This window comes from Mesoplodon mirus, assembly GCF_964341445.2.
Source record: "Mesoplodon mirus genome assembly, contig: SUPER_7_unloc_1, whole genome shotgun sequence".
Classification (NCBI taxonomy): domain Eukaryota; kingdom Metazoa; phylum Chordata; class Mammalia; order Artiodactyla; family Ziphiidae; genus Mesoplodon; species Mesoplodon mirus.
The window spans coordinates 7,675,870-7,747,615 of record NW_028295815.1 but is presented as its reverse complement, the minus strand read 5'-3'; positions in this window follow the sequence as shown (position 1 = coordinate 7,747,615).

Here is a 71,746-nt window from a genome sequence, read left to right as displayed (position 1 = left end):
AACAAGGCTCCCTGTTCTCCAGGGCCTGTCTTGCCTTTCTGGTTTTTACACATTTTGTGGATGTCCCTTTTGACCGGTGGGAAGTGATACTTCTTTGTAGTGCAGATTTGCATTGCCCGCTTGCTTGCTTGGCCAAAAAGGGCGTATGCGTTTTCTCCTGAATATATTCAGGAGAAAACGCATACGCCCTTTTTGGCCAAGTGCATCATTGTCGAAGTTGTGCCCCTCTTCCTGTGCTTTACAGGCGATTCTAACGTACCTCTTGAAATCTGTTTCCTGCTATTCTGCCTCGCATTCAAGTCCGCCTCGTTGCCTTCCCTCAACAGATTTTTGGACGATAGTTGGCCTTGATTACTCTGCCAGTTTGTGAATTGCTGTGCCCCTGAGCTCCATTTTTCAACTCGTTTTTTGTGAGCTGAACGCAAGTCCAAACATTTGGTTCAGGACCTATACTGGTTCCCGGTGGGTGGCTGAGACTTTGGTGAATTCTTCTTCCTGCCGGGAAATTAGAGTGACATGTGCCCATCCAAATGCCTAACAGCTACTCTCTCATTGGTTCTCCCTCTTCCCTTTCCTCCTCTGCCAAATGGGCAACCTGTGTGAACCAGGAGCTTAAAGGGGCTGTCTCTCCAAGTTGGGAGATTGTTAGTAAAGCTGTTGGAACGTCAAACCGGAGCACCAGGAGAGGGACTCTTCGTTGAGTTTTAGAAACCTTTCGTATTCACAGTGTGTCCATTCTCTAGGTTTCCCGTACATGTTATAGCTGTAGTAATATTCCCTTCAACCTGGAGAGGTGGGACCCATGGAATAGTTGCCATGCATTATTGCTTTAAAGGGTCTGCATTTGCTCACCCAATCTCACCAATCCTCTCAGTCCCAAGTGTCCAGCCTCATGCCACATCCAGCTGTCATCGTAGATAGGGTCATTCCAGGTTGCATCAGAGACCCTGAAGGAATTGTAAAGAATTTCCCTGTTTCTTTGTTCTGTTTTTGAAATTCCTTTTTAGAGTGGGTTTGAGCTGATTCTCGCTGCCATGTTTATGCCAGTCTAGACACACTTGATTCCCTTACGGAGACATATCAATACATAGGTTTTAAGATTCTTACTAGTCAGATCTATTCCTCTGCGGGAAATATGGGGTTTTGAGTCCCTTTCACTGAGGAAGGTGTAGGTCTTGTCTATTCCATAGTTGGTTTTTGGAACAGTACCTGTGCTTATATCAAACTCTGGTTTGATGCATCACCCCACCTCTCCTTCCCCCTTAAGCAGGCATAAGAGTGTTTTCTAAATGTGAGACTCTGTTCTCTTTCCTAACTCAGTTCATGTGTAGCCATGTTTACAGGATCTTCCTAAGTGATATCTTATGATAAGTTTCTTTTCCTGTGTGACTTCTTTCCCTTAGAATCATCGTACCTGAATCCACTCATTTTGCTGCTACTGGTCTTATGACATTGATTTCGTGGCTGAGGGATATTCCATCGTACGTAAGTTCCACAATGTTTGGAACCATTTTTATATTTCCTGGGATATTTCAGGTGTACCCAGGTTGAGGTTCTTGTAAGCAGTGCAGCCCTCAATTTGGGGGTGGCTCTGTCTTATGGATTTTCAGTTTTCCCAAGGTATATTCCCTAGACTGGAAGTGCCCTTGGCTCTGTAGCTCTGTTGTTTACTTGTTTTAGGGAACACAATGCACTCCTCCAGTGAGGCAGTTGGCAACTTACATCCCGCCCATCAGCATAACAAGGCTCCCTGTTCTCCAGGGCCTGTCTTGCCTTTCTGGTTTTTACACATTTTGTGGATGTCCCTTTTGACCGGTGGGAAGTGATACTTCTTTGAGGTGCAGATTTGCATTGCCCGCTTGCTTGCTTGGCCAAAAAGGGCGTATGCGTTTTCTCCTGAATATATTCAGGAGAAAACGCATACGCCCTTTTTGGCCAAGTGCATCATTGTCGAAGTTGTGCCCCTCTTCCTGTGCTTTACAGGCGATTCTAACGTACCTCTTGAAATCTGTTTCCTGCTATTCTGCCTCGCATTCAAGTCCGCCTCGTTGCCTTCCCTCAACAGATATTTGGACGGTAGTTGGCCTTGATTACTCTGCCAGTTTGTGAATTGCTGTGCCCCTGAGCTCCATTTTTCAACTCGTTTTTTGTGAGCTGAACGCAAGTCCAAACATTTGGTTCAGGACCTATACTGGTTCCCGGTGGGTGGCTGAGACTTTGGTGAATTCTTCTTCCTGCCGGGAAATTAGAGTGACATGTGCCCATCCAAATGCCTAACAGCTACTCTCTCATTGGTTCTCCCTCTTCCCTTTCCTCCTCTGCCAAATGGGCAACCTGTGTGAACCAGGAGCTTAAAGGGGCTGTCTCTCCAAGTTGGGAGATTGATAGTAAAGCTGTTGGAAAGTCAAACCGGAGCACCAGGAGAGGGACTCTTCGTTGAGTTTTAGAAACCTTTCGTATTCACAGTGTGTCCATTCTCTAGGTTTCCCGTACATGTTATAGCTGTAGTAATATTCCCTTCAACCTGGAGAGGTGGGACCCATGGAATGGTTGCCATGCATTATTGCTTTAAAGGGTCTGCATTTGCTCACCCAATCTCACCAATCCTCTCAGTCCCAAGTGTCCAGCCTCATGCCACATCCAGCTGTCATCGTAGATAGGGTCATTCCAGGTTGCATCAGAGACCCTGAAGGAATTGTAAAGAATTTCCCTGTTTCTTTGTTCTGTTTTTGAAATTCCTTTTTAGAGTGGGTTTGAGCTGATTCTCGCTGCCATGTTTATGCCAGTCTAGACACACTTGATTCCCTTACGGAGACATATCAATACATAGGTTTTAAGATTCTTACTAGTCAGATCTATTCCTCTGCGGGAAATATGGGGTTTTGAGTCCCTTTCACTGAGGAAGGTGTACGTCTTGTCTATTCCATAGTTGGTTTTTGGAACAGTACCTGTGCTTATATCAAACTCTGGTTTGATGCATCACCCCACCTCTCCTTCCCCCTTAAGCAGGCATAAGAGTGTTTTCTAAATGTGAGACTCTGTTCTCTTTCCTAACTCAGTTCATGTGTAGCCATGTTTACAGGATCTTCCTAAGTGATATCTTATGATAAGTTTCTTTTCCTGTGTGACTTCTTTCCCTTAGAATCATCGTACCTGAATCCACTCATTTTGCTGCTACTGGTCTTATGACATTGATTTCGTGGCTGAGGGATATTCCATCGTACGTAAGTTCCACAATGTTTGGAACCATTTTTATATTTCCTGGGATATTTCAGGTGTACCCAGGTTGAGGTTCTTGTAAGCAGTGCAGCCCTCAATTTGGGGGTGGCTCTGTCTTATGGATTTTCAGTTTTCCCAAGGTATATTCCCTAGACTGGAAGTGCCCTTGGCTCTGTAGCTCTGTTGTTTACTTGTTTTAGGGAACACAATGCACTCCTCCAGTGAGGCAGTTGGCAACTTACATCCGGCCCATCAGCATAACAAGGCTCCCTGTTCTCCAGGGCCTGTCTTGCCTTTCTGGTTTTTACACATTTTGTGGATGTCCCTTTTGACCGGTGGGAAGTGATACTTCTTTGTAGTGCAGATTTGCATTGCCCGCTTGCTTGCTTGGCCAAAAAGGGCGTATGCGTTTTCTCCTGAATATATTCAGGAGAAAACGCATACGCCCTTTTTGGCCAAGTGCATCATTGTCGAAGTTGTGCCCCTCTTCCTGTGCTTTACAGGCGATTCTAACGTACCTCTTGAAATCTGTTTCCTGCTATTCTGCCTCGCATTCAAGTCCGCCTCGTTGCCTTCCCTCAACAGATTTTTGGACGATAGTTGGCCTTGATTACTCTGCCAGTTTGTGAATTGCTGTGCCCCTGAGCTCCATTTTTCAACTCGTTTTTTGTGAGCTGAACGCAAGTCCAAACATTTGGTTCAGGACCTATACTGGTTCCCGGTGGGTGGCTGAGACTTTGGTGAATTCTTCTTCCTGCCGGGAAATTAGAGTGACATGTGCCCATCCAAATGCCTAACAGCTACTCTCTCATTGGTTCTCCCTCTTCCCTTTCCTCCTCTGCCAAATGGGCAACCTGTGTGAACCAGGAGCTTAAAGGGGCTGTCTCTCCAAGTTGGGAGATTGATAGTAAAGCTGTTGGAAAGTCAAACCGGAGCACCAGGAGAGGGACTCTTCGTTGAGTTTTAGAAACCTTTCGTATTCACAGTGTGTCCATTCTCTAGGTTTCCCGTACATGTTATAGCTGTAGTAATATTCCCTTCAACCTGGAGAGGTGGGACCCATGGAATGGTTGCCATGCATTATTGCTTTAAAGGGTCTGCATTTGCTCACCCAATCTCACCAATCCTCTCAGTCCCAAGTGTCCAGCCTCATGCCACATCCAGCTGTCATCGTAGATAGGGTCATTCCAGGTTGCATCAGAGACCCTGAAGGAATTGTAAAGAATTTCCCTGTTTCTTTGTTCTGTTTTTGAAATTCCTTTTTAGAGTGGGTTTGAGCTGATTCTCGCTGCCATGTTTATGCCAGTCTAGACACACTTGATTCCCTTACGGAGACATATCAATACATAGGTTTTAAGATTCTTACTAGTCAGATCTATTCCTCTGCGGGAAATATGGGGTTTTGAGTCCCTTTCACTGAGGAAGGTGTACGTCTTGTCTATTCCATAGTTGGTTTTTGGAACAGTACCTGTGCTTATATCAAACTCTGGTTTGATGCATCACCCCACCTCTCCTTCCCCCTTAAGCAGGCATAAGAGTGTTTTCTAAATGTGAGGCTCTGTTCTCTTTCCTAACTCAGTTCATGTGTAGCCATGTTTACAGGATCTTCCTAAGTGATATCTTATGATAAGTTTCTTTTCCTGTGTGACTTCTTTCCCTTAGAATCATCGTACCTGAATCCACTCATTTTGCTGCTACTGGTCTTATGACATTGATTTCGTGGCTGAGGGATATTCCATCGTACGTAAGTTCCACAATGTTTGGGACCATTTTTATATTTCCTGGGATATTTCAGGTGTACCCAGGTTGAGGTTCTTGTAAGCAGTGCAGCCCTCAATTTGGGGGTGGCTCTGTCTTATGGATTTTCAGTTTTCCCAAGGTATATTCCCTAGACTGGAAGTGCCCTTGGCTCTGTAGCTCTGTTGTTTACTTGTTTTAGGGAACACAATGCACTCCTCCAGTGAGGCAGTTGGCAACTTACATCCCGCCCATCAGCATAACAAGGCTCCCTGTTCTCCAGGGCCTGTCTTGCCTTTCTGGTTTTTACACATTTTGTGGATGTCCCTTTTGACCGTTGGGAAGTGATACTTCTTTGAGGTGCAGATTTGCATTGCCCGCTTGCTTGCTTGGCCAAAAAGGGCGTATGCGTTTTCTCCTGAATATATTCAGGAGAAAACGCATACGCCCTTTTTGGCCAAGTGCATCATTGTCGAAGTTGTGCCCCTCTTCCTGTGCTTTACAGGCGATTCTAACGTACCTCTTGAAATCTGTTTCCTGCTCTTCTGCCTCGCATTCAAGTCCGCCTCGTTGCCTTCCCTCAACAGATTTTTGGACGATAGTTGGCCTTGATTACTCTGCCAGTTTGTGAATTGCTGTGCCCCTGAGCTCCATTTTTCAACTCGTTTTTTGTGAGCTGAACGCAAGTCCAAACATTTGGTTCAGGACCTATACTGGTTCCCGGTGGGTGGCTGAGACTTTGGTGAATTCTTCTTCCTGCCGGGAAATTAGAGTGACATGTGCCCATCCAAATGCCTAACAGCTACTCTCTCATTGGTTCTCCCTCTTCCCTTTCCTCCTCTGCCAAATGGGCAACCTGTGTGAACCAGGAGCTTAAAGGGGCTGTCTCTCCAAGTTGGGAGATTGATAGTAAAGCTGTTGGAAAGTCAAACCGGAGCACCAGGAGAGGGACTCTTCGTTGAGTTTTAGAAACCTTTCGTATTCACAGTGTGTCCATTCTCTAGGTTTCCCGTACATGTTATAGCTGTAGTAATATTCCCTTCAACCTGGAGAGGTGGGACCCATGGAATGGTTGCCATGCATTATTGCTTTAAAGGGTCTGCATTTGCTCACCCAATCTCACCAATCCTCTCAGTCCCAAGTGTCCAGCCTCATGCCACATCCAGCTGTCATCGTAGATAGGGTCATTCCAGGTTGCATCAGAGACCCTGAAGGAATTGTAAAGAATTTCCCTGTTTCTTTGTTCTGTTTTTGAAATTCCTTTTTAGAGTGGGTTTGAGCTGATTCTCGCTGCCATGTTTATGCCAGTCTAGACACACTTGATTCCCTTACGGAGACATATCAATACATAGGTTTTAAGATTCTTACTAGTCAGATCTATTCCTCTGCGGGAAATATGGGGTTTTGAGTCCCTTTCACTGAGGAAGGTGTACGTCTTGTCTATTCCATAGTTGGTTTTTGGAACAGTACCTGTGCTTATATCAAACTCTGGTTTGATGCATCACCCCACCTCTCCTTCCCCCTTAAGCAGGCATAAGAGTGTTTTCTAAATGTGAGACTCTGTTCTCTTTCCTAACTCAGTTCATGTGTAGCCATGTTTACAGGATCTTCCTAAGTGATATCTTATGATAAGTTTCTTTTCCTGTGTGACTTCTTTCCCTTAGAATCATCGTACCTGAATCCACTCATTTTGCTGCTACTGGTCTTATGACATTGATTTCGTGGCTGAGGGATATTCCATCGTACGTAAGTTCCACAATGTTTGGAACCATTTTTATATTTCCTGGGATATTTCAGGTGTACCCAGGTTGAGGTTCTTGTAAGCAGTGCAGCCCTCAATTTGGGGGTGGCTCTGTCTTATGGATTTTCAGTTTTCCCAAGGTATATTCCCTAGACTGGAAGTGCCCTTGGCTCTGTAGCTCTGTTGTTTACTTGTTTTAGGGAACACAATGCACTCCTCCAGTGAGGCAGTTGGCAACTTACATCCCGCCCATCAGCATAACAAGGCTCCCTGTTCTCCAGGGCCTGTCTTGCCTTTCTGGTTTTTACACATTTTGTGGATGTCCCTTTTGACCGGTGGGAAGTGATACTTCTTTGTAGTGCAGATTTGCATTGCCCGCTTGCTTGCTTGGCCAAAAAGGGCGTATGCGTTTTCTCCTGAATATATTCAGGAGAAAACGCATACGCCCTTTTTGGCCAAGTGCATCATTGTCGAAGTTGTGCCCCTCTTCCTGTGCTTTACAGGCGATTCTAACGTACCTCTTGAAATCTGTTTCCTGCTATTCTGCCTCGCATTCAAGTCCGCCTCGTTGCCTTCCCTCAACAGATTTTTGGACGATAGTTGGCCTTGATTACTCTGCCAGTTTGTGAATTGCTGTGCCCCTGAGCTCCATTTTTCAACTCGTTTTTTGTGAGCTGAACGCAAGTCCAAACATTTGGTTCAGGACCTATACTGGTTCCCGGTGGGTGGCTGAGACTTTGGTGAATTCTTCTTCCTGCCGGGAAATTAGAGTGACATGTGCCCATCCAAATGCCTAACAGCTACTCTCTCATTGGTTCTCCCTCTTCCCTTTCCTCCTCTGCCAAATGGGCAACCTGTGTGAACCAGGAGCTTAAAGGGGCTGTCTCTCCAAGTTGGGAGATTGATAGTAAAGCTGTTGGAAAGTCAAACCGGAGCACCAGGAGAGGGACTCTTCGTTGAGTTTTAGAAACCTTTCGTATTCACAGTGTGTCCATTCTCTAGGTTTCCCGTACATGTTATAGCTGTAGTAATATTCCCTTCAACCTGGAGAGGTGGGACCCATGGAATGGTTGCCATGCATTATTGCTTTAAAGGGTCTGCATTTGCTCACCCAATCTCACCAATCCTCTCAGTCCCAAGTGTCCAGCCTCATGCCACATCCAGCTGTCATCGTAGATAGGGTCATTCCAGGTTGCATCAGAGACCCTGAAGGAATTGTAAAGAATTTCCCTGTTTCTTTGTTCTGTTTTTGAAATTCCTTTTTAGAGTGGGTTTGAGCTGATTCTCGCTGCCATGTTTATGCCAGTCTAGACACACTTGATTCCCTTACGGAGACATATCAATACATAGGTTTTAAGATTCTTACTAGTCAGATCTATTCCTCTGCGGGAAATATGGGGTTTTGAGTCCCTTTCACTGAGGAAGGTGTACGTCTTGTCTATTCCATAGTTGGTTTTTGGAACAGTACCTGTGCTTATATCAAACTCTGGTTTGATGCATCACCCCACCTCTCCTTCCCCCTTAAGCAAGCATAAGAGTGTTTTCTAAATGTGAGGCTCTGTTCTCTTTCCTAACTCAGTTCATGTGTAGCCATGTTTACAGGATCTTCCTAAGTGATATCTTATGATAAGTTTCTTTTCCTGTGTGACTTCTTTCCCTTAGAATCATCGTACCTGAATCCACTCATTTTGCTGCTACTGGTCTTATGACATTGATTTCGTGGCTGAGGGATATTCCATCGTACGTAAGTTCCACAATGTTTGGGACCATTTTTATATTTCCTGGGATATTTCAGGTGTACCCAGGTTGAGGTTCTTGTAAGCAGTGCAGCCCTCAATTTGGGGGTGGCTCTGTCTTATGGATTTTCAGTTTTCCCAAGGTATATTCCCTAGACTGGAAGTGCCCTTGGCTCTGTAGCTCTGTTGTTTACTTGTTTTAGGGAACACAATGCACTCCTCCAGTGAGGCAGTTGGCAACTTACATCCCGCCCATCAGCATAACAAGGCTCCCTGTTCTCCAGGGCCTGTCTTGCCTTTCTGGTTTTTACACATTTTGTGGATGTCCCTTTTGACCGGTGGGAAGTGATACTTCTTTGTAGTGCAGATTTGCATTGCCCGCTTGCTTGCTTGGCCAAAAAGGGCGTATGCGTTTTCTCCTGAATATATTCAGGAGAAAACGCATACGCCCTTTTTGGCCAAGTGCATCATTGTCGAAGTTGTGCCCCTCTTCCTGTGCTTTACAGGCGATTCTAACGTACCTCTTGAAATCTGTTTCCTGCTATTCTGCCTCGCATTCAAGTCCGCCTCGTTGCCTTCCCTCAACAGATTTTTGGACGATAGTTGGCCTTGATTACTCTGCCAGTTTGTGAATTGCTGTGCCCCTGAGCTCCATTTTTCAACTCGTTTTTTGTGAGCTGAACGCAAGTCCAAACATTTGGTTCAGGACCTATACTGGTTCCCGGTGGGTGGCTGAGACTTTGGTGAATTCTTCTTCCTGCCGGGAAATTAGAGTGACATGTGCCCATCCAAATGCCTAACAGCTACTCTCTCATTGGTTCTCCCTCTTCCCTTTCCTCCTCTGCCAAATGGGCAACCTGTGTGAACCAGGAGCTTAAAGGGGCTGTCTCTCCAAGTTGGGAGATTGTTAGTAAAGCTGTTGGAACGTCAAACCGGAGCACCAGGAGAGGGACTCTTCGTTGAGTTTTAGAAACCTTTCGTATTCACAGTGTGTCCATTCTCTAGGTTTCCCGTACATGTTATAGCTGTAGTAATATTCCCTTCAACCTGGAGAGGTGGGACCCATGGAATAGTTGCCATGCATTATTGCTTTAAAGGGTCTGCATTTGCTCACCCAATCTCACCAATCCTCTCAGTCCCAAGTGTCCAGCCTCATGCCACATCCAGCTGTCATCGTAGATAGGGTCATTCCAGGTTGCATCAGAGACCCTGAAGGAATTGTAAAGAATTTCCCTGTTTCTTTGTTCTGTTTTTGAAATTCCTTTTTAGAGTGGGTTTGAGCTGATTCTCGCTGCCATGTTTATGCCAGTCTAGACACACTTGATTCCCTTACGGAGACATATCAATACATAGGTTTTAAGATTCTTACTAGTCAGATCTATTCCTCTGCGGGAAATATGGGGTTTTGAGTCCCTTTCACTGAGGAAGGTGTAGGTCTTGTCTATTCCATAGTTGGTTTTTGGAACAGTACCTGTGCTTATATCAAACTCTGGTTTGATGCATCACCCCACCTCTCCTTCCCCCTTAAGCAGGCATAAGAGTGTTTTCTAAATGTGAGACTCTGTTCTCTTTCCTAACTCAGTTCATGTGTAGCCATGTTTACAGGATCTTCCTAAGTGATATCTTATGATAAGTTTCTTTTCCTGTGTGACTTCTTTCCCTTAGAATCATCGTACCTGAATCCACTCATTTTGCTGCTACTGGTCTTATGACATTGATTTCGTGGCTGAGGGATATTCCATCGTACGTAAGTTCCACAATGTTTGGAACCATTTTTATATTTCCTGGGATATTTCAGGTGTACCCAGGTTGAGGTTCTTGTAAGCAGTGTAGCCCTCAATTTGGGGGTGGCTCTGTCTTATGGATTTTCAGTTTTCCCAAGGTATATTCCCTAGACTGGAAGTGCCCTTGGCTCTGTAGCTCTGTTGTTTACTTGTTTTAGGGAACACAATGCACTCCTCCAGTGAGGCAGTTGGCAACTTACATCCCGCCCATCAGCATAACAAGGCTCCCTGTTCTCCAGGGCCTGTCTTGCCTTTCTGGTTTTTACACATTTTGTGGATGTCCCTTTTGACCGGTGGGAAGTGATACTTCTTTGAGGTGCAGATTTGCATTGCCCGCTTGCTTGCTTGGCCAAAAAGGGCGTATGCGTTTTCTCCTGAATATATTCAGGAGAAAACGCATACGCCCTTTTTGGCCAAGTGCATCATTGTCGAAGTTGTGCCCCTCTTCCTGTGCTTTACAGGCGATTCTAACGTACCTCTTGAAATCTGTTTCCTGCTATTCTGCCTCGCATTCAAGTCCGCCTCGTTGCCTTCCCTCAACAGATTTTTGGACGGTAGTTGGCCTTGATTACTCTGCCAGTTTGTGAATTGCTGTGCCCCTGAGCTCCATTTTTCAACTCGTTTTTTGTGAGCTGAACGCAAGTCCAAACATTTGGTTCAGGACCTATACTGGTTCCCGGTGGGTGGCTGAGACTTTGGTGAATTCTTCTTCCTGCCGGGAAATTAGAGTGACATGTGCCCATCCAAATGCCTAACAGCTACTCTCTCATTGGTTCTCCCTCTTCCCTTTCCTCCTCTGCCAAATGGGCAACCTGTGTGAACCAGGAGCTTAAAGGGGCTGTCTCTCCAAGTTGGGAGATTGATAGTAAAGCTGTTGGAAAGTCAAACCGGAGCACCAGGAGAGGGACTCTTCGTTGAGTTTTAGAAACCTTTCGTATTCACAGTGTGTCCATTCTCTAGGTTTCCCGTACATGTTATAGCTGTAGTAATATTCCCTTCAACCTGGAGAGGTGGGACCCATGGAATGGTTGCCATGCATTATTGCTTTAAAGGGTCTGCATTTGCTCACCCAATCTCACCAATCCTCTCAGTCCCAAGTGTCCAGCCTCATGCCACATCCAGCTGTCATCGTAGATAGGGTCATTCCAGGTTGCATCAGAGACCCTGAAGGAATTGTAAAGAATTTCCCTGTTTCTTTGTTCTGTTTTTGAAATTCCTTTTTAGAGTGGGTTTGAGCTGATTCTCGCTGCCATGTTTATGCCAGTCTAGACACACTTGATTCCCTTACGGAGACATATCAATACATAGGTTTTAAGATTCTTACTAGTCAGATCTATTCCTCTGCGGGAAATATGGGGTTTTGAGTCCCTTTCACTGAGGAAGGTGTACGTCTTGTCTATTCCATAGTTGGTTTTTGGAACAGTACCTGTGCTTATATCAAACTCTGGTTTGATGCATCACCCCACCTCTCCTTCCCCCTTAAGCAGGCATAAGAGTGTTTTCTAAATGTGAGACTCTGTTCTCTTTCCTAACTCAGTTCATGTGTAGCCATGTTTACAGGATCTTCCTAAGTGATATCTTATGATAAGTTTCTTTTCCTGTGTGACTTCTTTCCCTTAGAATCATCGTACCTGAATCCACTCATTTTGCTGCTACTGGTCTTATGACATTGATTTCGTGGCTGAGGGATATTCCATCGTACGTAAGTTCCACAATGTTTGGAACCATTTTTATATTTCCTGGGATATTTCAGGTGTACCCAGGTTGAGGTTCTTGTAAGCAGTGCAGCCCTCAATTTGGGGGTGGCTCTGTCTTATGGATTTTCAGTTTTCCCAAGGTATATTCCCTAGACTGGAAGTGCCCTTGGCTCTGTAGCTCTGTTGTTTACTTGTTTTAGGGAACACAATGCACTCCTCCAGTGAGGCAGTTGGCAACTTACATCCGGCCCATCAGCATAACAAGGCTCCCTGTTCTCCAGGGCCTGTCTTGCCTTTCTGGTTTTTACACATTTTGTGGATGTCCCTTTTGACCGGTGGGAAGTGATACTTCTTTGTAGTGCAGATTTGCATTGCCCGCTTGCTTGCTTGGCCAAAAAGGGCGTATGCGTTTTCTCCTGAATATATTCAGGAGAAAACGCATACGCCCTTTTTGGCCAAGTGCATCATTGTCGAAGTTGTGCCCCTCTTCCTGTGCTTTACAGGCGATTCTAACGTACCTCTTGAAATCTGTTTCCTGCTATTCTGCCTCGCATTCAAGTCCGCCTCGTTGCCTTCCCTCAACAGATTTTTGGACGATAGTTGGCCTTGATTACTCTGCCAGTTTGTGAATTGCTGTGCCCCTGAGCTCCATTTTTCAACTCGTTTTTTGTGAGCTGAACGCAAGTCCAAACATTTGGTTCAGGACCTATACTGGTTCCCGGTGGGTGGCTGAGACTTTGGTGAATTCTTCTTCCTGCCGGGAAATTAGAGTGACATGTGCCCATCCAAATGCCTAACAGCTACTCTCTCATTGGTTCTCCCTCTTCCCTTTCCTCCTCTGCCAAATGGGCAACCTGTGTGAACCAGGAGCTTAAAGGGGCTGTCTCTCCAAGTTGGGAGATTGATAGTAAAGCTGTTGGAAAGTCAAACCGGAGCACCAGGAGAGGGACTCTTCGTTGAGTTTTAGAAACCTTTTGTATTCACAGTGTGTCCATTCTCTAGGTTTCCCGTACATGTTATAGCTGTAGTAATATTCCCTTCAACCTGGAGAGGTGGGACCCATGGAATGGTTGCCATGCATTATTGCTTTAAAGGGTCTGCATTTGCTCACCCAATCTCACCAATCCTCTCAGTCCCAAGTGTCCAGCCTCATGCCACATCCAGCTGTCATCGTAGATAGGGTCATTCCAGGTTGCATCAGAGACCCTGAAGGAATTGTAAAGAATTTCCCTGTTTCTTTGTTCTGTTTTTGAAATTCCTTTTTAGAGTGGGTTTGAGCTGATTCTCGCTGCCATGTTTATGCCAGTCTAGACACACTTGATTCCCTTACGGAGACATATCAATACATAGGTTTTAAGATTCTTACTAGTCAGATCTATTCCTCTGCGGGAAATATGGGGTTTTGAGTCCCTTTCACTGAGGAAGGTGTAGGTCTTGTCTATTCCATAGTTGGTTTTTGGAACAGTACCTGTGCTTATATCAAACTCTGGTTTGATGCATCACCCCACCTCTCCTTCCCCCTTAAGCAGGCATAAGAGTGTTTTCTAAATGTGAGACTCTGTTCTCTTTCCTAACTCAGTTCATGTGTAGCCATGTTTACAGGATCTTCCTAAGTGATATCTTATGATAAGTTTCTTTTCCTGTGTGACTTCTTTCCCTTAGAATCATCGTACCTGAATCCACTCATTTTGCTGCTACTGGTCTTATGACATTGATTTCGTGGCTGAGGGATATTCCATCGTACGTAAGTTCCACAATGTTTGGAACCATTTTTATATTTCCTGGGATATTTCAGGTGTACCCAGGTTGAGGTTCTTGTAAGCAGTGCAGCCCTCAATTTGGGGGTGGCTCTGTCTTACGGATTTTCAGTTTTCCCAAGGTATATTCCCTAGACTGGAAGTGCCCTTGGCTCTGTAGCTCTGTTGTTTACTTGTTTTAGGGAACACAATGCACTCCTCCAGTGAGGCAGTTGGCAACTTACATCCCGCCCATCAGCATAACAAGGCTCCCTGTTCTCCAGGGCCTGTCTTGCCTTTCTGGTTTTTACACATTTTGTGGATGTCCCTTTTGACCGCTGGGAAGTGATACTTCTTTGAGGTGCAGATTTGCATTGCCCGCTTGCTTGCTTGGCCAAAAAGGGCGTATGCGTTTTCTCCTGAATATATTCAGGAGAAAACGCATACGCCCTTTTTGGCCAAGTGCATCATTGTCGAAGTTGTGCCCCTCTTCCTGTGCTTTACAGGCGATTCTAACGTCCCTCTTGAAATCTGTTTCCTGCTATTCTGCCTCGCATTCAAGTCCGCCTCGTTGCCTTCCCTCAACAGATTTTTGGACGATAGTTGGCCTTGATTACTCTGCCAGTTTGTGAATTGCTGTGCCCCTGAGCTCCATTTTTCAACTCGTTTTTTGTGAGCTGAACGCAAGTCCAAACATTTGGTTCAGGACCTATACTGGTTCCCGGTGGGTGGCTGAGACTTTGGTGAATTCTTCTTCCTGCCGGGAAATTAGAGTGACATGTGCCCATCCAAATGCCTAACAGCTACTCTCTCATTGGTTCTCCCTCTTCCCTTTCCTCCTCTGCCAAATGGGCAACCTGTGTGAACCAGGAGCTTAAAGGGGCTGTCTCTCCAAGTTGGGAGATTGATAGTAAAGCTGTTGGAAAGTCAAACCGGAGCACCAGGAGAGGGACTCTTCGTTGAGTTTTAGAAACCTTTCGTATTCACAGTGTGTCCATTCTCTAGGTTTCCCGTACATGTTATAGCTGTAGTAATATTCCCTTCAACCTGGAGAGGTGGGACCCATGGAATGGTTGCCATGCATTATTGCTTTAAAGGGTCTGCATTTGCTCACCCAATCTCACCAATCCTCTCAGTCCCAAGTGTCCAGCCTCATGCCACATCCAGCTGTCATCGTAGATAGGGTCATTCCAGGTTGCATCAGAGACCCTGAAGGAATTGTAAAGAATTTCCCTGTTTCTTTGTTTTGTTTTTGAAATTCCTTTTTAGAGTGGGTTTGAGCTGATTCTCGCTGCCATGTTTATGCCAGTCTAGACACACTTGATTCCCTTACGGAGACATATCAATACATAGGTTTTAAGATTCTTACTAGTCAGATCTATTCCTCTGCGGGAAATATGGGGTTTTGAGTCCCTTTCACTGAGGAAGGTGTAGGTCTTGTCTATTCCATAGTTGGTTTTTGGAACAGTACCTGTGCTTATATCAAACTCTGGTTTGATGCATCACCCCACCTCTCCTTCCCCCTTAAGCAGGCATAAGAGTGTTTTCTAAATGTGAGACTCTGTTCTCTTTCCTAACTCAGTTCATGTGTAGCCATGTTTACAGGATCTTCCTAAGTGATATCTTATGATAAGTTTCTTTTCCTGTGTGACTTCTTTCCCTTAGAATCATCGTACCTGAATCCACTCATTTTGCTGCTACTGGTCTTATGACATTGATTTCGTGGCTGAGGGATATTCCATCGTACGTAAGTTCCACAATGTTTGGGACCATTTTTATATTTCCTGGGATATTTCAGGTGTACCCAGGTTGAGGTTCTTGTAAGCAGTGCAGCCCTCAATTTGGGGGTGGCTCTGTCTTATGGATTTTCAGTTTTCCCAAGGTATATTCCCTAGACTGGAAGTGCCCTTGGCTCTGTAGCTCGGTTGTTTACTTGTTTTAGGGAACACAATGCACTCCTCCAGTGAGGCAGTTGGCAACTTACATCCCGCCCATCAGCATAACAAGGCTCCCTGTTCTCCAGGGCCTGTCTTGCCTTTCTGGTTTTTACACATTTTGTGGATGTCCCTTTTGACCGGTGGGAAGTGATACTTCTTTGTAGTGCAGATTTGCATTGCCCGCTTGCTTGCTTGGCCAAAAAGGGCGTATGCGTTTTCTCCTGAATATATTCAGGAGAAAACGCATACGCCCTTTTTGGCCAAGTGCATCATTGTCGAAGTTGTGCCCCTCTTCCTGTGCTTTACAGGCGATTCTAACGTACCTCTTGAAATCTGTTTCCTGCTATTCTGCCTCGCATTCAAGTCCGCCTCGTTGCCTTCCCTCAACAGATTTTTGGACGGTAGTTGGCCTTGATTACTCTGCCAGTTTGTGAATTGCTGTGCCCCTGAGCTCCATTTTTCAACTCGTTTTTTGTGAGCTGAACGCAAGTCCAAACATTTGGTTCAGGACCTATACTGGTTCCCGGTGGGTGGCTGAGACTTTGGTGAATTCTTCTTCCTGCCGGGAAATTAGAGTGACATGTGCCCATCCAAATGCCTAACAGCTACTCTCTCATTGGTTCTCCCTCTTCCCTTTCCTCCTCTGCCAAATGGGCAACCTGTGTGAACCAGGAGCTTAAAGGGGCTGTCTCTCCAAGTTGGGAGATTGATAGTAAAGCTGTTGGAACGTCAAACCGGAGCACCAGGAGAGGGACTCTTCGTTGAGTTTTAGAAACCTTTCGTATTCACAGTGTGTCCATTCTCTAGGTTTCCCGTACATGTTATAGCTGTAGTAATATTCCCTTCAACCTGGAGAGGTGGGACCCATGGAATGGTTGCCATGCATTATTGCTTTAAAGGGTCTGCATTTGCTCACCCAATCTCACCAATCCTCTCAGTCCCAAGTGTCCAGCCTCATGCCACATCCAGCTGTCATCGTAGATAGGGTCATTCCAGGTTGCATCAGAGACCCTGAAGGAATTGTAAAGAATTTCCCTGTTTCTTTGTTGTGTTTTTGAAATTCCTTTTTAGAGTGGGTTTGAGCTGATTCTCGCTGCCATGTTTATGCCAGTCTAGACACACTTGATTCCCTTACGGAGACATATCAATACATAGGTTTTAAGATTCTTACTAGTCAGATCTATTCCTCTGCGGGAAATATGGGGTTTTGAGTCCCTTTCACTGAGGAAGGTGTACGTCTTGTCTATTCCATAGTTGGTTTTTGGAACAGTACCTGTGCTTATATCAAACTCTGGTTTGATGCATCTCCCCACCTCTCCTTCCCCCTTAAGCAGGCATAAGAGTGTTTTCTAAATGTGAGACTCTGTTCTCTTTCCTAACTCAGTTCATGTGTAGCCATGTTTACAGGATCTTCCTAAGTGATATCTTATGATAAGTTTCTTTTCCTGTGTGACTTCTTTCCCTTAGAATCATCGTACCTGAATCCACTCATTTTGCTGCTACTGGTCTTATGACATTGATTTCGTGGCTGAGGGATATTCCATCGTACGTAAGTTCCACAATGTTTGGGACCATTTTTGTATTTCCTGGGATATTTCAGGTGTACCCAGGTTGAGGTTCTTGTAAGCAGTGCAGCCCTCAATTTGGGGGTGGCTCTGTCTTATGGATTTTCAGTTTTCCCAAGGTATATTCCCTAGACTGGAAGTGCCCTTGGCTCTGTAGCTCTGTTGTTTACTTGTTTTAGGGAACACAATGCACTCCTCCAGTGAGGCAGTTGGCAACTTACATCCGGCCCATCAGCATAACAAGGCTCCCTGTTCTCCAGGGCCTGTCTTGCCTTTCTGGTTTTTACACATTTTGTGGATGTCCCTTTTGACCGGTGGGAAGTGATACTTCTTTGTAGTGCAGATTTGCATTGCCCGCTTGCTTGCTTGGCCAAAAAGGGCGTATGCGTTTTCTCCTGAATATATTCAGGAGAAAACGCATACGCCCTTTTTGGCCAAGTGCATCATTGTCGAAGTTGTGCCCCTCTTCCTGTGCTTTACAGGCGATTCTAACGTACCTCTTGAAATCTGTTTCCTGCTATTCTGCCTCGCATTCAAGTCCGCCTCGTTGCCTTCCCTCAACAGATTTTTGGACGGTAGTTGGCCTTGATTACTCTGCCAGTTTGTGAATTGCTGTGCCCCTGAGCTCCATTTTTCAACTCGTTTTTTGTGAGCTGAACGCAAGTCCAAACATTTGGTTCAGGACCTATACTGGTTCCCGGTGGGTGGCTGAGACTTTGGTGAATTCTTCTTCCTGCCGGGAAATTAGAGTGACATGTGCCCATCCAAATGCCTAACAGCTACTCTCTCATTGGTTCTCCCTCTTCCCTTTCCTCCTCTGCCAAATGGGCAACCTGTGTGAACCAGGAGCTTAAAGGGGCTGTCTCTCCAAGTTGGGAGATTGATAGTAAAGCTGTTGGAAAGTCAAACCGGAGCACCAGGAGAGGGACTCTTCGTTGAGTTTTAGAAACCTTTCGTATTCACAGTGTGTCCATTCTCTAGGTTTCCCGTACATGTTATAGCTGTAGTAATATTCCCTTCAACCTGGAGAGGTGGGACCCATGGAATGGTTGCCATGCATTATTGCTTTAAAGGGTCTGCATTTGCTCACCCAATCTCACCAATCCTCTCAGTCCCAAGTGTCCAGCCTCATGCCACATCCAGCTGTCATCGTAGATAGGGTCATTCCAGGTTGCATCAGAGACCCTGAAGGAATTGTAAAGAATTTCCCTGTTTCTTTGTTGTGTTTTTGAAATTCCTTTTTAGAGTGGGTTTGAGCTGATTCTCGCTGCCATGTTTATGCCAGTCTAGACACACTTGATTCCCTTACGGAGACATATCAATACATAGGTTTTAAGATTCTTACTAGTCAGATCTATTCCTCTGCGGGAAATATGGGGTTTTGAGTCCCTTTCACTGAGGAAGGTGTAGGTCTTGTCTATTCCATAGTTGGTTTTTGGAACAGTACCTGTGCTTATATCAAACTCTGGTTTGATGCATCACCCCACCTCTCCTTCCCCCTTAAGCAGGCATAAGAGTGTTTTCTAAATGTGAGGCTCTGTTCTCTTTGCTAACTCAGTTCATGTGTAGCCATGTTTACAGGATCTTCCTAAGTGATATCTTATGATAAGTTTCTTTTCCTGTGTGACTTCTTTCCCTTAGAATCATCGTACCTGAATCCACTCATTTTGCTGCTACTGGTCTTATGACATTGATTTCGTGGCTGAGGGATATTCCATCGTACGTAAGTTCCACAATGTTTGGGACCATTTTTGTATTTCCTGGGATATTTCAGGTGTACCCAGGTTGAGGTTCTTGTAAGCAGTGCAGCCCTCAATTTGGGGGTGGCTCTGTCTTATGGATTTTCAGTTTTCCCAAGGTATATTCCCTAGACTGGAAGTGCCCTTGGCTCTGTAGCTCTGTTGTTTACTTGTTTTAGGGAACACAATGCACTCCTCCAGTGAGGCAGTTGGCAACTTACATCCCGCCCATCAGCATAACAAGGCTCCCTGTTCTCCAGGGCCTGTCTTGCCTTTCTGGTTTTTACACATTTTGTGGATGTCCCTTTTGACCGCTGGGAAGTGATACTTCTTTGTAGTGCAGATTTGCATTGCCCGCTTGCTTGCTTGGCCAAAAAGGGCGTATGCGTTTTCTCCTGAATATATTCAGGAGAAAACGCATACGCCCTTTTTGGCCAAGTGCATCATTGTCGAAGTTGTGCCCCTCTTCCTGTGCTTTACAGGCGATTCTAACGTACCTCTTGAAATCTGTTTCCTGCTATTCTGCCTCGCATTCAAGTCCGCCTCGTTGCCTTCCCTCAACAGATTTTTGGACGGTAGTTGGCCTTGATTACTCTGCCAGTTTGTGAATTGCTGTGCCCCTGAGCTCCATTTTTCAACTCGTTTTTTGTGAGCTGAACGCAAGTCCAAACATTTGGTTCAGGACCTATACTGGTTCCCGGTGGGTGGCTGAGACTTTGGTGAATTCTTCTTCCTGCCGGGAAATTAGAGTGACATGTGCCCATCCAAATGCCTAACAGCTACTCTCTCATTGGTTCTCCCTCTTCCCTTTCCTCCTCTGCCAAATGGGCAACCTGTGTGAACCAGGAGCTTAAAGGGGCTGTCTCTCCAAGTTGGGAGATTGATAGTAAAGCTGTTGGAACGTCAAACCGGAGCACCAGGAGAGGAACTCTTCGTTGAGTTTTAGAAACCTTTCGTATTCACAGTGTGTCCATTCTCTAGGTTTCCCGTACATGTTATAGCTGTAGTAATATTCCCTTCAACCTGGAGAGGTGGGACCCATGGAATGGTTGCCATGCATTATTGCTTTAAAGGGTCTGCATTTGCTCACCCAATCTCACCAATCCTCTCAGTCCCAAGTGTCCAGCCTCATGCCACATCCAGCTGTCATCGTAGATAGGGTCATTCCAGGTTGCATCAGAGACCCTGAAGGAATTGTAAAGAATTTCCCTGTTTCTTTGTTCTGTTTTTGAAATTCCTTTTTAGAGTGGGTTTGAGCTGATTCTCGCTGCCATGTTTATGCCAGTCTAGACACACTTGATTCCCTTACGGAGACATATCAATACATAGGTTTTAAGATTCTTACTAGTCAGATCTATTCCTCTGCGGGAAATATGGGGTTTTGAGTCCCTTTCACTGAGGAAGGTGTAGGTCTTGTCTATTCCATAGTTGGTTTTTGGAACAGTACCTGTGCTTATATCAAACTCTGGTTTGATGCATCACCCCACCTCTCCTTCCCCCTTAAGCAGGCATAAGAGTGTTTTCTAAATGTGAGGCTCTGTTCTCTTTGCTAACTCAGTTCATGTGTAGCCATGTTTACAGGATCTTCCTAAGTGATATCTTATGATAAGTTTCTTTTCCTGTGTGACTTCTTTCCCTTAGAATCATCGTACCTGAATCCACTCATTTTGCTGCTACTGGTCTTATGACATTGATTTCGTGGCTGAGGGATATTCCATCGTACGTAAGTTCCACAATGTTTGGGACCATTTTTGTATTTCCTGGGATATTTCAGGTGTACCCAGGTTGAGGTTCTTGTAAGCAGTGCAGCCCTCAATTTGGGGGTGGCTCTGTCTTATGGATTTTCAGTTTCCCAAGGTATATTCCCTAGACTGGAAGTGCCCTTGGCTCTGTAGCTCTGTTGTTTACTTGTTTTAGGGAACACAATGCACTCCTCCAGTGAGGCAGTTGGCAACTTACATCCCGCCCATCAGCATAACAAGGCTCCCTGTTCTCCAGGGCCTGTCTTGCCTTTCTGGTTTTTACACATTTTGTGGATGTCCCTTTTGACCGCTGGGAAGTGATACTTCTTTGTAGTGCAGATTTGCATTGCCCGCTTGCTTGCTTGGCCAAAAAGGGCGTATGCGTTTTCTCCTGAATATATTCAGGAGAAAACGCATACGCCCTTTTTGGCCAAGTGCATCATTGTCGAAGTTGTGCCCCTCTTCCTGTGCTTTACAGGCGATTCTAACGTACCTCTTGAAATCTGTTTCCTGCTATTCTGCCTCGCATTCAAGTCCGCCTCGTTGCCTTCCCTCAACAGATTTTTGGACGATAGTTGGCCTTGATTACTCTGCCAGTTTGTGAATTGCTGTGCCCCTGAGCTCCATTTTTCAACTCGTTTTTTGTGAGCTGAACGCAAGTCCAAACATTTGGTTCAGGACCTATACTGGTTCCCGGTGGGTGGCTGAGACTTTGGTGAATTCTTCTTCCTGCCGGGAAATTAGAGTGACATGTGCCCATCCAAATGCCTAACAGCTACTCTCTCATTGGTTCTCCCTCTTCCCTTTCCTCCTCTGCCAAATGGGCAACCTGTGTGAACCAGGAGCTTAAAGGGGCTGTCTCTCCAAGTTGGGAGATTGATAGTAAAGCTGTTGGAACGTCAAACCGGAGCACCAGGAGAGGGACTCTTCGTTGAGTTTTAGAAACCTTTCGTATTCACAGTGTGTCCATTCTCTAGGTTTCCCGTACATGTTATAGCTGTAGTAATATTCCCTTCAACCTGGAGAGGTGGGACCCATGGAATGGTTGCCATGCATTATTGCTTTAAAGGGTCTGCATTTGCTCACCCAATCTCACCAATCCTCTCAGTCCCAAGTGTCCAGCCTCATGCCACATCCAGCTGTCATCGTAGATAGGGTCATTCCAGGTTGCATCAGAGACCCTGAAGGAATTGTAAAGAATTTCCCTGTTTCTTTGTTCTGTTTTTGAAATTCCTTTTTAGAGTGGGTTTGAGCTGATTCTCGCTGCCATGTTTATGCCAGTCTAGACACACTTGATTCCCATACGGAGACATATCAATACATAGGTTTTAAGATTTTTACTAGTCAGATCTATTCCTCTGCGGGAAATATGGGGTTTTGAGTCCCTTTCACTGAGGAAGGTGTACGTCTTGTCTATTCCATAGTTGGTTTTTGGAACAGTACCTGTGCTTATATCAAACTCTGGTTTGATGCATCACCCCACCTCTCCTTCCCCCTTAAGCAGGCATAAGAGTGTTTTCTAAATGTGAGGCTCTGTTCTCTTTCCTAACTCAGTTCATGTGTAGCCATGTTTACAGGATCTTCCTAAGTGATATCTTATGATAAGTTTCTTTTCCTGTGTGACTTCTTTCCCTTAGAATCATCGTACCTGAATCCACTCATTTTGCTGCTACTGGTCTTATGACATTGATTTCGTGGCTGAGGGATATTCCATCGTACGTAAGTTCCACAATGTTTGGGACCATTTTTGTATTTCCTGGGATATTTCAGGTGTACCCAGGTTGAGGTTCTTGTAAGCAGTGCAGCCCTCCATTTGGGGGTGGCTCTGTCTTATGGATTTTCAGTTTTCCCAAGGTATATTCCCTAGACTGGAAGTGCCCTTGGCTCTGTAGCTCTGTTGTTTACTTGTTTTAGGGAACACAATGCACTCCTCCAGTGAGGCAGTTGGCAACTTACATCCGGCCCATCAGCATAACAAGGCTCCCTGTTCTCCAGGGCCTGTCTTGCCTTTCTGGTTTTTACACATTTTGTGGATGTCCCTTTTGACCGGTGGGAAGTGATACTACTTTGTATTGCAGATTTGCATTGCCCGCTTGCTTGCTTGGCCAAAAAGGGCGTATGCGTTTTCTCCTGAATATATTCAGGAGAAAACGCATACGCCCTTTTTGGCCAAGTGCATCATTGTCGAAGTTGTGCCCCTCTTCCTGTGCTTTACAGGCGATTCTAACGTACCTCTTGAAATCTGTTTCCTGCTATTCTGCCTCGCATTCAAGTCCGCCTCGTTGCCTTCCCTCAACAGATTTTTGGACGATAGTTGGCCTTGATTACTCTGCCAGTTTGTGAATTGCTGTGCCCCTGAGCTCCATTTTTCAACTCGTTTTTTGTGAGCTGAACGCAAGTCCAAACATTTGGTTCAGGACCTATACTGGTTCCCGGTGGGTGGCTGAGACTTTGGTGAATTCTTCTTCCTGCCGGGAAATTAGAGTGACATGTGCCCATCCAAATGCCTAACAGCTACTCTCTCATTGGTTCTCCCTCTTCCCTTTCCTCCTCTGCCAAATGGGCAACCTGTGTGAACCAGGAGCTTAAAGGGGCTGTCTCTCCAAGTTGGGAGATTGATAGTAAAGCTGTTGGAAAGTCAAACCGGAGCACCAGGAGAGGGACTCTTCGTTGAGTTTTAGAAACCTTTCGTATTCACAGTGTGTCCATTCTCTAGGTTTCCCGTACATGTTATAGCTGTAGTAATATTCCCTTCAACCTGGAGAGGTGGGACCCATGGAATGGTTGCCATGCATTATTGCTTTAAAGGGTCTGCATTTGCTCACCCAATCTCACCAATCCTCTCAGTCCCAAGTGTCCAGCCTCATGCCACATCCAGCTGTCATCGTAGATAGGGTCATTCCAGGTTGCATCAGAGACCCTGAAGGAATTGTAAAGAATTTCCCTGTTTCTTTGTTCTGTTTTTGAAATTCCTTTTTAGAGTGGGTTTGAGCTGATTCTCGCTGCCATGTTTATGCCAGTCTAGACACACTTGATTCCCTTACGGAGACATATCAATACATAGGTTTTAAGATTCTTACTAGTCAGATCTATTCCTCTGCGGGAAATATGGGGTTTTGAGTCCCTTTCACTGAGGAAGGTGTAGGTCTTGTCTATTCCATAGTTGGTTTTTGGAACAGTACCTGTGCTTATATCAAACTCTGGTTTGATGCATCACCCCACCTCTCCTTCCCCCTTAAGCAGGCATAAGAGTGTTTTCTAAATGTGAGGCTCTGTTCTCTTTGCTAACTCAGTTCATGTGTAGCCATGTTTACAGGATCTTCCTAAGTGATATCTTATGATAAGTTTCTTTTCCTGTGTGACTTCTTTCCCTTAGAATCATCGTACCTGAATCCACTCATTTTGCTGCTACTGGTCTTATGACATTGATTTCGTGGCTGAGGGATATTCCATCGTACGTAAGTTCCACAATGTTTGGGACCATTTTTGTATTTCCTGGGATATTTCAGGTGTACCCAGGTTGAGGTTCTTGTAAGCAGTGCAGCCCTCCATTTGGGGGTGGCTCTGTCTTATGGATTTTCAGTTTTCCCAAGGTATATTCCCTAGACTGGAAGTGCCCTTGGCTCTGTAGCTCTGTTGTTTACTTGTTTTAGGGAACACAATGCACTCCTCCAGTGAGGCAGTTGGCAACTTACATCCCGCCCATCAGCATAACAAGGCTCCCTGTTCTCCAGGGCCTGTCTTGCCTTTCTGGTTTTTACACATTTTGTGGATGTCCCTTTTGACCGGTGGGAAGTGATACTTCTTTGTAGTGCAGATTTGCATTGCCCGCTTGCTTGCTTGGCCAAAAAGGGCGTATGCGTTTTCTCCTGAATATATTCAGGAGAAAATGCATACGCCCTTTTTGGCCAAGTGCATCATTGTCGAAGTTGTGCCCCTCTTCCTGTGCTTTACAGGCGATTCTAACGTACCTCTTGAAATCTGTTTCCTGCTCTTCTGCCTCGCATTCAAGTCCGCCTCGTTGCCTTCCCTCAACAGATTTTTGGACGATAGTTGGCCTTGATTACTCTGCCAGTTTGTGAATTGCTGTGCCCCTGAGCTCCATTTTTCAACTCGTTTTTTGTGAGCTGAACGCAAGTCCAAACATTTGGTTCAGGACCTATACTGGTTCCCGGTGGGTGGCTGAGACTTTGGTGAATTCTTCTTCCTGCCGGGAAATTAGAGTGACATGTGCCCATCCAAATGCCTAACAGCTACTCTCTCATTGGTTCTCCCTCTTCCCTTTCCTCCTCTGCCAAATGGGCAACCTGTGTGAACCAGGAGCTTAAAGGGGCTGTCTCTCCAAGTTGGGAGATTGATAGTAAAGCTGTTGGAACGTCAAACCGGAGCACCAGGAGAGGGACTCTTCGTTGAGTTTTAGAAACCTTTCGTATTCACAGTGTGTCCATTCTCTAGGTTTCCCGTACATGTTATAGCTGTAGTAATATTCCCTTCAACCTGGAGAGGTGGGACCCATGGAATGGTTGCCATGCATTATTGCTTTAAAGGGTCTGCATTTGCTCACCCAATCTCACCAATCCTCTCAGTCCCAAGTGTCCAGCCTCATGCCACATCCAGCTGTCATCGTAGATAGGGTCATTCCAGGTTGCATCAGAGACCCTGAAGGAATTGTAAAGAATTTCCCTGTTTCTTTGTTCTGTTTTTGAAATTCCTTTTTAGAGTGGGTTTGAGCTGATTCTCGCTGCCATGTTTATGCCAATCTAGACACACTTGATTCCCATACGGAGACATATCAATACATAGGTTTTAAGATTCTTACTAGTCAGATCTATTCCTCTGCGGGAAATATGGGGTTTTGAGTCCCTTTCACTGAGGAAGGTGTACGTCTTGTCTATTCCATAGTTGGTTTTTGGAACAGTACCTGTGCTTATATCAAACTCTGGTTTGATGCATCACCCCACCTCTCCTTCCCCCTTAAGCAGGCATAAGAGTGTTTTCTAAATGTGAGGCTCTGTTCTCTTTCCTAACTCAGTTCATGTGTAGCCATGTTTACAGGATCTTCCTAAGTGATATCTTATGATAAGTTTCTTTTCCTGTGTGACTTCTTTCCCTTAGAATCATCGTACCTGAATCCACTCATTTTGCTGCTACTGGTCTTATGACATTGATTTCGTGGCTGAGGGATATTCCATCGTACGTAAGTTCCACAATGTTTGGAACCATTTTTGTATTTCCTGGGATATTTCAGGTGTACCCAGGTTGAGGTTCTTGTAAGCAGTGCAGCCCTCCATTTGGGGGTGGCTCTGTCTTATGGATTTTCAGTTTTCCCAAGGTATATTCCCTAGACTGGAAGTGCCCTTGGCTCTGTAGCTCTGTTGTTTACTTGTTTTAGGGAACACAATGCACTCCTCCAGTGAGGCAGTTGGCAACTTACATCCCGCCCATCAGCATAACAAGGCTCCCTGTTCTCCAGGGCCTGTCTTGCCTTTCTGGTTTTTACACATTTTGTGGATGTCCCTTTTGACCGGTGGGAAGTGATACTTCTTTGTAGTGCAGATTTGCATTGCCCGCTTGCTTGCTTGGCCAAAAAGGGCGTATGCGTTTTCTCCTGAATATATTCAGGAGAAAACGCATACGCCCTTTTTGGCCAAGTGCATCATTGTCGAAGTTGTGCCCCTCTTCCTGTGCTTTACAGGCGATTCTAACGTACCTCTTGAAATCTGTTTCCTGCTATTCTGCCTCGCATTCAAGTCCGCCTCGTTGCCTTCCCTCAACAGATTTTTGGACGGTAGTTGGCCTTGATTACTCTGCCAGTTTGTGAATTGCTGTGCCCCTGAGCTCCATTTTTCAACTCGTTTTTTGTGAGCTGAACGCAAGTCCAAACATTTGGTTCAGGACCTATACTGGTTCCCGGTGGGTGGCTGAGACTTTGGTGAATTCTTCTTCCTGCCGGGAAATTAGAGTGACATGTGCCCATCCAAATGCCTAACAGCTACTCTCTCATTGGTTCTCCCTCTTCCCTTTCCTCCTCTGCCAAATGGGCAACCTGTGTGAACCAGGAGCTTAAAGGGGCTGTCTCTCCAAGTTGGGAGATTGATAGTAAAGCTGTTGGAAAGTCAAACCGGAGCACCAGGAGAGGGACTCTTCGTTGAGTTTTAGAAACCTTTCGTATTCACAGTGTGTCCATTCTCTAGGTTTCCCGTACATGTTAAAGCTGCAGTAATATTCCCTTCAACCTGGAGAGGTGGGACCCATGGAATGGTTGCCATGCATTATTGCTTTAAAGGGTCTGCATTTGCTCACCCAATCTCACCAATCCTCTCAGTCCCAAGTGTCCAGCCTCATGCCACATCCAGCTGTCATCGTAGATAGGGTCATTCCAGGTTGCATCAGAGACCCTGAAGGAATTGTAAAGAATTTCCCTGTTTCTTTGTTCTGTTTTTGAAATTCCTTTTTAGAGTGGGTTTGAGCTGATTCTCGCTGCCATGTTTATGCCAGTCTAGACACACTTGATTCCCTTACGGAGACATATCAATACATAGGTTTTAAGATTCTTACTAGTCAGATCTATTCCTCTGCGGGAAATATGGGGTTTTGAGTCCCTTTCACTGAGGAAGGTGTAGGTCTTGTCTATTCCATAGTTGGTTTTTGGAACAGTACCTGTGCTTATATCAAACTCTGGTTTGATGCATCACCCCACCTCTCCTTCCCCCTTAAGCAGGCATAAGAGTGTTTTCTAAATGTGAGACTCTGTTCTCTTTCCTAACTCAGTTCATGTGTAGCCATGTTTACAGGATCTTCCTAAGTGATATCTTATGATAAGTTTCTTTTCCTGTGTGACTTCTTTCCCTTAGAATCATCGTACCTGAATCCACTCATTTTGCTGCTACTGGTCTTATGACATTGATTTCGTGGCTGAGGGATATTCCATCGTACGTAAGTTCCACAATGTTTGGGACCATTTTTGTATTTCCTGGGATATTTCAGGTGTACCCAGGTTGAGGTTCTTGTAAGCAGTGCAGCCCTCCATTTGGGGGTGGCTCTGTCTTATGGATTTTCAGTTTTCCCAAGGTATATTCCCTAGACTGGAAGTGCCCTTGGCTCTGTAGCTCTGTTGTTTACTTGTTTTAGGGAACACAATGCACTCCTCCAGTGAGGCAGTTGGCAACTTACATCCGGCCCATCAGCATAACAAGGCTCCCTGTTCTCCAGGGCCTGTCTTGCCTTTCTGGTTTTTACACATTTTGTGGATGTCCCTTTTGACCGGTGGGAAGTGATACTTCTTTGAGGTGCAGATTTGCATTGCCCGCTTGCTTGCTTGGCCAAAAAGGGCGTATGCGTTTTCTCCTGAATATATTCAGGAGAAAACGCATACGCCCTTTTTGGCCAAGTGCATCATTGTCGAAGTTGTGCCCCTCTTCCTGTGCTTTACAGGCGATTCTAACGTACCTCTTGAAATCTGTTTCCTGCTATTCTGCCTCGCATTCAAGTCCGCCTCGTTGCCTTCCCTCAACAGATTTTTGGACGATAGTTGGCCTTGATTACTCTGCCAGTTTGTGAATTGCTGTGCCCCTGAGCTCCATTTTTCAACTCGTTTTTTGTGAGCTGAACGCAAGTCCAAACATTTGGTTCAGGACCTATACTGGTTCCCGGTGGGTGGCTGAGACTTTGGTGAATTCTTCTTCCTGCCGGGAAATTAGAGTGACATGTGCCCATCCAAATGCCTAACAGCTACTCTCTCATTGGTTCTCCCTCTTCCCTTTCCTCCTCTGCCAAATGGGCAACCTGTGTGAACCAGGAGCTTAAAGGGGCTGTCTCTCCAAGTTGGGAGATTGATAGTAAAGCTGTTGGAAAGTCAAACCGGAGCACCAGGAGAGGGACTCTTCGTTGAGTTTTAGAAACCTTTCGTATTCACAGTGTGTCCATTCTCTAGGTTTCCCGTACATGTTATAGCTGTAGTAATATTCCCTTCAACCTGGAGAGGTGGGACCCATGGAATGGTTGCCATGCATTATTGCTTTAAAGGGTCTGCATTTGCTCACCCAATCTCACCAATCCTCTCAGTCCCAAGTGTCCAGCCTCATGCCACATCCAGCTGTCATCGTAGATAGGGTCATTCCAGGTTGCATCAGAGACCCTGAAGGAATTGTAAAGAATTTCCCTGTTTCTTTGTTCTGTTTTTGAAATTCCTTTTTAGAGTGGGTTTGAGCTGATTCTCGCTGCCATGTTTATGCCAGTCTAGACACACTTGATTCCCTTACGGAGACATATCAATACATAGGTTTTAAGATTCTTACTAGTCAGATCTATTCCTCTGCGGGAAATATGGGGTTTTGAGTCCCTTTCACTGAGGAAGGTGTGCGTCTTGTCTATTCCATAGTTGGTTTTTGGAACAGTACCTGTGCTTATATCAAACTCTGGTTTGATGCATCACCCCACCTCTCCTTCCCCCTTAAGCAGGCATATGAGTGTTTTCTAAATGTGAGGCTCTGTTCTCTTTCCTAACTCAGTTCATGTGTAGCCATGTTTACAGGATCTTCCTAAGTGATATCTTATGATAAGTTTCTTTTCCTGTGTGACTTCTTTCCCTTAGAATCATCGTACCTGAATCCACTCATTTTGCTGCTACTGGTCTTATGACATTGATTTCGTGGCTGAGGGATATTCCATCGTACGTAAGTTCCACAATGTTTGGGACCATTTTTGTATTTCCTGGGATATTTCAGGTGTACCCAGGTTGAGGTTCTTGTAAGCAGTGCAGCCCTCCATTTGGGGGTGGCTCTGTCTTATGGATTTTCAGTTTTCCCAAGGTATATTCCCTAGACTGGAAGTGCCCTTGGCTCTGTAGCTCTGTTGTTTACTTCTTTTAGTGAACACAATGCACTCCTCCAGTGAGGCAGTTGGCAACTTACATCCGGCCCATCAGCATAACAAGGCTCCCTGTTCTCCAGGGCCTGTCTTGCCTTTCTGGTTTTTACACATTTTGTGGATGTCCCTTTTGACCGGTGGGAAGTGATACTTCTTTGTAGTGCAGATTTGCATTGCCCGCTTGCTTGCTTGGCCAAAAAGGGCGTATGCGTTTTCTCCTGAATATATTCAGGAGAAAACGCATACGCCCTTTTTGGCCAAGTGCATCATTGTCGAAGTTGTGCCCCTCTTCCTGTGCTTTACAGGCGATTCTAACGTACCTCTTGAAATCTGTTTCCTGCTCTTCTGCCTCGCATTCAAGTCCGCCTCGTTGCCTTCCCTCAACAGATTTTTGGACGATAGTTGGCCTTGATTACTCTGCCAGTTTGTGAATTGCTGTGCCCCTGAGCTCCATTTTTCAACTCGTTTTTTGTGAGCTGAACGCAAGTCCAAACATTTGGTTCAGGACCTATACTGGTTCCCGGTGGGTGGCTGAGACTTTGGTGAATTCTTCTTCCTGCCGGGAAATTAGAGTGACATGTGCCCATCCAAATGCCTAACAGCTACTCTCTCATTGGTTCTCCCTCTTCCCTTTCCTCCTCTGCCAAATGGGCAACCTGTGTGAACCAGGAGCTTAAAGGGGCTGTCTCTCCAAGTTGGGAGATTGATAGTAAAGCTGTTGGAAAGTCAAACCGGAGCACCAGGAGAGGGACTCTTCGTTGAGTTTTAGAAACCTTTCGTATTCACAGTGTGTCCATTCTCTAGGTTTCCCGTACATGTTATAGCTGTAGTAATATTCCCTTCAACCTGGAGAGGTGGGACCCATGGAATGGTTGCCATGCATTATTGCTTTAAAGGGTCTGCATTTGCTCACCCAATCTCACCAATCCTCTCAGTCCCAAGTGTCCAGCCTCATGCCACATCCAGCTGTCATCGTAGATAGGGTCATTCCAGGTTGCATCAGAGACCCTGAAGGAATTGTAAAGAATTTCCCTGTTTCTTTGTTCTGTTTTTGAAATTCCTTTTTAGAGTGGGTTTGAGCTGATTCTCGCTGCCATGTTTATGCCAGTCTAGACACACTTGATTCCCTTACGGAGACATATCAATACATAGGTTTTAAGATTCTTACTAGTCAGATCTATTCCTCTGCGGGAAATATGGGGTTTTGAGTCCCTTTCACTGAGGAAGGTGTACGTCTTGTCTATTCCATAGTTGGTTTTTGGAACAGTACCTGTGCTTATATCAAACTCTGGTTTGATGCATCACCCCACCTCTCCTTCCCCCTTAAGCAGGCATAAGAGTGTTTTCTAAATGTGAGGCTCTGTTCTCTTTGCTAACTCAGTTCATGTGTAGCCATGTTTACAGGATCTTCCTAAGTGATATCTTATGATAAGTTTCTTTTCCTGTGTGACTTCTTTCCCTTAGAATCATCGTACCTGAATCCACTCATTTTGCTGCTACTGGTCTTATGACATTGATTTCGTGGCTGAGGGATATTCCATCGTACGTAAGTTCCACAATGTTTGGGACCATTTTTGTATTTCCTGGGATATTTCAGGTGTACCCAGGTTGAGGTTCTTGTAAGCAGTGCAGCCCTCCATTTGGGGGTGGCTCTGTCTTATGGATTTTCAGTTTTCCCAAGGTATATTCCCTAGACTGGAAGTGCCCTTGGCTCTGTAGCTCTGTTGTTTACTTGTTTTAGGGAACACAATGCACTCCTCCAGTGAGGCAGTTGGCAACTTACATCCGGCCCATCAGCATAACAAGGCTCCCTGTTCTCCAGGGCCTGTCTTGCCTTTCTGGTTTTTACACATTTTGTGGATGTCCCTTTTGACCGGTGGGAAGTGATACTTCTTTGTAGTGCAGATTTGCATTGCCCGCTTGCTTGCTTGGCCAAAAAGGGCGTATGCGTTTTCTCCTGAATATATTCAGGAGAAAACGCATACGCCCTTTTTGGCCAAGTGCATCATTGTCGAAGTTGTGCCCCTCTTCCTGTGCTTTACAGGCGATTCTAACGTACCTCTTGAAATCTGTTTCCTGCTATTCTGCCTCGCATTCAAGTCCGCCTCGTTGCCTTCCCTCAACAGATTTTTGGACGATAGTTGGCCTTGATTACTCTGCCAGTTTGTGAATTGCTGTGCCCCTGAGCTCCATTTTTCAACTCGTTTTTTGTGAGCTGAACGCAAGTCCAAACATTTGGTTCAGGACCTATACTGGTTCCCGGTGGGTGGCTGAGACTTTGGTGAATTCTTCTTCCTGCCGGGAAATTAGAGTGACATGTGCCCATCCAAATGCCTAACAGCTACTCTCTCATTGGTTCTCCCTCTTCCCTTTCCTCCTCTGCCAAATGGGCAACCTGTGTGAACCAGGAGCTTAAAGGGGCTGTCTCTCCAAGTTGGGAGATTGATAGTAAAGCTGTTGGAACGTCAAACCGGAGCACCAGGAGAGGGACTCTTCGTTGAGTTTTAGAAACCTTTCGTATTCACAGTGTGTCCATTCTCTAGGTTTCCCGTACATGTTATAGCTGTAGTAATATTCCCTTCAACCTGGAGAGGTGGGACCCATGGAATGGTTGCCATGCATTATTGCTTTAAAGGGTCTGCATTTGCTCACCCAATCTCACCAATCCTCTCAGTCCCAAGTGTCCAGCCTCATGCCACATCCAGCTGTCATCGTAGATAGGGTCATTCCAGGTTGCATCAGAGACCCTGAAGGAATTGTAAAGAATTTCCCTGTTTCTTTGTTCTGTTTTTGAAATTCCTTTTTAGAGTGGGTTTGAGCTGATTCTCGCTGCCATGTTTATGCCAGTCTAGACACACTTGATTCCCTTACGGAGACATATCAATACATAGGTTTTAAGATTCTTACTAGTCAGATCTATTCCTCTGCGGGAAATATGGGGTTTTGAGTCCCTTTCACTGAGGAAGGTGTAGGTCTTGTCTATTCCATAGTTGGTTTTTGGAACAGTACCTGTGCTTATATCAAACTCTGGTTTGATGCATCACCCCACCTCTCCTTCCCCCTTAAGCAGGCATAAGAGTGTTTTCTAAATGTGAGGCTCTGTTCTCTTTGCTAACTCAGTTCATGTGTAGCCATGTTTACAGGATCTTCCTAAGTGATATCTTATGATAAGTTTCTTTTCCTGTGTGACTTCTTTCCCTTAGAATCATCGTACCTGAATCCACTCATTTTGCTGCTACTGGTCTTATGACATTGATTTCGTGGCTGAGGGATATTCCATCGTACGTAAGTTCCACAATGTTTGGGACCATTTTTGTATTTCCTGGGATATTTCAGGTGTACCCAGGTTGAGGTTCTTGTAAGCAGTGCAGCCCTCAATTTGGGGGTGGCTCTGTCTTATGGATTTTCAGTTTTCCCAAGGTATATTCCCTAGACTGGAAGTGCCCTTGGCTCTGTAGCTCTGTTGTTTACTTGTTTTAGGGAACACAATGCACTCCTCCAGTGAGGCGGTTGGCAACTTACATCCGGCCCATCAGCATAACAAGGCTCCCTGTTCTCCAGGGCCTGTCTTGCCTTTCTGGTTTTTACACATTTTGTGGATGTCCCTTTTGACCGGTGGGAAGTGATACTTCTTTGTAGTGCAGATTTGCATTGCCCGCTTGCTTGCTTGGCCAAAAAGGGCGTATGCGTTTTCTCCTGAATATATTCAGGAGAAAACGCATACGCCCTTTTTGGCCAAGTGCATCATTGTCGAAGTTGTGCCCCTCTTCCTGTGCTTTACAGGCGATTCTAACGTACCTCTTGAAATCTGTTTCCTGCTATTCTGCCTCGCATTCAAGTCCGCCTCGTTGCCTTCCCTCAACAGATTTTTGGACGATAGTTGGCCTTGATTACTCTGCCAGTTTGTGAATTGCTGTGCCCCTGAGCTCCATTTTTCAACTCGTTTTTTGTGAGCTGAACGCAAGTCCAAACATTTGGTTCAGGACCTATACTGGTTCCCGGTGGGTGGCTGAGACTTTGGTGAATTCTTCTTCCTGCCGGGAAATTAGAGTGACATGTGCCCATCCAAATGCCTAACAGCTACTCTCTCATTGGTTCTCCCTCTTCCCTTTCCTCCTCTGCCAAATGGGCAACCTGTGTGAACCAGGAGCTTAAAGGGGCTGTCTCTCCAAGTTGGGAGATTGATAGTAAAGCTGTTGGAAAGTCAAACCGGAGCACCAGGAGAGGGACTCTTCGTTGAGTTTTAGAAACCTTTCGTATTCACAGTGTGTCCATTCTCTAGGTTTCCCGTACATGTTATAGCTGTAGTAATATTCCCTTCAACCTGGAGAGGTGGGACCCATGGAATGGTTGCCATGCATTATTGCTTTAAAGGGTCTGCATTTGCTCACCCAATCTCACCAATCCTCTCAGTCCCAAGTGTCCAGCCTCATGCCACATCCAGCTGTCATCGTAGATAGGGTCATTCCAGGTTGCATCAGAGACCCTGAAGGAATTGTAAAGAATTTCCCTGTTTCTTTGTTCTGTTTTTGAAATTCCTTTTTAGAGTGGGTTTGAGCTGATTCTCGCTGCCATGTTTATGCCAGTCTAGACACACTTGATTCCCTTACGGAGACATATCAATACATAGGTTTTAAGATTCTTACTAGTCAGATCTATTCCTCTGCGGGAAATATGGGGTTTTGAGTCCCTTTCACTGAGGAAGGTGTAGGTCTTGTCTATTCCATAGTTGGTTTTTGGAACAGTACCTGTGCTTATATCAAACTCTGGTTTGATGCATCACCCCACCTCTCCTTCCCCCTTAAGCAGGCATAAGAGTGTTTTCTAAATGTGAGGCTCTGTTCTCTTTGCTAACTCAGTTCATGTGTAGCCATGTTTACAGGATCTTCCTAAGTGATATCTTATGATAAGTTTCTTTTCCTGTGTGACTTCTTTCCCTTAGAATCATCGTACCTGAATCCACTCATTTTGCTGCTACTGGTCTTATGACATTGATTTCGTGGCTGAGGGATATTCCATCGTACGTAAGTTCCACAATGTTTGGGACCATTTTTGTATTTCCTGGGATATTTCAGGTGTACCCAGGTTGAGGTTCTTGTAAGCAGTGCAGCCCTCAATTTGGGGGTGGCTCTGTCTTATGGATTTTCAGTTTTCCCAAGGTATATTCCCTAGACTGGAAGTGCCCTTGGCTCTGTAGCTCTGTTGTTTACTTGTTTTAGGGAACACAATGCACTCCTCCAGTGAGGCAGTTGGCAACTTACATCCCGCCCATCAGCATAACAAGGCTCCCTGTTCTCCAGGGCCTGTCTTGCCTTTCTGGTTTTTACACATTTTGTGGATGTCCCTTTTGACCGGTGGGAAGTGATACTTCTTTGTAGTGCAGATTTGCATTGCCCGCTTGCTTGCTTGGCCAAAAAGGGCGTATGCGTTTTCTCCTGAATATATTCAGGAGAAAACGCATACGCCCTTTTTGGCCAAGTGCATCATTGTCGAAGTTGTGCCCCTCTTCCTGTGCTTTACAGGCGATTCTAACGTACCTCTTGAAATCTGTTTCCTGCTATTCTGCCTCGCATTCAAGTCCGCCTCGTTGCCTTCCCTCAACAGATTTTTGGACGATAGTTGGCCTTGATTACTCTGCCAGTTTGTGAATTGCTGTGCCCCTGAGCTCCATTTTTCAACTCGTTTTTTGTGAGCTGAACGCAAGTCCAAACATTTGGTTCAGGACCTATACTGGTTCCCGGTGGGTGGCTGAGACTTTGGTGAATTCTTCTTCCTGCCGGGAAATTAGAGTGACATGTGCCCATCCAAATGCCTAACAGCTACTCTCTCATTGGTTCTCCCTCTTCCCTTTCCTCCTCTGCCAAATGGGCAACCTGTGTGAACCAGGAGCTTAAAGGGGCTGTCTCTCCAAGTTGGGAGATTGATAGTAAAGCTGTTGGAACGTCAAACCGGAGCACCAGGAGAGGGACTCTTCGTTGAGTTTTAGAAACCTTTCGTATTCACAGTGTGTCCATTCTCTAGGTTTCCCGTACATGTTATAGCTGTAGTAATATTCCCTTCAACCTGGAGAGGTGGGACCCATGGAATGGTTGCCATGCATTATTGCTTTAAAGGGTCTGCATTTGCTCACCCAATCTCACCAATCCTCTCAGTCCCAAGTGTCCAGCCTCATGCCACATCCAGCTGTCATCGTAGATAGGGTCATTCCAGGTTGCATCAGAGACCCTGAAGGAATTGTAAAGAATTTCCCTGTTTCTTTGTTCTGTTTTTGAAATTCCTTTTTAGAGTGGGTTTGAGCTGATTCTCGCTGCCATGTTTATGCCAGTCTAGACACACTTGATTCCCTTACGGAGACATATCAATACATAGGTTTTAAGATTCTTACTAGTCAGATCTATTCCTCTGCGGGAAATATGGGGTTTTGAGTCCCTGTCACTGAGGAAGGTGTAGGTCTTGTCTATTCCATAGTTGGTTTTTGGAACAGTACCTGTGCTTATATCAAACTCTGGTTTGATGCATCACCCCACCTCTCCTTCCCCCTTAAGCAGGCATAAGAGTGTTTTCTAAATGTGAGGCTCTGTTCTCTTTGCTAACTCAGTTCATGTGTAGCCATGTTTACAGGATCTTCCTAAGTGATATCTTATGATAAGTTTCTTTTCCTGTGTGACTTCTTTCCCTTAGAATCATCGTACCTGAATCCACTCATTTTGCTGCTACTGGTCTTATGACATTGATTTCGTGGCTGAGGGATATTCCATCGTACGTAAGTTCCACAATGTTTGGGACCATTTTTGTATTTCCTGGGATATTTCAGGTGTACCCAGGTTGAGGTTCTTGTAAGCAGTGCAGCCCTCAATTTGGGGGTGGCTCTGTCTTATGGATTTTCAGTTTTCCCAAGGTATATTCCCTAGACTGGAAGTGCCCTTGGCTCTGTAGCTCTGTTGTTTACTTGTTTTAGGGAACACAATGCACTCCTCCAGTGAGGCAGTTGGCAACTTACATCCCGCCCATCAGCATAACAAGGCTCCCTGTTCTCCAGGGCCTGTCTTGCCTTTCTGGTTTTTACACATTTTGTGGATGTCCCTTTTGACCGGTGGGAAGTGATACTTCTTTGTAGTGCAGATTTGCATTGCCCGCTTGCTTGCTTGGCCAAAAAGGGCGTATGCGTTTTCTCCTGAATATATTCAGGAGAAAACGCATACGCCCTTTTTGGCCAAGTGCATCATTGTCGAAGTTGTGCCCCTCTTCCTGTGCTTTACAGGCGATTCTAACGTACCTCTTGAAATCTGTTTCCTGTTATTCTGCCTCGTATTCAAGTCCGCCTCGTTGCCTTCCCTCAACAGATTTTTGGACGATAGTTGGCCTTGATTACTCTGCCAGTTTGTGAATTGCTGTGCCCCTGAGCTCCATTTTTCAACTCGTTTTTTGTGAGCTGAACGCAAGTCCAAACATTTGGTTCAGGACCTATACTGGTTCCCGGTGGGTGGCTGAGACTTTGGTGAATTCTTCTTCCTGCCGGGAAATTAGAGTGACATGTGCCCATCCAAATGCCTAACAGCTACTCTCTCATTGGTTCTCCCTCTTCCCTTTCCTCCTCTGCCAAATGGGCAACCTGTGTGAACCAGGAGCTTAAAGGGGCTGTCTCTCCAAGTTGGGAGATTGATAGTAAAGCTGTTGGAACGTCAAACCGGAGCACCAGGAGAGGGACTCTTCGTTGAGTTTTAGAAACCTTTCGTATTCACAGTGTGTCCATTCTCTAGGTTTCCCGTACATGTTATAGCTGTAGTAATATTCCCTTCAACCTGGAGAGGTGGGACCCATGGAATGGTTGCCATGCATTATTGCTTTAAAGGGTCTGCATTTGCTCACCCAATCTCACCAATCCTCTCAGTCCCAAGTGTCCAGCCTCATGCCACATCCAGCTGTCATCGTAGATAGGGTCATTCCAGGTTGCATCAGAGACCCTGAAGGAATTGTAAAGAATTTCCCTGTTTCTTTGTTCTGTTTTTGAAATTCCTTTTTAGAGTGGGTTTGAGCTGATTCTCGCTGCCATGTTTATGCCAGTCTAGACACACTTGATTCCCTTACGGAGACATATCAATACATAGGTTTTAAGATTCTTACTAGTCAGATCTATTCCTCTGCGGGAAATATGGGGTTTTGAGTCCCTGTCACTGAGGAAGGTGTAGGTCTTGTCTATTCCATAGTTGGTTTTTGGAACAGTACCTGTGCTTATATCAAACTCTGGTTTGATGCATCACCCCACCTCTCCTTCCCCCTTAAGCAGGCATAAGAGTGTTTTCTAAATGTGAGGCTCTGTTCTCTTTCCTAACTCAGTTCATGTGTAGCCATGTTTACAGGATCTTCCTAAGTGATATCTTATGATAAGTTTCTTTTCCTGTGTGACTTCTTTCCCTTAGAATCATCGTACCTGAATCCACTCATTTTGCTGCTACTGGTCTTATGACATTGATTTCGTGGCTGAGGGATATTCCATCGTACGTAAGTTCCACAATGTTTGGGACCATTTTTGTATTTCCTGGGATATTTCAGGTGTACCCAGGTTGAGGTTCTTGTAAGCAGTGCAGCCCTCAATTTGGGGGTGGCTCTGTCTTATGGATTTTCAGTTTTCCCAAGGTATATTCCCTAGACTGGAAGTGCCCTTGGCTCTGTAGCTCTGTTGTTTACTTGTTTTAGGGAACACAATGCACTCCTCCAGTGAGGCGGTTGGCAACTTACATCCCGCCCATCAGCATAACAAGGCTCCCTGTTCTCCAGGGCCTGTCTTGCCTTTCTGGTTTTTACACATTTTGTGGATGTCCCTTTTGACCGGTGGGAAGTGATACTTCTTTGTAGTGCAGATTTGCATTGCCCGCTTGCTTGCTTGGCCAAAAAGGGCGTATGCGTTTTCTCCTGAATATATTCAGGAGAAAACGCATACGCCCTTTTTGGCCAAGTGCATCATTGTCGAAGTTGTGCCCCTCTTCCTGTGCTTTACAGGCGATTCTAACGTACCTCTTGAAATCTGTTTCCTGCTATTCTGCCTCGCATTCAAGTCCGCCTCGTTGCCTTCCCTCAACAGATTTTTGGACGATAGTTGGCCTTGATTACTCTGCCAGTTTGTGAATTGCTGTGCCCCTGAGCTCCATTTTTCAACTCGTTTTTTGTGAGCTGAACGCAAGTCCAAACATTTGGTTCAGGACCTATACTGGTTCCCGGTGGGTGGCTGAGACTTTGGTGAATTCTTCTTCCTGCCGGGAAATTAGAGTGACATGTGCCCATCCAAATGCCTAACAGCTACTCTCTCATTGGTTCTCCCTCTTCCCTTTCCTCCTCTGCCAAATGGGCAACCTGTGTGAACCAGGAGCTTAAAGGGGCTGTCTCTCCAAGTTGGGAGATTGATAGTAAAGCTGTTGGAACGTCAAACCGGAGCACCAGGAGAGGGACTCTTCGTTGAGTTTTAGAAACCTTTCGTATTCACAGTGTGTCCATTCTCTAGGTTTCCCGTACATGTTATAGCTGTAGTAATATTCCCTTCAACCTGGAGAGGTGGGACCCATGGAATGGTTGCCATGCATTATTGCTTTAAAGGGTCTGCATTTGCTCACCCAATCTCACCAATCCTCTCAGTCCCAAGTGTCCAGCCTCATGCCACATCCAGCTGTCATCGTAGATAGGGTCATTCCAGGTTGCATCAGAGACCCTGAAGGAATTGTAAAGAATTTCCCTGTTTCTTTGTTCTGTTTTTGAAATTCCTTTTTAGAGTGGGTTTGAGCTGATTCTCGCTGCCATGTTTATGCCAGTCTAGACACACTTGATTCCCTTACGGAGACATATCAATACATAGGTTTTAAGATTCTTACTAGTCAGATCTATTCCTCTGCGGGAAATATGGGGTTTTGAGTCCCTGTCACTGAGGAAGGTGTAGGTCTTGTCTATTCCATAGTTGGTTTTTGGAACAGTACCTGTGCTTATATCAAACTCTGGTTTGATGCATCACCCCACCTCTCCTTCCCCCTTAAGCAGGCATAAGAGTGTTTTCTAAATGTGAGGCTCTGTTCTCTTTCCTAACTCAGTTCATGTGTAGCCATGTTTACAGGATCTTCCTAAGTGATATCTTATGATAAGTTTCTTTTCCTGTGTGACTTCTTTCCCTTAGAATCATCGTACCTGAATCCACTCATTTTGCTGCTACTGGTCTTATGACATTGATTTCGTGGCTGAGGGATATTCCATCGTACGTAAGTTCCACAATGTTTGGGACCATTTTTGTATTTCCTGGGATATTTCAGGTGTACCCAGGTTGAGGTTCTTGTAAGCAGTGCAGCCCTCAATTTGGGGGTGGCTCTGTCTTATGGATTTTCAGTTTTCCCAAGGTATATTCCCTAGACTGGAAGTGCCCTTGGCTCTGTAGCTCTGTTGTTTACTTGTTTTAGGGAACACAATGCACTCCTCCAGTGAGGCGGTTGGCAACTTACATCCCGCCCATCAGCATAACAAGGCTCCCTGTTCTCCAGGGCCTGTCTTGCCTTTCTGGTTTTTACACATTTTGTGGATGTCCCTTTTGACCGGTGGGAAGTGATACTTCTTTGTAGTGCAGATTTGCATTGCCCGCTTGCTTGCTTGGCCAAAAAGGGCGTATGCGTTTTCTCCTGAATATATTCAGGAGAAAACGCATACGCCCTTTTTGGCCAAGTGCATCATTGTCGAAGTTGTGCCCCTCTTCCTGTGCTTTACAGGCGATTCTAACGTACCTCTTGAAATCTGTTTCCTGCTATTCTGCCTCGCATTCAAGTCCGCCTCGTTGCCTTCCCTCAACAGATTTTTGGACGATAGTTGGCCTTGATTACTCTGCCAGTTTGTGAATTGCTGTGCCCCTGAGCTCCATTTTTCAACTCGTTTTTTGTGAGCTGAACGCAAGTCCAAACATTTGGTTCAGGACCTATACTGGTTCCCGGTGGGTGGCTGAGACTTTGGTGAATTCTTCTTCCTGCCGGGAAATTAGAGTGACATGTGCCCATCCAAATGCCTAACAGCTACTCTCTCATTGGTTCTCCCTCTTCCCTTTCCTCCTCTGCCAAATGGGCAACCTGTGTGAACCAGGAGCTTAAAGGGGCTGTCTCTCCAAGTTGGGAGATTGATAGTAAAGCTGTTGGAACGTCAAACCGGAGCACCAGGAGAGGGACTCTTCGTTGAGTTTTAGAAACCTTTCGTATTCACAGTGTGTCCATTCTCTAGGTTTCCCGTACATGTTATAGCTGTAGTAATATTCCCTTCAACCTGGAGAGGTGGGACCCATGGAATGGTTGCCATGCATTATTGCTTTAAAGGGTCTGCATTTGCTCACCCAATCTCACCAATCCTCTCAGTCCCAAGTGTCCAGCCTCATGCCACATCCACCTGTCATCGTAGATAGGGTCATTCCAGGTTGCATCAGAGACCCTGAAGGAATTGTAAAGAATTTCCCTGATTCTTTGTTCTGTTTTTGAAATTCCTTTTTAGAGTGGGTTTGAGCTGATTCTCGCTGCCATGTTTATGCCAGTCTAGACACACTTGATTCCCTTACGGAGACATATCAATACATAGGTTTTAAGATTCTTACTAGTCAGATCTATTCCTCTGCGGGAAATATGGGGTTTTGAGTCCCTTTCACTGAGGAAGGTGTAGGTCTTGTCTATTCCATAGTTGGTTTTTGGAACAGTACCTGTGCTTATATCAAACTCTGGTTTGATGCATCACCCCACCTCTCCTTCCCCCTTAAGCAGGCATAAGAGTGTTTTCTAAATGTGAGACTCTGTTCTCTTTGCTAACTCAGTTCATGTGTAGCCATGTTTACAGGATCTTCCTAAGTGATATCTTATGATAAGTTTCTTTTCCTGTGTGACTTCTTTCCCTTAGATTCATCGTACCTGAATCCACTCATTTTGCTGCTACTGGTCTTATGACATTGATTTCGTGGCTGAGGGATATTCCATCGTACGTAAGTTCCACAATGTTTGGAACCATTTTTATATTTCCTGGGATATTTCAGGTGTACCCAGGTTGAGGTTCTTGTAAGCAGTGCAGCCCTCAATTTGGGGGTGGCTCTGTCTTATGGATTTTCAGTTTTCCCAAGGTATATTCCCTAGACTGGAAGTGCCCTTGGCTCTGTAGCTCTGTCGTTTACTTGTTTTAGGGAACACAATGCACTCCTCCAGTGAGGCAGTTGGCAACTTACATCCGGCCCATCAGCATAACAAGGCTCCCTGTTCTCCAGGGCCTGTCTTGCCTTTCTGGTTTTTACACATTTTGTGGATGTCCCTTTTGACCGGTGGGAAGTGATACTTCTTTGTAGTGCAGATTTGCATTGCCCGCTTGCTTGCTTGGCCAAAAAGGGCGTATGCGTTTTCTCCTGAATATATTCAGGAGAAAACGCATACGCCCTTTTTGGCCAAGTGCATCATTGTCGAAGTTGTGCCCCTCTTCCTGTGCTTTACAGGCGATTCTAACGTACCTCTTGAAATCTGTTTCCTGCTATTCTGCCTCGCATTCAAGTCCGCCTCGTTGCCTTCCCTCAACAGATTTTTGGACGATAGTTGGCCTTGATTACTCTGCCAGTTTGTGAATTGCTGTGCCCCTGAGCTCCATTTTTCAACTCGTTTTTTGTGAGCTGAACGCAAGTCCAAACATTTGGTTCAGGACCTATACTGGTTCCCGGTGGGTGGCTGAGACTTTGGTGAATTCTTCTTCCTGCCGGGAAATTAGAGTGACATGTGCCCATCCAAATGCCTAACAGCTACTCTCTCATTGGTTCTCCCTCTTCCCTTTCCTCCTCTGCCAAATGGGCAACCTGTGTGAACCAGGAGCTTAAAGGGGCTGTCTCTCCAAGTTGGGAGATTGATAGTAAAGCTGTTGGAAAGTCAAACCGGAGCACCAGGAGAGGGACTCTTCGTTGAGTTTTAGAAACCTTTCGTATTCACAGTGTGTCCATTCTCTAGGTTTCCCGTACATGTTATAGCTGTAGTAATATTCCCTTCAACCTGGAGAGGTGGGACCCATGGAATGGTTGCCATGCATTATTGCTTTAAAGGGTCTGCATTTGCTCACCCAATCTCACCAATCCTCTCAGTCCCAAGTGTCCAGCCTCATGCCACATCCAGCTGTCATCGTAGATAGGGTCATTCCAGGTTGCATCAGAGACCCTGAAGGAATTGTAAAGAATTTCCCTGTTTCTTTGTTCTGTTTTTGAAATTCCTTTTTAGAGTGGGTTTGAGCTGATTCTCGCTGCCATGTTTATGCCAGTCTAGACACACTTGATTCCCTTACGGAGACATATCAATACATAGGTTTTAAGATTCTTACTAGTCAGATCTATTCCTCTGCGGGAAATATGGGGTTTTGAGTCCCTTTCACTGAGGAAGGTGTAGGTCTTGTCTATTCCATAGTTGGTTTTTGGAACAGTACCTGTGCTTATATCAAACTCTGGTTTGATGCATCACCCCACCTCTCCTTCCCCCTTAAGCAGGCATAAGAGTGTTTTCTAAATGTGAGGCTCTGTTCTCTTTCCTAACTCAGTTCATGTGTAGCCATGTTTACAGGATCTTCCTAAGTGATATCTTATGATAAGTTTCTTTTCCTGTGTGACTTCTTTCCCTTAGAATCATCGTACCTGAATCCACTCATTTTGCTGCTACTGGTCTTATGACATTGATTTCGTGGCTGAGGGATATTCCATCGTACGTAAGTTCCACAATGTTTGGGACCATTTTTGTATTTCCTGGGATATTTCAGGTGTACCCAGGTTGAGGTTCTTGTAAGCAGTGCAGCCCTCCATTTGGGGGTGGCTCTGTCTTATGGATTTTCAGTTTTCCCAAGGTATATTCCCTAGACTGGAAGTGCCCTTGGCTCTGTAGCTCTGTTGTTTACTTGTTTTAGGGAACACAATGCACTCCTCCAGTGAGGCAGTTGGCAACTTACATCCGGCCCATCAGCATAACAAGGCTCCCTGTTCTCCAGGGCCTGTCTTGCCTTTCTGGTTTTTACACATTTTGTGGATGTCCCTTTTGACCGGTGGGAAGTGATACTTCTTTGTAGTGCAGATTTGCATTGCCCGCTTGCTTGCTTGGCCAAAAAGGGCGTATGCGTTTTCTCCTGAATATATTCAGGAGAAAACGCATACGCCCTTTTTGGCCAAGTGCATCATTGTCGAAGTTGTGCCCCTCTTCCTGTGCTTTACAGGCGATTCTAACGTACCTCTTGAAATCTGTTTCCTGCTATTCTGCCTCGCATTCACGTCCGCCTCGTTGCCTTCCCTCAACAGATTTTTGGACGATAGTTGGCCTTGATTACTCTGCCAGTTTGTGAATTGCTGTGCCCCTGAGCTCCATTTTTCAACTCGTTTTCTGTGAGCTGAACGCAAGTCCAAACATTTGGTTCAGGACCTATACTGGTTCCCGGTGGGTGGCTGAGACTTTGGTGAATTCTTCTTCCTGCCGGGAAATTAGAGTGACATGTGCCCATCCAAATGCCTAACAGCTACTCTCTCATTGGTTCTCCCTCTTCCCTTTCCTCCTCTGCCAAATGGGCAACCTGTGTGAACCAGGAGCTTAAAGGGGCTGTCTCTCCAAGTTGGGAGATTGATAGTAAAGCTGTTGGAAAGTCAAACCGGAGCACCAGGAGAGGGACTCTTCGTTGAGTTTTAGAAACCTTTCGTATTCACAGTGTGTCCATTCTCTAGGTTTCCCGTACATGTTATAGCTGTAGTAATATTCCCTTCAACCTGGAGAGGTGGGACCCATGGAATGGTTGCCATGCATTATTGCTTTAAAGGGTCTGCATTTGCTCACCCAATCTCACCAATCCTCTCAGTCCCAAGTGTCCAGCCTCATGCCACATCCAGCTGTCATCGTAGATAGGGTCATTCCAGGTTGCATCAGAGACCCTGAAGGAATTGTAAAGAATTTCCCTGTTTCTTTGTTCTGTATTTGAAATTCCTTTTTAGAGTGGTTTTGAGCTGATTCTCTCTGCCATGTTTATGCCAGTCTAGACACACTTGATTCCCTTACGGAGACATATCAATACATAGGTTTTAAGATTCTTACTAGTCAGATCTATTCCTCTGCGGGAAATATGGGGTTTTGAGTCCCTTTCACTGAGGAAGGTGTAGGTCTTGTCTATTCCATAGTTGGTTTTTGGAACAGTACCTGTGCTTATATCAAACTCTGCTTTGATGCATCACCCCACCTCTCCTTCCCCCTTAAGCAGGCATAAGAGTGTTTTCTAAATGTGAGGCTCTGTTCTCTTTCCTAACTCAGTTCATGTGTAGCCATGTTTACAGGATCTTCCTAAGTGATATCTTATGATAAGTTTCTTTTCCTGTGTGACTTCTTTCCCTTAGAATCATCGTACCTGAATCCACTCATTTTGCTGCTACTGGTCTTATGACATTGATTTCGTGGCTGAGGGATATTCCATCGTACGTAAGTTCCACAATGTTTGGGACCATTTTTATATTTCCTGGGATATTTCAGGTGTACCCAGGTTGAGGTTCTTGTAAGCAGTGCAGCCCTCAATTTGGGGGTGGCTCTGTCTTATGGATTTTCAGTTTTCCCAAGGTATATTCCCTAGACTGGAAGTGCCCTTGGCTCTGTAGCTCTGTCGTTTACTTGTTTTAGGGAACACAATGCACTCCTCCAGTGAGGCAGTTGGCAACTTACATCCCGCCCATCAGCATAACAAGGCTCCCTGTTCTCCAGGGCCTGTCTTGCCTTTCTGGTTTTTACACATTTTGTGGATGTCCCTTTTGACCGGTGGGAAGTGATACTTCTTTGTGGTGCAGATTTGCATTGCCCGCTTGCTTGCTTGGCCAAAAAGGGCGTATGCGTTTTCTCCTGAATATATTCAGGAGAAAACGCATACGCCCTTTTTGGCCAAGTGCATCATTGTCGAAGTTGTGCCCCTCTTCCTGTGCTTTACAGGCGATTCTAACGTACCTCTTGAAATCTGTTTCCTGCTATTCTGCCTCGCATTCAAGTCCGCCTCGTTGCCTTCCCTCAACAGATTTTTGGACGATAGTTGGCCTTGATTACTCTGCCAGTTTGTGAATTGCTGTGCCCCTGAGCTCCATTTTTCGACTCGTTTTTTGTGAGCTGAACGCAAGTCCAAACATTTGGTTCAGGACCTATACTGGTTCCCGGTGGGTGGCTGAGACTTTGGTGAATTCTTCTTCCTGCCGGGAAATTAGAGTGACATGTGCCCATCCAAATGCCTAACAGCTACTCTCTCATTGGTTCTCCCTCTTCCCTTTCCTCCTCTGCCAAATGGGCAACCTGTGTGAACCAGGAGCTTAAAGGGGCTGTCTCTCCAAGTTGGGAGATTGATAGTAAAGCTGTTGGAAAGTCAAACCGGAGCACCAGGAGAGGGACTCTTCGTTGAGTTTTAGAAACCTTTCGTATTCACAGTGTGTCCATTCTCTAGGTTTCCCGTACATGTTATAGCTGTAGTAATATTCCCTTCAACCTGGAGAGGTGGGACCCATGGAATGGTTGCCATGCATTATTGCTTTAAAGGGTCTGCATTTGCTCACCCAATCTCACCAATCCTCTCAGTCCCAAGTGTCCAGCCTCATGCCACATCCAGCTGTCATCGTAGATAGGGTCATTCCAGGTTGCATCAGAGACCCTGAAGGAATTGTAAAGAATTTCCCTGTTTCTTTGTTCTGTTTTTGAAATTCCTTTTTAGAGTGGGTTTGAGCTGATTCTCGCTGCCATGTTTATGCCAGTCTAGACACACTTGATTCCCTTACGGAGACATATCAATACATAGGTTTTAAGATTCTTACTAGTCAGATCTATTCCTCTGCGGGAAATATGGGGTTTTGAGTCCCTTTCACTGAGGAAGGTGTAGGTCTTGTCTATTCCATAGTTGGTTTTTGGAACAGTACCTGTGCTTATATCAAACTCTGGTTTGATGCATCACCCCACCTCTCCTTCCCCCTTAAGCAGGCATAAGAGTGTTTTCTAAATGTGAGGCTCTGTTCTCTTTGCTAACTCAGTTCATGTGTAGCCATGTTTACAGGATCTTCCTAAGTGATATCTTATGATAAGTTTCTTTTCCTGTGTGACTTCTTTCCCTTAGAATCATCGTACCTGAATCCACTCATTTTGCTGCTACTGGTCTTATGACAATGATTTCATGGCTGAGGGATATTCCATCGTACGTAAGTTCCACAATGTTTGGGACCATTTTTATATTTCCTGGGATATTTCAGGTGTACCCAGGTTGAGGTTCTTGTAAGCAGTGCAGCCCTCAATTTGGGGGTGGCTCTGTCTTATGGATTTTCAGTTTTCCCAAGGTATATTCCCTAGACTGGAAGTGCCCTTGGCTCTGTAGCTCTGTCGTTTACTTGTTTTAGGGAACACAATGCACTCCTCCAGTGAGGCAGTTGGCAACTTACATCCCGCCCATCAGCATAACAAGGCTCCCTGTTCTCCAGGGCCTGTCTTGCCTTTCTGGATTTTACACATTTTGTGGATGTCCCTTTTGACCGGTGGGAGGTGATACTTCTTTGTGGTGCAGATTTGCATTGCCCGCTTGCTTGCTTGGCCAAAAAGGGCGTATGCGTTTTCTCCTGAATATATTCAGGAGAAAACGCATACGCCCTTTTTGGCCAAGTGCATCATTGTCGAAGTTGTGCCCCTCTTCCTGTGCTTTACAGGCGATTCTAACGTACCTCTTGAAATCTGTTTCCTGCTATTCTGCCTCGCATTCAAGTCCGCCTCGTTGCCTTCCCTCAACAGATTTTTGGACGATAGTTGGCCTTGATTACTCTGCCAGTTTGTGAATTGCTGTGCCCCTGAGCTCCATTTTTCGACTCGTTTTTTGTGAGCTGAACGCAAGTCCAAACATTTGGTTCAGGACCTATACTGGTTCCCGGTGGGTGGCTGAGACTTTGGTGAATTCTTCTTCCTGCCGGGAAATTAGAGTGACATGTGCCCATCCAAATGCCTAACAGCTACTCTCTCATTGGTTCTCCCTCTTCCCTTTCCTCCTCTGCCAAATGGGCAACCTGTGTGAACCAGGAGCTTAAAGGGGCTGTCTCTCCAAGTTGGGAGATTGATAGTAAAGCTGTTGGAAAGTCAAACCGGAGCACCAGGAGAGGGACTCTTCGTTGAGTTTTAGAAACCTTTCGTATTCACAGTGTGTCCATTCTCTAGGTTTCCCGTACATGTTATAGCTGTAGTAATATTCCCTTCAACCTGGAGAGGTGGGACCCATGGAATGGTTGCCATGCATTATTGCTTTAAAGGGTCTGCATTTGCTCACCCAATCTCACCAATCCTCTCAGTCCCAAGTGTCCAGCCTCATGCCACATCCAGCTGTCATCGTAGATAGGGTCATTCCAGGTTGCATCAGAGACCCTGAAGGAATTGTAAAGAATTTCCCTGTTTCTTTGTTCTGTTTTTGAAATTCCTTTTTAGAGTGGGTTTGAGCTGATTCTCGCTGCCATGTTTATGCCAGTCTAGACACACTTGATTCCCTTACGGAGACATATCAATACATAGGTTTTAAGATTCTTACTAGTCAGATCTATTCCTCTGCGGGAAATATGGGGTTTTGAGTCCCTTTCACTGAGGAAGGTGTAGGTCTTGTCTATTCCATAGTTGGTTTTTGGAACAGTACCTGTGCTTATATCAAACTCTGGTTTGATGCATCACCCCACCTCTCCTTCCCCCTTAAGCAGGCATAAGAGTGTTTTCTAAATGTGAGGCTCTGTTCTCTTTCCTAACTCAGTTCATGTGTAGCCATGTTTACAGGATCTTCCTAAGTGATATCTTATGATAAGTTTCTTTTCCTGTGTGACTTCTTTCCCTTAGAATCATCGTACCTGAATCCACTCATTTTGCTGCTACTGGTCTTATGACATTGATTTCGTGGCTGAGGGATATTCCATCGTACGTAAGTTCCACAATGTTTGGGACCATTTTTGTATTTCCTGGGATATTTCAGGTGTACCCAGGTTGAGGTTCTTGTAAGCAGTGCAGCCCTCCATTTGGGGGTGGCTCTGTCTTATGGATTTTCAGTTTTCCCAAGGTATATTCCCTAGACTGGAAGTGCCCTTGGCTCTGTAGCTCTGTTGTTTACTTGTTTTAGGGAACACAATGCACTCCTCCAGTGAGGCAGTTGGCAACTTACATCCGGCCCATCAGCATAACAAGGCTCCCTGTTCTCCAGGGCCTGTCTTGCCTTTCTGGTTTTTACACATTTTGTGGATGTCCCTTTTGACCGGTGGGAAGTGATACTTCTTTGTAGTGCAGATTTGCATTGCCCGCTTGCTTGCTTGGCCAAAAAGGGCGTATGCGTTTTCTCCTGAATATATTCAGGAGAAAACGCATACGCCCTTTTTGGCCAAGTGCATCATTGTCGAAGTTGTGCCCCTCTTCCTGTGCTTTACAGGCGATTCTAACGTACCTCTTGAAATCTGTTTCCTGCTATTCTGCCTCGCATTCACGTCCGCCTCGTTGCCTTCCCTCAACAGATTTTTGGACGATAGTTGGCCTTGATTACTCTGCCAGTTTGTGAATTGCTGTGCCCCTGAGCTCCATTTTTCAACTCGTTTTCTGTGAGCTGAACGCAAGTCCAAACATTTGGTTCAGGACCTATACTGGTTCCCGGTGGGTGGCTGAGACTTTGGTGAATTCTTCTTCCTGCCGGGAAATTAGAGTGACATGTGCCCATCCAAATGCCTAACAGCTACTCTCTCATTGGTTCTCCCTCTTCCCTTTCCTCCTCTGCCAAATGGGCAACCTGTGTGAACCAGGAGCTTAAAGGGGCTGTCTCTCCAAGTTGGGAGATTGATAGTAAAGCTGTTGGAAAGTCAAACCGGAGCACCAGGAGAGGGACTCTTCGTTGAGTTTTAGAAACCTTTCGTATTCACAGTGTGTCCATTCTCTAGGTTTCCCGTACATGTTATAGCTGTAGTAATATTCCCTTCAACCTGGAGAGGTGGGACCCATGGAATGGTTGCCATGCATTATTGCTTTAAAGGGTCTGCATTTGCTCACCCAATCTCACCAATCCTCTCAGTCCCAAGTGTCCAGCCTCATGCCACATCCAGCTGTCATCGTAGATAGGGTCATTCCAGGTTGCATCAGAGACCCTGAAGGAATTGTAAAGAATTTCCCTGTTTCTTTGTTCTGTATTTGAAATTCCTTTTTAGAGTGGGTTTGAGCTGATTCTCTCTGCCATGTTTATGCCAGTCTAGACACACTTGATTCCCTTACGGAGACATATCAATACATAGGTTTTAAGATTCTTACTAGTCAGATCTATTCCTCTGCGGGAAATATGGGGTTTTGAGTCCCTTTCACTGAGGAAGGTGTAGGTCTTGTCTATTCCATAGTTGGTTTTTGGAACAGTACCTGTGCTTATATCAAACTCTGCTTTGATGCATCACCCCACCTCTCCTTCCCCCTTAAGCAGGCATAAGAGTGTTTTCTAAATGTGAGGCTCTGTTCTCTTTCCTAACTCAGTTCATGTGTAGCCATGTTTACAGGATCTTCCTAAGTGATATCTTATGATAAGTTTCTTTTCCTGTGTGACTTCTTTCCCTTAGAATCATCGTACCTGAATCCACTCATTTTGCTGCTACTGGTCTTATGACATTGATTTCGTGGCTGAGGGATATTCCATCGTACGTAAGTTCCACAATGTTTGGGACCATTTTTATATTTCCTGGGATATTTCAGGTGTACCCAGGTTGAGGTTCTTGTAAGCAGTGCAGCCCTCAATTTGGGGGTGGCTCTGTCTTATGGATTTTCAGTTTTCCCAAGGTATATTCCCTAGACTGGAAGTGCCCTTGGCTCTGTAGCTCTGTCGTTTACTTGTTTTAGGGAACACAATGCACTCCTCCAGTGAGGCAGTTGGCAACTTACATCCCGCCCATCAGCATAACAAGGCTCCCTGTTCTCCAGGGCCTGTCTTGCCTTTCTGGTTTTTACACATTTTGTGGATGTCCCTTTTGACCGGTGGGAAGTGATACTTCTTTGTGGTGCAGATTTGCATTGCCCGCTTGCTTGCTTGGCCAAAAAGGGCGTATGCGTTTTCTCCTGAATATATTCAGGAGAAAACGCATACGCCCTTTTTGGCCAAGTGCATCATTGTCGAAGTTGTGCCCCTCTTCCTGTGCTTTACAGGCGATTCTAACGTACCTCTTGAAATCTGTTTCCTGCTATTCTGCCTCGCATTCAAGTCCGCCTCGTTGCCTTCCCTCAACAGATTTTTGGACGATAGTTGGCCTTGATTACTCTGCCAGTTTGTGAATTGCTGTGCCCCTGAGCTCCATTTTTCGACTCGTTTTTTGTGAGCTGAACGCAAGTCCAAACATTTGGTTCAGGACCTATACTGGTTCCCGGTGGGTGGCTGAGACTTTGGTGAATTCTTCTTCCTGCCGGGAAATTAGAGTGACATGTGCCCATCCAAATGCCTAACAGCTACTCTCTCATTGGTTCTCCCTCTTCCCTTTCCTCCTCTGCCAAATGGGCAACCTGTGTGAACCAGGAGCTTAAAGGGGCTGTCTCTCCAAGTTGGGAGATTGATAGTAAAGCTGTTGGAAAGTCAAACCGGAGCACCAGGAGAGGGACTCTTCGTTGAGTTTTAGAAACCTTTCGTATTCACAGTGTGTCCATTCTCTAGGTTTCCCGTACATGTTATAGCTGTAGTAATATTCCCTTCAACCTGGAGAGGTGGGACCCATGGAATGGTTGCCATGCATTATTGCTTTAAAGGGTCTGCATTTGCTCACCCAATCTCACCAATCCTCTCAGTCCCAAGTGTCCAGCCTCATGCCACATCCAGCTGTCATCGTAGATAGGGTCATTCCAGGTTGCATCAGAGACCCTGAAGGAATTGTAAAGAATTTCCCTGTTTCTTTGTTCTGTTTTTGAAATTCCTTTTTAGAGTGGGTTTGAGCTGATTCTCGCTGCCATGTTTATGCCAGTCTAGACACACTTGATTCCCTTACGGAGACATATCAATACATAGGTTTTAAGATTCTTACTAGTCAGATCTATTCCTCTGCGGGAAATATGGGGTTTTGAGTCCCTTTCACTGAGGAAGGTGTAGGTCTTGTCTATTCCATAGTTGGTTTTTGGAACAGTACCTGTGCTTATATCAAACTCTGGTTTGATGCATCACCCCACCTCTCCTTCCCCCTTAAGCAGGCATAAGAGTGTTTTCTAAATGTGAGGCTCTGTTCTCTTTGCTAACTCAGTTCATGTGTAGCCATGTTTACAGGATCTTCCTAAGTGATATCTTATGATAAGTTTCTTTTCCTGTGTGACTTCTTTCCCTTAGAATCATCGTACCTGAATCCACTCATTTTGCTGCTACTGGTCTTATGACAATGATTTCATGGCTGAGGGATATTCCATCGTACGTAAGTTCCACAATGTTTGGGACCATTTTTATATTTCCTGGGATATTTCAGGTGTACCCAGGTTGAGGTTCTTGTAAGCAGTGCAGCCCTCAATTTGGGGGTGGCTCTGTCTTATGGATTTTCAGTTTTCCCAAGGTATATTCCCTAGACTGGAAGTGCCCTTGGCTCTGTAGCTCTGTCGTTTACTTGTTTTAGGGAACACAATGCACTCCTCCAGTGAGGCAGTTGGCAACTTACATCCCGCCCATCAGCATAACAAGGCTCCCTGTTCTCCAGGGCCTGTCTTGCCTTTCTGGATTTTACACATTTTGTGGATGTCCCTTTTGACCGGTGGGAGGTGATACTTCTTGGTGGTGCAGATTTGCATTGCCCGCTTGCTTGCTTGGCCAAAAAGGGCGTATGCGTTTTCTCCTGAATATATTCAGGAGAAAACGCATACGCCCTTTTTGGCCAAGTGCATCATTGTCGAAGTTGTGCCCCTCTTCCTGTGCTTTACAGGCGATTCTAACGTACCTCTTGAAATCTGTTTCCTGCTATTCTGCCTCGCATTCAAGTCCGCCTCGTTGCCTTCCCTCAACAGATTTTTGGACGATAGTTGGCCTTGATTACTCTGCCAGTTTGTGAATTGCTGTGCCCCTGAGCTCCATTTTTCGACTCGTTTTTTGTGAGCTGAACGCAAGTCCAAACATTTGGTTCAGGACCTATACTGGTTCCCGGTGGGTGGCTGAGACTTTGGTGAATTCTTCTTCCTGCCGGGAAATTAGAGTGACATGTGCCCATCCAAATGCCTAACAGCTACTCTCTCATTGGTTCTCCCTCTTCCCTTTCCTCCTCTGCCAAATGGGCAACCTGTGTGAACCAGGAGCTTAAAGGGGCTGTCTCTCCAAGTTGGGAGATTGATAGTAAAGCTGTTGGAAAGTCAAACCGGAGCACCAGGAGAGGGACTCTTCGTTGAGTTTTAGAAACCTTTCGTATTCACAGTGTGTCCATTCTCTAGGTTTCCCGTACATGTTATAGCTGTAGTAATATTCCCTTCAACCTGGAGAGGTGGGACCCATGGAATGGTTGCCATGCATTATTGCTTTAAAGGGTCTGCATTTGCTCACCCAATCTCACCAATCCTCTCAGTCCCAAGTGTCCAGCCTCATGCCACATCCAGCTGTCATCGTAGATAGGGTCATTCCAGGTTGCATCAGAGACCCTGAAGGAATTGTAAAGAATTTCCCTGTTTCTTTGTTCTGTTTTTGAAATTCCTTTTTAGAGTGGGTTTGAGCTGATTCTCGCTGCCATGTTTATGCCAGTCTAGACACACTTGATTCCCTTACGGAGACATATCAATACATAGGTTTTAAGATTCTTACTAGTCAGATCTATTCCTCTGCGGGAAATATGGGGTTTTGAGTCCCTTTCACTGAGGAAGGTGTAGGTCTTGTCTATTCCATAGTTGGTTTTTGGAACAGTACCTGTGCTTATATCAAACTCTGGTTTGATGCATCACCCCACCTCTCCTTCCCCCTTAAGCAGGCATAAGAGTGTTTTCTAAATGTGAGTCTCTGTTCTCTTTGCTAACTCAGTTCATGTGTAGCCATGTTTACAGGATCTTCCTAAGTGATATCTTATGATAAGTTTCTTTTCCTGTGTGACTTCTTTCCCTTAGAATCATCGTACCTGAATCCACTCATTTTGCTGCTACTGGTCTTATGACATTGATTTCGTGGCTGAGGGATATTCCATCGTACGTAAGTTCCACAATGTTTGGGACCATTTTTATATTTCCTGGGATATTTCAGGTGTACCCAGGTTGAGGTTCTTGTAAGCAGTGCAGCCCTCAATTTGGGGGTGGCTCTGTCTTATGGATTTTCAGTTTTCCCAAGGTATATTCCCTAGACTGGAAGTGCCCTTGGCTCTGTAGCTCTGTCGTTTAATTGTTTTAGGGAACACAATGCACTCCTCCAGTGAGGCAGTTGGCAACTTACATCCCGCCCATCAGCATAACAAGGCTCCCTGTTCTCCAGGGCCTGTCTTGCCTTTCTGGATTTTACACATTTTGTGGATGTCCCTTTTGACCGGTGGGAAGTGATACTTCTTTGTGGTGCAGATTTGCATTGCCCGCTTGCTTGCTTGGCCAAAAAGGGCGTATGCGTTTTCTCCTGAATATATTCAGGAGAAAACGCATACGCCCTTTTTGGCCAAGTGCATCATTGTCGAAGTTGTGCCCCTCTTCCTGTGCTTTACAGGCGATTCTAACGTACCTCTTGAAATCTGTTTCCTGCTATTCTGCCTCGCATTCAAGTCCGCCTCGTTGCCTTCCCTCAACAGATTTTTGGACGATAGTTGGCCTTGATTACTCTGCCAGTTTGTGAATTGCTGTGCCCCTGAGCTCCATTTTTCGACTCGTTTTTTGTGAGCTGAACGCAAGTCCAAACATTTGGTTCAGGACCTATACTGGTTCCCGGTGGGTGGCTGAGACTTTGGTGAATTCTTCTTCCTGCCGGGAAATTAGAGTGACATGTGCCCATCCAAATGCCTAACAGCTACTCTCTCATTGGTTCTCCCTCTTCCCTTTCCTCCTCTGCCAAATGGGCAACCTGTGTGAACCAGGAGCTTAAAGGGGCTGTCTCTCCAAGTTGGGAGATTGATAGTAAAGCTGTTGGAAAGTCAAACCGGAGCACCAGGAGAGGGACTCTTCGTTGAGTTTTAGAAACCTTTCGTATTCACAGTGTGTCCATTCTCTAGGTTTCCCGTACATGTTATAGCTGTAGTAATATGCCCTTCAACCTGGAGAGGTGGGACCCATGGAATGGTTGCCATGCATTATTGCTTTAAAGGGTCTGCATTTGCTCACCCAATCTCACCAATCCTCTCAGTCCCAAGTGTCCAGCCTCATGCCACATCCAGCTGTCATCGTAGATAGGGTCATTCCAGGTTGCATCAGAGACCCTGAAGGAATTGTAAAGAATTTCCCTGTTTCTTTGTTCTGTTTTTGAAATTCCTTTTTAGAGTGGGTTTGAGCTGATTCTCGCTGCCATGTTTATGCCAGTCTAGACACACTTGATTCCCTTACGGAGACATATCAATACATAGGTTTTAAGATTCTTACTAGTCAGATCTATTCCTCTGCGGGAAATATGGGGTTTTGAGTCCCTTTCACTGAGGAAGGTGTAGGTCTTGTCTATTCCATAGTTGGTTTTTGGAACAGTACCTGTGCTTATATCAAACTCTGGTTTGATGCATCACCCCACCTCTCCTTCCCCCTTAAGCAGGCATAAGAGTGTTTTCTAAATGTGAGGCTCTGTTCTCTTTGCTAACTCAGTTCATGTGTAGCCATGTTTACAGGATCTTCCTAAGTGATATCTTATGATAAGTTTCTTTTCCTGTGTGACTTCTTTCCCTTAGAATCATCGTACCTGAATCCACTCATTTTGCTGCTACTGGTCTTATGACAATGATTTCATGGCTGAGGGATATTCCATCGTACGTAAGTTCCACAATGTTTGGGACCATTTTTATATTTCCTGGGATATTTCAGGTGTACCCAGGTTGAGGTTCTTGTAAGCAGTGCAGCCCTCAATTTGGGGGTGGCTCTGTCTTATGGATTTTCAGTTTTCCCAAGGTATATTCCCTAGACTGGAAGTGCCCTTGGCTCTGTAGCTCTGTCGTTTACTTGTTTTAGGGAACACAATGCACTCCTCCAGTGAGGCAGTTGGCAACTTACATCCCGCCCATCAGCATAACAAGGCTCCCTGTTCTCCAGGGCCTGTCTTGCCTTTCTGGATTTTACACATTTTGTGGATGTCCCTTTTGACCGGTGGGAGGTGATACTTCTTTGTGGTGCAGATTTGCATTGCCCGCTTGCTTGCTTGGCCAAAAAGGGCGTATGCGTTTTCTCCTGAATATATTCAGGAGAAAACGCATACGCCCTTTTTGGCCAAGTGCATCATTGTCGAAGTTGTGCCCCTCTTCCTGTGCTTTACAGGCGATTCTAACGTACCTCTTGAAATCTGTTTCCTGCTATTCTGCCTCGCATTCAAGTCCGCCTCGTTGCCTTCCCTCAACAGATTTTTGGACGATAGTTGGCCTTGATTACTCTGCCAGTTTGTGAATTGCTGTGCCCCTGAGCTCCATTTTTCGACTCGTTTTTTGTGAGCTGAACGCAAGTCCAAACATTTGGTTCAGGACCTATACTGGTTCCCGGTGGGTGGCTGAGACTTTGGTGAATTCTTCTTCCTGCCGGGAAATTAGAGTGACATGTGCCCATCCAAATGCCTAACAGCTACTCTCTCATTGGTTCTCCCTCTTCCCTTTCCTCCTCTGCCAAATGGGCAACCTGTGTGAACCAGGAGCTTAAAGGGGCTGTCTCTCCAAGTTGGGAGATTGATAGTAAAGCTGTTGGAAAGTCAAACCGGAGCACCAGGAGAGGGACTCTTCGTTGAGTTTTAGAAACCTTTCGTATTCACAGTGTGTCCATTCTCTAGGTTTCCCGTACATGTTATAGCTGTAGTAATATGCCCTTCAACCTGGAGAGGTGGGACCCATGGAATGGTTGCCATGCATTATTGCTTTAAAGGGTCTGCATTTGCTCACCCAATCTCACCAATCCTCTCAGTCCCAAGTGTCCAGCCTCATGCCACATCCAGCTGTCATCGTAGATAGGGTCATTCCAGGTTGCATCAGAGACCCTGAAGGAATTGTAAAGAATTTCCCTGTTTCTTTGTTCTGTTTTTGAAATTCCTTTTTAGAGTGGGTTTGAGCTGATTCTCGCTGCCATGTTTATGCCAGTCTAGACACACTTGATTCCCTTACGGAGACATATCAATACATAGGTTTTAAGATTCTTACTAGTCAGATCTATTCCTCTGCGGGAAATATGGGGTTTTGAGTCCCTTTCACTGAGGAAGGTGTAGGTCTTGTCTATTCCATAGTTGGTTTTTGGAACAGTACCTGTGCTTATATCAAACTCTGGTTTGATGCATCACCCCACCTCTCCTTCCCCCTTAAGCAGGCATAAGAGTGTTTTCTAAATGTGAGGCTCTGTTCTCTTTGCTAACTCAGTTCATGTGTAGCCATGTTTACAGGATCTTCCTAAGTGATATCTTATGATAAGTTTCTTTTCCTGTGTGACTTCTTTCCCTTAGAATCATCGTACCTGAATCCACTCATTTTGCTGCTACTGGTCTTATGACATTGATTTCGTGGCTGAGGGATATTCCATCGTACGTAAGTTCCACAATGTTTGGGACCATTTTTATATTTCCTGGGATATTTCAGGTGTACCCAGGTTGAGGTTCTTGTAAGCAGTGCAGCCCTCAATTTGGGGGTGGCTCTGTCTTATGGATTTTCAGTTTTCCCAAGGTATATTCCCTAGACTGGAAGTGCCCTTGGCTCTGTAGCTCTGTCGTTTACTTGTTTTAGGGAACACAATGCACTCCTCCAGTGAGGCAGTTGGCAACTTACATCCCGCCCATCAGCATAACAAGGCTCCCTGTTCTCCAGGGCCTGTCTTGCCTTTCTGGATTTTACACATTTTGTGGATGTCCCTTTTGACCGGTGGGAAGTGATACTTCTTTGTGGTGCAGATTTGCATTGCCCGCTTGCTTGCTTGGCCAAAAAGGGCGTATGCGTTTTCTCCTGAATATATTCAGGAGAAAACGCATACGCCCTTTTTGGCCAAGTGCATCATTGTCGAAGTTGTGCCCCTCTTCCTGTGCTTTACAGGCGATTCTAACGTACCTCTTGAAATCTGTTTCCTGCTATTCTGCCTCGCATTCAAGTCCGCCTCGTTGCCTTCCCTCAACAGATTTTTGGACGATAGTTGGCCTTGATTACTCTGCCAGTTTGTGAATTGCTGTGCCCCTGAGCTCCATTTTTCGACTCGTTTTTTGTGAGCTGAACGCAAGTCCAAACATTTGGTTCAGGACCTATACTGGTTCCCGGTGGGTGGCTGAGACTTTGGTGAATTCTTCTTCCTGCCGGGAAATTAGAGTGACATGTGCCCATCCAAATGCCTAACAGCTACTCTCTCATTGGTTCTCCCTCTTCCCTTTCCTCCTCTGCCAAATGGGCAACCTGTGTGAACCAGGAGCTTAAAGGGGCTGTCTCTCCAAGTTGGGAGATTGATAGTAAAGCTGTTGGAAAGTCAAACCGGAGCACCAGGAGAGGGACTCTTCGTTGAGTTTTAGAAACCTTTCGTATTCACAGTGTGTCCATTCTCTAGGTTTCCCGTACATGTTATAGCTGTAGTAATATTCCCTTCAACCTGGAGAGGTGGGACCCATGGAATGGTTGCCATGCATTATTGCTTTAAAGGGTCTGCATTTGCTCACCCAATCTCACCAATCCTCTCAGTCCCAAGTGTCCAGCCTCATGCCACATCCAGCTGTCATCGTAGATAGGGTCATTCCAGGTTGCATCAGAGACCCTGAAGGAATTGTAAAGAATTTCCCTGTTTCTTTGTTCTGTTTTTGAAATTCCTTTTTAGAGTGGGTTTGAGCTGATTCTCGCTGCCATGTTTATGCCAGTCTAGACACACTTGATTCCCTTACGGAGACATATCAATACATAGGTTTTAAGATTCTTACTAGTCAGATCTATTCCTCTGCGGGAAATATGGGGTTTTGAGTCCCTTTCACTGAGGAAGGTGTAGGTCTTGTCTATTCCATAGTTGGTTTTTGGAACAGTACCTGTGCTTATATCAAACTCTGGTTTGATGCATCACCCCACCTCTCCTTCCCCCTTAAGCAGGCATAAGAGTGTTTTCTAAATGTGAGGCTCTGTTCTCTTTGCTAACTCAGTTCATGTGTAGCCATGTTTACAGGATCTTCCTAAGTGATATCTTATGATAAGTTTCTTTTCCTGTGTGACTTCTTTCCCTTAGAATCATCGTACCTGAATCCACTCATTTTGCTGCTACTGGTCTTATGACATTGATTTCGTGGCTGAGGGATATTCCATCGTACGTAAGTTCCACAATGTTTGGGACCATTTTTATATTTCCTGGGATATTTCAGGTGTACCCAGGTTGAGGTTCTTGTAAGCAGTGCAGCCCTCAATTTGGGGGTGGCTCTGTCTTATGGATTTTCAGTTTTCCCAAGGTATATTCCCTAGACTGGAAGTGCCCTTGGCTCTGTAGCTCTGTCGTTTACTTGTTTTAGGGAACACAATGCACTCCTCCAGTGAGGCAGTTGGCAACTTACATCCCGCCCATCAGCATAACAAGGCTCCCTGTTCTCCAGGGCCTGTCTTGCCTTTCTGGATTTTACACATTTTGTGGATGTCCCTTTTGACCGGTGGGAAGTGATACTTCTTTGTGGTGCAGATTTGCATTGCCCGCTTGCTTGCTTGGCCAAAAAGGGCGTATGCGTTTTCTCCTGAATATATTCAGGAGAAAACGCATACGCCCTTTTTGGCCAAGTGCATCATTGTCGAAGTTGTGCCCCTCTTCCTGTGCTTTACAGGCGATTCTAACGTACCTCTTGAAATCTGTTTCCTGCTATTCTGCCTCGCATTCGAGTCCGCCTCGTTGCCTTCCCTCAACAGATTTTTGGACGATAGTTGGCCTTGATTACTCTGCCAGTTTGTGAATTGCTGTGCCCCTGAGCTCCATTTTTCGACTCGTTTTTTGTGAGCTGAACGCAAGTCCAAACATTTGGTTCAGGACCTATACTGGTTCCCGGTGGGTGGCTGAGACTTTGGTGAATTCTTCTTCCTGCCGGGAAATTAGAGTGACATGTGCCCATCCAAATGCCTAACAGCTACTCTCTCATTGGTTCTCCCTCTTCCCTTTCCTCCTCTGCCAAATGGGCAACCTGTGTGAACCAGGAGCTTAAAGGGGCTGTCTCTCCAAGTTGGGAGATTGATAGTAAAGCTGTTGGAAAGTCAAACCGGAGCACCAGGAGAGGGACTCTTCGTTGAGTTTTAGAAACCTTTCGTATTCACAGTGTGTCCATTCTCTAGGTTTCCCGTACATGTTATAGCTGTAGTAATATTCCCTTCAACCTGGAGAGGTGGGACCCATGGAATGGTTGCCATGCATTATTGCTTTAAAGGGTCTGCATTTGCTCACCCAATCTCACCAATCCTCTCAGTCCCAAGTGTCCAGCCTCATGCCACATCCAGCTGTCATCGTAGATAGGGTCATTCCAGGTTGCATCAGAGACCCTGAAGGAATTGTAAAGAATTTCCCTGTTTCTTTGTTCTGTTTTTGAAATTCCTTTTTAGAGTGGGTTTGAGCTGATTCTCGCTGCCATGTTTATGCCAGTCTAGACACACTTGATTCCCTTACGGAGACATATCAATACATAGGTTTTAAGATTCTTACTAGTCAGATCTATTCCTCTGCGGGAAATATGGGGTTTTGAGTCCCTTTCACTGAGGAAGGTGTAGGTCTTGTCTATTCCATAGTTGGTTTTTGGAACAGTACCTGTGCTTATATCAAACTCTGGTTTGATGCATCACCCCACCTCTCCTTCCCCCTTAAGCAGGCATAAGAGTGTTTTCTAAATGTGAGGCTCTGTTCTCTTTGCTAACTCAGTTCATGTGTAGCCATGTTTACAGGATCTTCCTAAGTGATATCTTATGATAAGTTTCTTTTCCTGTGTGAATTCTTTCCCTTAGAATCATCGTACCTGAATCCACTCATTTTGCTGCTACTGGTCTTATGACATTGATTTCGTGGCTGAGGGATATTCCATCGTACGTAAGTTCCACAATGTTTGGAACCATTTTTATATTTCCTGGGATATTTCAGGTGTACCCAGGTTGAGGTTCTTGTAAGCAGTGCAGCCCTCAATTTGGGGGTGGCTCTGTCTTATGGATTTTCAGTTTTCCCAAGGTATATTCCCTAGACTGGAAGTGCCCTTGGCTCTGTAGCTCTGTCGTTTACTTGTTTTAGGGAACACAATGCACTCCTCCAGTGAGGCAGTTGGCAACTTACATCCCGCCCATCAGCATAACAAGGCTCCCTGTTCTCCAGGGCCTGTCTTGCCTTTCTGGATTTTACACATTTTGTGGATGTCCCTTTTGACCGGTGGGAAGTGATACTTCTTTGTGGTGCAGATTTGCATTGCCCGCTTGCTTGCTTGGCCAAAAAGGGCGTATGCGTTTTCTCCTGAATATATTCAGGAGAAAACGCATACGCCCTTTTTGGCCAAGTGCATCATTGTCGAAGTTGTGCCCCTCTTCCTGTGCTTTACAGGCGATTCTAACGTACCTCTTGAAATCTGTTTCCTGCTATTCTGCCTCGCATTCAAGTCCGCCTCGTTGCCTTCCCTCAACAGATTTTTGGACGATAGTTGGCCTTGATTACTCTGCCAGTTTGTGAATTGCTGTGCCCCTGAGCTCCATTTTTCAACTCGTTTTTTGTGAGCTGAACGCAAGTCCAAACATTTGGTTCAGGACCTATACTGGTTCCCGGTGGGTGGCTGAGACTTTGGTGAATTCTTCTTCCTGCCGGGAAATTAGAGTGACATGTGCCCATCCAAATGCCTAACAGCTACTCTCTCATTGGTTCTCCCTCTTCCCTTTCCTCCTCTGCCAAATGGGCAACCTGTGTGAACCAGGAGCTTAAAGGGGCTGTCTCTCCAAGTTGGGAGATTGATAGTAAAGCTGTTGGAAAGTCAAACCGGAGCACCAGGAGAGGGACTCTTCGGTGAGTTTTAGAAAACTTTCGTATTCACAGTGTGTCCATTCTCTAGGTTTCCCGTACATGTTATAGCTGTAGTAATATTCCCTTCAACCTGGAGAGGTGGGACCCATGGAATGGTTGCCATGCATTATTGCTTTAAAGGGTCTGCATTTGCTCACCCAATCTCACCAATCCTCTCAGTCCCAAGTGTCCAGCCTCATGCCACATCCAGCTGTCATCGTAGATAGGGTCATTCCAGGTTGCATCAGAGACCCTGAAGGAATTGTAAAGAATTTCCCTGTTTCTTTGTTCTGTTTTTGAAATTCCTTTTTAGAGTGGGTTTGAGCTGATTCTCGCTGCCATGTTTATGCCAGTCTAGACACACTTGATTCCCTTACGGAGACATATCAATACATAGGTTTTAAGATTCTTACTAGTCAGATCTATTCCTCTGCGGGAAATATGGGGTTTTGAGTCCCTTTCACTGAGGAAGGTGTAGGTCTTGTCTATTCCATAGTTGGTTTTTGGAACAGTACCTGTGCTTATATCAAACTCTGGTTTGATGCATCACCCCACCTCTCCTTCCCCCTTAAGCAGGCATAAGAGTGTTTTCTAAATGTGAGACTCTGTTCTCTTTGCTAACTCAGTTCATGTGTAGCCATGTTTACAGGATCTTCCTAAGTGATATCTTATGATAAGTTTCTTTTCCTGTGTGACTTCTTTCCCTTAGAATCATCGTACCTGAATCCACTCATTTTGCTGCTACTGGTCTTATGACATTGATTTCGTGGCTGAGGGATATTCCATCGTACGTAAGTTCCACAATGTTTGGGACCATTTTTATATTTCCTGGGATATTTCAGGTGTACCCAGGTTGAGGTTCTTGTAAGCAGTGCAGCCCTCAATTTGGGGGTGGCTCTGTCTTATGGATTTTCAGTTTTCCCAAGGTATATTCCCTAGACTGGAAGTGCCCTTGGCTCTGTAGCTCTGTCGTTTACTTGTTTTAGGGAACACAATGCACTCCTCCAGTGAGGCAGTTGGCAACTTACATCCCGCCCATCAGCATAACAAGGCTCCCTGTTCTCCAGGGCCTGTCTTGCCTTTCTGGTTTTTACACATTTTGTGGATGTCCCTTTTGACCGGTGGGAAGTGATACTTCTTTGTGGTGCAGATTTGCATTGCCCGCTTGCTTGCTTGGCCAAAAAGGGCGTATGCGTTTTCTCCTGAATATATTCAGGAGAAAACGCATACGCCCTTTTTGGCCAAGTGCATCATTGTCGAAGTTGTGCCCCTCTTCCTGTGCTTTACAGGCGATTCTAACGTACCTCTTGAAATCTGTTTCCTGCTATTCTGCCTCGCATTCAAGTCTGCCTCGTTGCCTTCCCTCAACAGATTTTTGGACGATAGTTGGCCTTGATTACTCTGCCAGTTTGTGAATTGCTGTGCCCCTGAGCTCCATTTTTCAACTCGTTTTTTGTGAGCTGAACGCAAGTCCAAACATTTGGTTCAGGACCTATACTGGTTCCCGGTGGGTGGCTGAGACTTTGGTGAATTCTTCTTCCTGCCGGGAAATTAGAGTGACATGTGCCCATCCAAATGCCTAACAGCTACTCTCTCATTGGTTCTCCCTCTTCCCTTTCCTCCTCTGCCAAATGGGCAACCTGTGTGAACCAGGAGCTTAAAGGGGCTGTCTCTCCAAGTTGGGAGATTGATAGTAAAGCTGTTGGAAAGTCAAACCGGAGCACCAGGAGAGGGACTCTTCGTTGAGTTTTAGAAACCTTTCGTATTCACAGTGTGTCCATTCTCTAGGTTTCCCGTACATGTTATAGCTGTAGTAATATTCCCTTCAACCTGGAGAGGTGGGACCCATGGAATGGTTGCCATGCATTATTGCTTTAAAGGGTCTGCATTTGCTCACCCAATCTCACCAATCCTCTCAGTCCCAAGTGTCCAGCCTCATGCCACATCCAGCTGTCATCGTAGATAGGGTCATTCCAGGTTGCATCAGAGACCCTGAAGGAATTGTAAAGAATTTCCCTGTTTCTTTGTTCTGTTTTTGAAATTCCTTTTTAGAGTGGGTTTGAGCTGATTCTCGCTGCCATGTTTATGCCAGTCTAGACACACTTGATTCCCTTACGGAGACATATCAATACATAGGTTTTAAGATTCTTACTAGTCAGATCTATTCCTCTGCGGGAAATATGGGGTTTTGAGTCCCTTTCACTGAGGAAGGTGTAGGTCTTGTCTATTCCATAGTTGGTTTTTGGAACAGTACCTGTGCTTATATCAAACTCTGGTTTGATGCATCACCCCACCTCTCCTTCCCCCTTAAGCAGGCATAAGAGTGTTTTCTAAATGTGAGACTCTGTTCTCTTTGCTAACTCAGTTCATGTGTAGCCATGTTTACAGGATCTTCCTAAGTGATATCTTATGATAAGTTTCTTTTCCTGTGTGACTTCTTTCCCTTAGAATCATCGTACCTGAATCCACTCATTTTGCTGCTACTGGTCTTATGACATTGATTTCGTGGCTGAGGGATATTCCATCGTACGTAAGTTCCACAATGTTTGGGACCATTTTTATATTTCCTGGGATATTTCAGGTGTACCCAGGTTGAGGTTCTTGTAAGCAGTGCAGCCCTCAATTTGGGGGTGGCTCTGTCTTATGGATTTTCAGTTTTCCCAAGGTATATTCCCTAGACTGGAAGTGCCCTTGGCTCTGTAGCTCTGTCGTTTACTTGTTTTAGGGAACACAATGCACTCCTCCAGTGAGGCAGTTGGCAACTTACATCCCGCCCATCAGCATAACAAGGCTCCCTGTTCTCCAGGGCCTGTCTTGCCTTTCTGGTTTTTACACATTTTGTGGATGTCCCTTTTGACCGGTGGGAAGTGATACTTCTTTGTGGTGCAGATTTGCATTGCCCGCTTGCTTGCTTGGCCAAAAAGGGCGTATGCGTTTTCTCCTGAATATATTCAGGAGAAAACGCATACGCCCTTTTTGGCCAAGTGCATCATTGTCGAAGTTGTGCCCCTCTTCCTGTGCTTTACAGGCGATTCTAACGTACCTCTTGAAATCTGTTTCCTGCTATTCTGCCTCGCATTCAAGTCCGCCTCGTTGCCTTCCCTCAACAGATTTTTGGACGATAGTTGGCCTTGATTACTCTGCCAGTTTGTGAATTGCTGTGCCCCTGAGCTCCATTTTTCAACTCGTTTTTTGTGAGCTGAACGCAAGTCCAAACATTTGGTTCAGGACCTATACTGGTTCCCGGTGGGTGGCTGAGACTTTGGTGAATTCTTCTTCCTGCCGGGAAATTAGAGTGACATGTGCCCATCCAAATGCCTAACAGCTACTCTCTCATTGGTTCTCCCTCTTCCCTTTCCTCCTCTGCCAAATGGGCAACCTGTGTGAACCAGGAGCTTAAAGGGGCTGTCTCTCCAAGTTGGGAGATTGATAGTAAAGCTGTTGGAAAGTCAAACCGGAGCACCAGGAGAGGGACTCTTCGTTGAGTTTTAGAAACCTTTCGTATTCACAGTGTGTCCATTCTCTAGGTTTCCCATACATGTTATAGCTGTAGTAATATTCCCTTCAACCTGGAGAGGTGGGACCCATGGAATGTTTGCCATGCATTATTGCTTTAAAGGGTCTGCATTTGCTCACCCAATCTCACCAATCCTCTCAGTCCCAAGTGTCCAGCCTCATGCCACATCCAGCTGTCATCGTAGATAGGGTCATTCCAGGTTGCATCAGAGACCCTGAAGGAATTGTAAAGAATTTCCCTGTTTCTTTGTTCTGTTTTTGAAATTCCTTTTTAGAGTGGGTTTGAGCTGATTCTCGCTGCCATGTTTATGCCAGTCTAGACACACTTGATTCCCTTACGGAGACATATCAATACATAGGTTTTAAGATTCTTACTAGTCAGATCTATTCCTCTGCGGGAAATATGGGGTTTTGAGTCCCTTTCACTGAGGAAGGTGTAGGTCTTGTCTATTCCATAGTTGGTTTTTGGAACAGTACCTGTGCTTATATCAAACTCTGGTTTGATGCATCACCCCACCTCTCCTTCCCCCTTAAGCAGGCATAAGAGTGTTTTCTAAATGTGAGACTCTGTTCTCTTTGCTAACTCAGTTCATGTGTAGCCATGTTTACAGGATCTTCCTAAGTGATATCTTATGATAAGTTTCTTTTCCTGTGTGACTTCTTTCCCTTAGAATCATCGTACCTGAATCCACTCATTTTGCTGCTACTGGTCTTATGACATTGATTTCGTGGCTGAGGGATATTCCATCGTACGTAAGTTCCACAATGTTTGGGACCATTTTTATATTTCCTGGGATATTTCAGGTGTACCCAGGTTGAGGTTCTTGTAAGCAGTGCAGCCCTCAATTTGGGGGTGGCTCTGTCTTATGGATTTTCAGTTTTCCCAAGGTATATTCCCTAGACTGGAAGTGCCCTTGGCTCTGTAGCTCTGTCGTTTACTTGTTTTAGGGAACACAATGCACTCCTCCAGTGAGGCAGTTGGCAACTTACATCCCGCCCATCAGCATAACAAGGCTCCCTGTTCTCCAGGGCCTGTCTTGCCTTTCTGGTTTTTACACATTTTGTGGATGTCCCTTTTGACCGGTGGGAAGTGATACTTCTTTGTGGTGCAGATTTGCATTGCCCGCTTGCTTGCTTGGCCAAAAAGGGCGTATGCGTTTTCTCCTGAATATATTCAGGAGAAAACGCATACGCCCTTTTTGGCCAAGTGCATCATTGTCGAAGTTGTGCCCCTCTTCCTGTGCTTTACAGGCGATTCTAACGTACCTCTTGAAATCTGTTTCCTGCTATTCTGCCTCGCATTCAAGTCCGCCTCGTTGCCTTCCCTCAACAGATTTTTGGACGATAGTTGGCCTTGATTACTCTGCCAGTTTGTGAATTGCTGTGCCCCTGAGCTCCATTTTTCAACTCGTTTTTTGTGAGCTGAACGCAAGTCCAAACATTTGGTTCAGGACCTATACTGGTTCCCGGTGGGTGGCTGAGACTTTGGTGAATTCTTCTTCCTGCCGGGAAATTAGAGTGACATGTGCCCATCCAAATGCCTAACAGCTACTCTCTCATTGGTTCTCCCTCTTCCCTTTCCTCCTCTGCCAAATGGGCAACCTGTGTGAACCAGGAGCTTAAAGGGGCTGTCTCTCCAAGTTGGGAGATTGATAGTAAAGCTGTTGGAAAGTCAAACCGGAGCACCAGGAGAGGGACTCTTCGTTGAGTTTTAGAAACCTTTCGTATTCACAGTGTGTCCATTCTCTAGGTTTCCCGTACATGTTATAGCTGTAGTAATATTCCCTTCAACCTGGAGAGGTGGGACCCATGGAATGGTTGCCATGCATTATTGCTTTAAAGGGTCTGCATTTGCTCACCCAATCTCACCAATCCTCTCAGTCCCAAGTGTCCAGCCTCATGCCACATCCAGCTGTCATCGTAGATAGGGTCATTCCAGGTTGCATCAGAGACCCTGAAGGAATTGTAAAGAATTTCCCTGTTTCTTTGTTCTGTTTTTGAAATTCCTTTTTAGAGTGGGTTTGAGCTGATTCTCGCTGCCATGTTTATGCCAGTCTAGACACACTTGATTCCCTTACGGAGACATATCAATACATAGGTTTTAAGATTCTTACTAGTCAGATCTATTCCTCTGCGGGAAATATGGGGTTTTGAGTCCCTTTCACTGAGGAACGTGTAGGTCTTGTCTATTCCATAGTTGGTTTTTGGAACAGTACCTGTGCTTATATCAAACTCTGGTTTGATGCATCACCCCACCTCTCCTTCCCCCTTAAGCAGGCATAAGAGTGTTTTCTAAATGTGAGACTCTGTTCTCTTTGCTAACTCAGTTCATGTGTAGCCATGTTTACAGGATCTTCCTAAGTGATATCTTATGATAAGTTTCTTTTCCTGTGTGACTTCTTTCCCTTAGAATCATCGTACCTGAATCCACTCATTTTGCTGCTACTGGTCTTATGACATTGATTTCGTGGCTGAGGGATATTCCATCGTACGTAAGTTCCACAATGTTTGGGACCATTTTTATATTTCCTGGGATATTTCAGGTGTACCCAGGTTGAGGTTCTTGTAAGCAGTGCAGCCCTCAATTTGGGGGTGGCTCTGTCTTATGGATTTTCAGTTTTCCCAAGGTATATTCCCTAGACTGGAAGTGCCCTTGGCTCTGTAGCTCTGTCGTTTACTTGTTTTAGGGAACACAATGCACTCCTCCAGTGAGGCAGTTGGCAACTTACATCCCGCCCATCAGCATAACAAGGCTCCCTGTTCTCCAGGGCCTGTCTTGCCTTTCTGGTTTTTACACATTTTGTGGATGTCCCTTTTGACCGGTGGGAAGTGATACTTCTTTGTGGTGCAGATTTGCATTGCCCGCTTGCTTGCTTGGCCAAAAAGGGCGTATGCGTTTTCTCCTGAATATATTCAGGAGAAAACGCATACGCCCTTTTTGGCCAAGTGCATCATTGTCGAAGTTGTGCCCCTCTTCCTGTGCTTTACAGGCGATTCTAACGTACCTCTTGAAATCTGTTTCCTGCTATTCTGCCTCGCATTCAAGTCTGCCTCGTTGCCTTCCCTCAACAGATTTTTGGACGATAGTTGGCCTTGATTACTCTGCCAGTTTGTGAATTGCTGTGCCCCTGAGCTCCATTTTTCAACTCGTTTTTTGTGAGCTGAACGCAAGTCCAAACATTTGGTTCAGGACCTATACTGGTTCCCGGTGGGTGGCTGAGACTTTGGTGAATTCTTCTTCCTGCCGGGAAATTAGAGTGACATGTGCCCATCCAAATGCCTAACAGCTACTCTCTCATTGGTTCTCCCTCTTCCCTTTCCTCCTCTGCCAAATGGGCAACCTGTGTGAACCAGGAGCTTAAAGGGGCTGTCTCTCCAAGTTGGGAGATTGATAGTAAAGCTGTTGGAAAGTCAAACCGGAGCACCAGGAGAGGGACTCTTCGTTGAGTTTTAGAAACCTTTCGTATTCACAGTGTGTCCATTCTCTAGGTTTCCCGTACATGTTATAGCTGTAGTAATATTCCCTTCAACCTGGAGAGGTGGGACCCATGGAATGGTTGCCATGCATTATTGCTTTAAAGGGTCTGCATTTGCTCACCCAATCTCACCAATCCTCTCAGTCCCAAGTGTCCAGCCTCATGCCACATCCAGCTGTCATCGTAGATAGGGTCATTCCAGGTTGCATCAGAGACCCTGAAGGAATTGTAAAGAATTTCCCTGTTTCTTTGTTCTGTTTTTGAAATTCCTTTTTAGAGTGGGTTTGAGCTGATTCTCGCTGCCATGTTTATGCCAGTCTAGACACACTTGATTCCCTTACGGAGACATATCAATACATAGGTTTTAAGATTCTTACTAGTCAGATCTATTCCTCTGCGGGAAATATGGGGTTTTGAGTCCCTTTCACTGAGGAAGGTGTAGGTCTTGTCTATTCCATAGTTGGTTTTTGGAACAGTACCTGTGCTTATATCAAACTCTGGTTTGATGCATCACCCCACCTCTCCTTCCCCCTTAAGCAGGCATAAGAGTGTTTTCTAAATGTGAGACTCTGTTCTCTTTGCTAACTCAGTTCATGTGTAGCCATGTTTACAGGATCTTCCTAAGTGATATCTTATGATAAGTTTCTTTTCCTGTGTGACTTCTTTCCCTTAGAATCATCGTACCTGAATCCACTCATTTTGCTGCTACTGGTCTTATGACATTGATTTCGTGGCTGAGGGATATTCCATCGTACGTAAGTTCCACAATGTTTGGGACCATTTTTATATTTCCTGGGATATTTCAGGTGTACCCAGGTTGAGGTTCTTGTAAGCAGTGCAGCCCTCAATTTGGGGGTGGCTCTGTCTTATGGATTTTCAGTTTTCCCAAGGTATATTCCCTAGACTGGAAGTGCCCTTGGCTCTGTAGCTCTGTCGTTTACTTGTTTTAGGGAACACAATGCACTCCTCCAGTGAGGCAGTTGGCAACTTACATCCCGCCCATCAGCATAACAAGGCTCCCTGTTCTCCAGGGCCTGTCTTGCCTTTCTGGTTTTTACACATTTTGTGGATGTCCCTTTTGACCGGTGGGAAGTGATACTTCTTTGTGGTGCAGATTTGCATTGCCCGCTTGCTTGCTTGGCCAAAAAGGGCGTATGCGTTTTCTCCTGAATATATTCAGGAGAAAACGCATACGCCCTTTTTGGCCAAGTGCATCATTGTCGAAGTTGTGCCCCTCTTCCTGTGCTTTACAGGCGATTCTAACGTACCTCTTGAAATCTGTTTCCTGCTATTCTGCCTCGCATTCAAGTCCGCCTCGTTGCCTTCCCTCAACAGATTTTTGGACGATAGTTGGCCTTGATTACTCTGCCAGTTTGTGAATTGCTGTGCCCCTGAGCTCCATTTTTCAACTCGTTTTCTGTGAGCTGAACGCAAGTCCAAACATTTGGTTCAGGACCTATACTGGTTCCCGGTGGGTGGCTGAGACTTTGGTGAATTCTTCTTCCTGCCGGGAAATTAGAGTGACATGTGCCCATCCAAATGCCTAACAGCTACTCTCTCATTGGTTCTCCCTCTTCCCTTTCCTCCTCTGCCAAATGGGCAACCTGTGTGAACCAGGAGCTTAAAGGGGCTGTCTCTCCAAGTTGGGAGATTGATAGTAAAGCTGTTGGAAAGTCAAACCGGAGCACCAGGAGAGGGACTCTTCGTTGAGTTTTAGAAACCTTTCGTATTCACAGTGTGTCCATTCTCTAGGTTTCCCGTACATGTTATAGCTGTAGTAATATTCCCTTCAACCTGGAGAGGTGGGACCCATGGAATGGTTGCCATGCATTATTGCTTTAAAGGGTCTGCATTTGCTCACCCAATCTCACCAATCCTCTCAGTCCCAAGTGTCCAGCCTCATGCCACATCCAGCTGTCATCGTAGATAGGGTCATTCCAGGTTGCATCAGAGACCCTGAAGGAATTGTAAAGAATTTCCCTGTTTCTTTGTTCTGTTTTTGAAATTCCTTTTTAGAGTGGGTTTGAGCTGATTCTCGCTGCCATGTTTATGCCAGTCTAGACACACTTGATTCCCTTATGGAGACATATCAATACATAGGTTTTAAGATTCTTACTAGTCAGATCTATTCCTCTGCGGGAAATATGGGGTTTTGAGTCCCTTTCACTGAGGAAGGTGTAGGTCTTGTCTATTCCATAGTTGGTTTTTGGAACAGTACCTGTGCTTATATCAAACTCTGGTTTGATGCATCACCCCACCTCTCCTTCCCCCTTAAGCAGGCATAAGAGTGTTTTCTAAATGTGAGACTCTGTTCTCTTTGCTAACTCAGTTCATGTGTAGCCATGTTTACAGGATCTTCCTAAGTGATATCTTATGATAAGTTTCTTTTCCTGTGTGACTTCTTTCCCTTAGAATCATCGTACCTGAATCCACTCATTTTGCTGCTACTGGTCTTATGACATTGATTTCGTGGCTGAGGGATATTCCATCGTACGTAAGTTCCACAATGTTTGGGACCATTTTTATATTTCCTGGGATATTTCAGGTGTACCCAGGTTGAGGTTCTTGTAAGCAGTGCAGCCCTCAATTTGGGGGTGGCTCTGTCTTATGGATTTTCAGTTTTCCCAAGGTATATTCCCTAGACTGGAAGTGCCCTTGGCTCTGTAGCTCTGTCGTTTACTTGTTTTAGGGAACACAATGCACTCCTCCAGTGAGGCAGTTGGCAACTTACATCCCGCCCATCAGCATAACAAGGCTCCCTGTTCTCCAGGGCCTGTCTTGCCTTTCTGGTTTTTACACATTTTGTGGATGTCCCTTTTGACCGGTGGGAAGTGATACTTCTTTGTGGTGCAGATTTGCATTGCCCGCTTGCTTGCTTGGCCAAAAAGGGCGTATGCGTTTTCTCCTGAATATATTCAGGAGAAAACGCATACGCCCTTTTTGGCCAAGTGCATCATTGTCGAAGTTGTGCCCCTCTTCCTGTGCTTTACAGGCGATTCTAACGTACCTCTTGAAATCTGTTTCCTGCTATTCTGCCTCGCATTCAAGTCCGCCTCGTTGCCTTCCCTCAACAGATTTTTGGACGATAGTTGGCCTTGATTACTCTGCCAGTTTGTGAATTGCTGTGCCCCTGAGCTCCATTTTTCAACTCGTTTTCTGTGAGCTGAACGCAAGTCCAAACATTTGGTTCAGGACC